Below are 72,089 nucleotides of genomic sequence, written 5' to 3'. Positions count from 1 at the left end.
ATTCTCGGTATCGCCTGCCTAGAGAAGTGGAACCTAGATGGTATTTGGTAACGGGGGCACACTGCCTCAATAAATTGTCTAGTTCCCTGTGAACTAACGGCGGATACCGGACGCACGTCTAACACCAACATAGTTGTCAAGGCCTCAGTTATCCGCTTTGCAGCAGGATGACTGCTGTGATATTTCATCTTCCTCGCAAAGGACTGTTGGACAGTCAATTGCTTACTGGAAGTAGTACAAGTGGGCTTACGACTTCCCCTCTGGGATGACCATCGACTCCCAGCAGCAACAACAGCAGCGCCAGCAGCAGTAGGCGTTACACGCAAGGATGCATCGGAGGAATCCCAGGCAGGAGAGGACTCGTCAGAATTGCCAGTGACATGGCCTGCAGGACTATTGGCATTCCTGGGGAAGGAGGAAATTGACACTGAGGGAGTTGGTGGGGTGGTTTGCGTGAGCTTGGTTACAAGAGGAAGGGATTTACTGGTCAGTGGACTGCTTCCGCTGTCGCCCAAAGTTTTTGAACTTGTCACTGACTTATTATGAATGCGCTGCAGGTGACGTATAAGGGAGGATGTTCCGAGGTGGTTAACGTCCTTACCCCTACTTATTACAGCTTGACAAAGGCAACACACGGCTTGACACCTGTTGTCCGCTTTTCTGTTTAAATACCTCCACACTGAAGAGCTGATTTTTTTGGTATTTTCACCAGGCATGTCAACGGCCATATTCCTCCCACGGACAACAGGTGTCTCCCCGGGTGCCTGACTTAAACAAACCACCTCACCATCAGAATCCTCCTGGTCAATTTCCTCCCCAGCGCCAGCAACACCCATATCCTCCTCATCCTGGTGTACTTCAACATCTTCATCTTCAATCTGACTATCAGGAACTGGACTGCGGGTGCTCCTTCCAGCACTTGCAGGGGGCGTGCAAATGGTGGAAGGCGCATGCTCTTCACGTCCAGTGTTGGGAAGGTCAGGCATCGCAACCGACACAATTGGACTCTCCTTGTGGATTTGGGATTTCGAAGAACGCACAGTTCTTTGCGGTGCTTTTGCCAGCTTGAGTCTTTTCAGTTTTCTAGCGAGAGGCTGAGTGCTTCCATCCTCATGTGAAGCTGAACCACTAGCCATGAACATAGGCCAGGGCCTCAGCCGTTCCTTGCCACTCCGTGTGGTAAATGGCATATTGGCAAGTTTACGCTTCTCCTCCGACAATTTTATTTTAGGTTTTGGAGTCCTTTTTTTACTGATATTTGGTGTTTTGGATTTGACATGCTCTGTACTATGACATTGGGCATCGGCCTTGGCAGACGACGTTGCTGGCATTTCATCGTCTCGGCCATGACTAGTGGCAGCAGCTTCAGCACGAGGTGGAAGTGGATCTTGATCTTTCCCTAATTTTGGAACCTCAACATTTTTGTTCTCCATATTTTAATAGGCACAACTAAAAGGCACCTCAGGTAAACAATGGAGATGGATACTAGTATACAATTATGGACTGCCTGCCGAGTGCAGACACAGAGGTAGCCACAGCCGTGAACTACCGTACTGTACTGTGTCTGCTGCTAATATAGACTGGTTGATAAAGAGATGTCTATGTAACTATGTATGTATAAAGAAGAAAGAAAAAAAAACCACGGTTAGGTGGTATACAATTATGGACGGACTGCCTGCCGAGTGCAGACACAGAGGTAGCCACAGCCGTGAACTACCGTACTGTACTGTGTCTGCTGCTAATATAGACTGGTTGATAAAGAGATGTCTATGTAACTATGTATGTATAAAGAAGAAAGAAAAAAAAACCACGGTTAGGTGGTATACAATTATGGACGGACTGCCTGCCGAGTGCAGACACAGAGGTAGCCACAGCCGTGAACTACCGTACTGTACTGTGTCTGCTGCTAATATAGACTGGTTGATAAAGAGATGTCTATGTAACTATGTATGTATAAAGAAGAAAGAAAAAAAAACCACGGTTAGGTGGTATACAATTATGGACGGACTGCCTGCCGAGTGCAGACACAGAGGTAGCCACAGCCGTGAACTACCGTACTGTACTGTGTCTGCTGCTAATATAGACTGGTTGATAAAGAGATGTCTATGTAACTATGTATGTATAAAGAAGAAAGAAAAAAAAACCACGGTTAGGTGGTATACAATTATGGACGGACTGCCTGCCGAGTGCAGACACAGAGGTAGCCACAGCCGTGAACTACCGTACTGTACTGTGTCTGCTGCTAATATAGACTGGTTGATAAAGAGATGTCTATGTAACTATGTATGTATAAAGAAGAAAGAAAAAAAAACCACGGTTAGGTGGTATACAATTATGGACGGACTGCCTGCCGAGTGCAGACACAGAGGTAGCCACAGCCGTGAACTACCGTACTGTACTGTGTCTGCAGCTAATATAGACTGGTTGATAAAGAGATGTCTATGTAACTATGTATGTATAAAGAAGAAAGAAAAAAAAACCACGGTTAGGTGGTATACAATTATGGACGGACTGCCTGCCGAGTGCAGACACAGAGGTAGCCACAGCCGTGAACTACCGTACTGTACTGTGTCTGCTGCTAATATAGACTGGTTGATAAAGAGATGTCGTAGTAGTATGTATGTATAAAGAAGAAAAAAAAACCACGGTTAGGTGGTATACAATTATGGACGGACTGCCTGCCGAGTGCAGACACAGAGGTAGCCACAGCCGTGAACTACCGTACTGTGTCTGCTGCGACTGGATGATAAATGATCTAAAAAATATATATATATCACTACTGCAGCCGGACAGGTATATATTATATATTATATAATGACGGACCTGCTGGACACTGTCTGTCAGCAGAATGAGTTTTATTTTTATAGAATAAAAAAAACAACAACACACAAGTGAAGTCACACGACGAGTGTTTAACTTTTTCAGGCAATCACAATATAAGTATACTACTAACTATACTGGTGGTCAGTGTGGTCAGGTCACTGGTCAGTCACACTGGCAGTGGCACTCCTGCAGCAAAAGTGTGCACTGTTTAATTTTAATATAATATTATGTACTCCTGGCTCCTGCTATAACCTATAACTGGCACTGCAGTGCTCCCCAGTCTCCCCCACAATTATAAGCTGTGTGAGCTGAGCAGTCAGACAGATATATAATATATATAGATGATGCAGCACACTGGGCTGAGCCTGAGCAGTGCACACAGATATGGTATGTGACTGAGTCACTGTGTGTATCGCTTTTTTCAGGCAGAGAACGGATATATTAAATAAACTGCACTGTCTGGTGGTCACTCACTATATAATATTATGTACTCCTGGCTCCTGCTATAACCTATAACTGGCACTGCAGTGCTCCCCAGTCTCCCCCACAATTATAAGCTGTGTGAGCTGAGCAGTCAGACAGATATATAATATATATAGATGATGCAGCACACTGGGCTGAGCCTGAGCAGTGCACACAGATATGGTATGTGACTGAGTCACTGTGTGTATCGCTTTTTTCAGGCAGAGAACGGATATATTAAATAAACTGCACTGTCTGGTGGTCACTCACTAGTAAACTCTCTGCACTCTCTACACTTCTACAGTACTCCTCCTAGTCCTAAGCTCCAGTAAATCTCTCTCTCTTATAATCTAAATGGAGAGGACGCCAGCCACGTCCTCTCCCTATCAATCTCAATGCACGTGTGAAAATGGCGGCGACGCGCGGCTCCTTATATAGAATCCGAGTCTCGCGAGAATCCGACAGCGTCATGATGACGTTCGGGCGCGCTCGGGTTAACCGAGCAAGGCGGGAGGATCCGAGTCTGCTCGGACCCGTGAAAAAAACCATGAAGTTCGGGCGGGTTCGGATTCAGAGAAACCGAACCCGCTCATCTCTAGTGTAGAAGCCTCTTCTTCTTGTAATCCATTTGTAATCCAGGTACTTGTCAAAATAAAAAAACGGACACCCGACCTCGCACTGAAAGGGGCCCCATGTTTTCACATGGGACCCCTTTCCCCGAATGCCAGAAACCCCCTCTGACTTATGTCTAAGAGGGTTTCTTCAGCCAATCAGGGAGCGCCACATTGTGGCACCCTCCTGATCGGCTGTGTGCTCCTATACTGTATGACAGGCGGCACACGGCAGTGTTACAATGTAGCGCCTATGCGCTCCATTGTAACCAATGGTGGGAACTGTGTGGTCAGCGGTGAGGTTACTTTCGGTCACCCGCTGACCACAAAGTTCCCACCATTGGTTATAATGGAGCGCATAGGCGCTACATTGTAACACTGCCGTGTGCCGCCTGTCATACAGTACAGGAGCACACAGCCGATCAGGAGGGTGCCACAACGTGGCGCTCCCTGATTGGCTGAAGAAACCCTCTTAGACATAAGTCAGAGGGGGTTTCTGGCATTCGGGGAAAGGGGTCCCATGTGAAAACATGGGGCCCCTTTCAGTGCGAGGTCGGGTGTCCGTTTTTTTATTTTGACAAGTACCTGGATTACAAATGGATTACAAGAAGAAGAGGCTTCTACACTGGAGTATGTGAGTATAATTTTTTCCACAAGTACACCATGGATTCTACATGGAGAAGAGGACCGACCCTCGTGTGAACATAAGGTAAGTATGTGTATATGGAGGTGTGTATGTATGCATTAAAGTTATACTTTCAAGGTGTGTGTCTTATGTTTTTATTGGGGTATTTTTTTAGTAGTAGTACTACAGGTACCAGCGGGCCCGGTTTTCCTCCGCATGCTGGTACTTGTGGTTCTCCAAGTACCAGCTTGCGGGGGAGGCTTGCTGGGACTTGTAGTACTGCTACTAAAAACAATATTAATTTTTTTACACAATGGCTATCAGCCTCCCATCCGCAGCCCTTGGATGGGGGGGACAGCCTCGGGCCTCACCCCTTGTCCTTGGGTGGCTGGAGGGGGGGGACCCCTTGATTGAAGGGGTCCCCACTCCTCCAGGGTACCCCGGCCAGGGGTGACTAGTTGGTTATGTAATGCCAGGGCCGCCGGGAGCTATATAAAAGTGTCCCCCGGCTGTGGCATTATGTATCTGGCTAGTGGAGCCCGGTGCTGGTTTCAGAAATACGGGGGACCCCTACGCTTTTTGTCCCCCGTATTTTTGGAACCAGGACCAGGCGCAGAGCCCGGTGCTGGTTGTTTAAATATGGGGGAGCCCGAGGCTGGTTTTGCTTAGGAGGGGGGACCCCACGCAATTTTTTTTTTTTAATTTAACACTGATTTTTTATTTAAAAAAAAGTGCACAATGAAGCCCAGCACGGATCTCTCAGATCCGGCCGAGATTCATTGTATTAAAGTCGGCAGTGTTTTACAAGTCACTCACGTAAAACACTGCCTAAAAAAACGAATGACATCGACATCGGTAAAACCGAAAATGCAGAATACGGCAGCTTAGTAAATTAGTCGTACTAAATTCAAAAAGTTGCATATTTACACTTTCGATGTCATTCGTGATTGAACTTTGACCTCAAACGGAAAATTACGAATCTTAGTAAATTTACCCCATTGTATCACTACGCTGTCCCAGCGGGAGGTGAAAAAGCATTTATCAACTGTATGCATTTCCTCTAGATATGTTTGGGCTGTGAAAATAAGTGTTCCATATAAGTGTACTTAAGTATTTAGGAGGCTGAATAATATAATTTGCTACTAAGAATTTTTCACTGTGGAGCTAATTAGAGCACCTATTGCATGCTATATTGTTCTAATCAGCAATCTAGTATTCATTAGAGATGAGCGCCTGAAATTTTTCGGGTTTTGTGTTTTGGTTTTGGGTTCGGTTCCGCGGCCGTGTTTTGGGTTCGAACGCGTTTTGGCAAAACCTCACCGAATTTTTTTTGTCGGATTCGGGTGTGTTTTGGATTCGGGTGTTTTTTTCCAAAAACACTAAAAAACAGCTTAAATCATAGAATTTGGGGGTCATTTTGATCCCAAAGTATTATTAACCTCAAAAACCATAATTTACACTCATTTTCAGTCTATTCTGAATACCTCACACCTCACAATATTACTTTTAGTCCTAAAATTTGCACCGAGGTCGCTGTGTGAGTAAGATAAGCGACCCTAGTGGCCGACACAAACACCGGGCCCATCTAGGAGTGGCACTGCAGTGTCACGCAGGATGTCCCTTCCAAAAAACCCTCCCCAAACAGCACATGACGCAAAGAAAAAAAGAGGCGCAATGAGGTTGCTGTGTGAGTAAGATTAGCGACCCTAGTGGCCGACACAAACACCGGGCCCATCTAGGAGTGGCACTGCAGTGTCACGCAGGATGTCCCTTCCAAAAAACCCTCCCCAAACAGCACATGACGCAAAGAAAAAAAGAGGCGCAATGAGGTAGCTGACTGTGTGAGTAAGATTAGCGACCCTAGTGGCCGACACAAACACCGGGCCCATCTAGGAGTGGCACTGCAGTGTCACGCAGGATGTCCCTTCCAAAAAACCCTCCCCAATCAGCACATGATGCAAAGAAAAAGAAAAGAAAAAAGAGGTGCAAGATGGAATTGTCCTTGGGCCCTCCCACCCACCCTTATGTTGTATAAACAAAACAGGACATGCACACTTTAACCAACCCATCATTTCAGTGACAGGGTCTGCCACACGACTGTGACTGATATGACGGGTTGGTTTGGACCCCCCCCCAAAAAAGAAGCAATTAATCTCTCCTTGCACAAACTGGCTCTACAGAGGCAAGATGTCCACCTCATCTTCACCCTCCGATATATCACCGTGTACATCCCCCTCCTCACAGATTATCAATTCGTCCCCACTGGAATCCACCATCTCAGCTCCCTGTGTACTTTGTGGAGGCAATTGCTGCTGGTCAATGTCTCCGCGGAGGAATTGATTATAATTCATTTTAATGAACATCATCTTCTCCACATTTTCTGGATGTAACCTCGTACGCCGATTGCTGACAAGGTGAGCGGCGGCACTAAACACTCTTTCGGAGTACACACTTGTGGGAGGGCAACTTAGGTAGAATAAAGCCAGTTTGTGCAAGGGCCTCCAAATTGCCTCTTTTTCCTGCCAGTATAAGTACGGACTGTGTGACGTGCCTACTTGGATGCGGTCACTCATATAATCCTCCACCATTCTATCAATGTTGAGAGAATCATATGCAGTGACAGTAGACGACATGTCCGTAATCGTTGTCAGGTCCTTCAGTCCGGACCAGATGTCAGCATCAGCAGTCGCTCCAGACTGCCCTGCATCACCGCCAGCGGGTGGGCTCGGAATTCTGAGCCTTTTCCTCGCACCCCCAGTTGCGGGAGAATGTGAAGGAGGAGATGTTGACAGGTCGCGTTCCGCTTGACTTGACAATTTTGTCACCAGCAGGTCTTTCAACCCCAGCAGACCTGTGTCTGCCGGAAAGAGAGATCCAAGGTAGGCTTTAAATCTAGGATCGAGCACGGTGGCCAAAATGTAGTGCTCTGATTTCAACAGATTGACCACCCGTGAATCCTTGTTAAGCGAATTAAGGGCTGCATCCTCAAGTCCCACATGCCTAGCGGAATCGCTCCGTGTTAGCTCCTCCTTCAATGCCTCCAGCTTCTTCTGCAAAAGCCTGATGAGGGGAATGACCTGACTCAGGCTGGCAGTGTCTGAACTGACTTCACGTGTGGCAAGTTCAAAGGGCATCAGAACCTTGCACAACGTTGAAATCATTCTCCACTGCACTTGAGACAGGTGCATTCCACCTACTATATCGTGCTCAATTGTATAGGCTTGAATGGCCTTTTGCTGCTCCTCCAACCTCTGAAGCATATAGAGGGTTGAATTCCACCTCGTTACCACTTCTTGCTTCAGATGATGGCAGGGCAGGTTCAGTAGTTTTTGGTGGTGCTCCAGTTTTCTGTACGTGGTGCCTGTACGCCGAAAGTGTCCCGCAATTCTTCTGGCCACCGACAGCATCTCTTGCACGCCCCTGTCGTTTTTTAAAAAATTCTGCACCACCAAATTCAAGGTATGTGCAAAACATGGGACGTGCTGGAATTGGCCCAGATTTAATGCACACACAATATTGCTGGCGTTGTCCGATGCCACAAATCCACAGGAGAGTCCAATTGGGGTAAGCCATTCCGCGATGATCTTCCTCAGTTGCCGTAAGAGGTTTTCAGCTGTGTGCGTATTCTGGAAAGCGGTGATACAAAGCGTAGCCTGCCTAGGAAAGAGTTGGCGTTTGCGAGATGCTGCTACTGGTGCCGCCGCTGCTGTTCTTGCGGCGGGAGTCCATACATCTACCCAGTGGGCTGTCACAGTCATATAGTCCTGACCCTGCCCTGCTCCACTTGTCCACATGTCCGTGGTTAAGTGGACATTGGGTACAGCTGCATTTTTTAAGACACTGGTGACTCTTTTTCTGAGGTCTGTGTACATTTTCGGTATCGCCTGCCTAGAGAAATGGAACCTAGATGGTATTTGGTACCGGGGACACAGTACCTCCAACAAGTCTCTAGTTGGCTCTGCAGTAATGATGGATACCGGAACCACGTTTCTCACCACCCAGGATGCCAAGGCCTCAGTTATCCGCTTTGCAGTAGGATGACTGCTGTGATATTTCATCTTCCTCGCAAAGGACTGTTGAACAGTCAATTGCTTACTGGAAGTAGTACAAGTGGGCTTACGACTTCCCCTCTGGGATGACCATCGACTCCCAGCGGCAACAACAGCAGCGCCAGCAGCAGTAGGCGTTACACGCAAGGATGCATCGGAGGAATCCCAGGCAGGAGAGGACTCGTCAGAATTGCCAGTGACATGGCCTGCAGGACTATTGGCATTCCTGGGGAAGGAGGAAATTGACACTGAGGGAGTTGGTGGGGTGGTTTGCGTGAGCTTGGTTACAAGAGGAAGGGATTTACTGGTCAGTGGACTGCTTCCGCTGTCACCCAAAGTTTTTGAACTTGTCACTGACTTATTATGAATGCGCTGCAGGTGACGTATAAGGGAGGATGTTCCGAGGTGGTTAACGTCCTTACCCCTACTTATTACAGCTTGACAAAGGGAACACACGGCTTGACACCTGTTGTCCGCATTTCTGGTGAAATACCTCCACACCGAAGAGCTGATTTTTTTGGTATTTTCACCTGGCATGTCAACGGCCATATTCCTCCCACGGACAACAGGTGTCTCCCCGGGTGCCTGACTTAAACAAACCACCTCACCATCAGAATCCTCCTGGTCAATTTCCTCCCCAGCGCCAGCAACACCCATATCCTCCTCATCCTGGTGTACTTCAACACTGACATCTTCAATCTGACTATCAGGAACTGGACTGCGGGTGCTCCTTCCAGCACTTGCAGGGGGCGTGCAAATGGTGGAAGGCGCATGCTCTTCACGTCCAGTGTTGGGAAGGTCAGGCATCGCAACCGACACAATTGGACTCTCCTTGTGGATTTGGGATTTCAAAGAACGCACAGTTCTTTGCGGTGCTTTTGCCAGCTTGAGTCTTTTCAGTTTTCTAGCGAGAGGCTGAGTGCTTCCATCCTCATGTGAAGCTGAACCACTAGCCATGAACATAGGCCAGGGCCTCAGCCGTTCCTTGCCACTCCGTGTGGTAAATGGCATATTGGCAAGTTTACGCTTCTCCTCCGACAATTTTATTTTAGGTTTTGGAGTCCTTTTTTTACTGATATTTGGTGTTTTGGTTTTGACATGCTCTGTACTATGCCATTGGGCATCGGCCTTGGCAGACGACGTTGCTGGCATTTCATCGTCTCGGCCATGACTAGTGGCAGCAGCTTCAGCACGAGGTGAAAGTGGATCTTGATCTTTCCCTAATTTTGGAACCTCAACATTTTTGTTCTCCATATTTTAATAGGCACAACTAAAAGGCACCTCAGGTAAACAATGGAGATGGATGGATTGGATACTAGTATACAATTATGGACGGGCTGCCGAGTGCTGACACAGAGGTAGCCACAGCCGTGAACTACCGCACTGTACTGTGTCTGCTGCTAATATATAGACTGGTTGATAAAGAGATAGTATACTCGTAACTAGTATGTATGTATAAAGAAAGAAAAAAAAACCACGGTTAGGTGGTATATACAATTATGGACGGGCTGCCGAGTGCCGACACAGAGGTAGCCACAGCCGTGAACTACCGCACTGTACTGTGTCTGCTGCTAATATATAGACTGGTTGATAAAGAGATAGTATACTCGTAACTAGTATGTATGTATAAAGAAAGAAAAAAAAAACACGGTTAGGTGGTATATACAATTATGGACGGGCTGCCGAGTGCCGACACAGAGGTAGCCACAGCCGTGAACTACCGCACTGTACTGTGTCTGCTGCTAATATATAGACTGGTTGATAAAGAGATAGTATACTCGTAACTAGTATGTATGTATAAAGAAAGAAAAAAAAACCACGGTTAGGTGGTATATACAATTATGGACGGGCTGCCGAGTGCCGACACAGAGGTAGCCACAGCCGTGAACTACCGCACTGTACTGTGTCTGCTGCTAATATATAGACTGGTTGATAAAGAGATAGTATACTCGTAACTAGTATGTATGTATAAAGAAAGAAAAAAAAACCACGGTTAGGTCACTGGTATATACAATTATGGACGGGCTGCCGAGTGCCGACACAGAGGTAGCCACAGCCATGAACTACCGCACTGTACTGTGTCTGCTGCTAATATATAGACTGGTTGATAAAGAGATAGTATACTCGTAACTAGTATGTATGTATAAAGAAAGAAAAAAAAACCACGGTTAGGTGGTATATACAATTATGGACGGGCTGCCGAGTGCCGACACAGAGGTAGCCACAGCCGTGAACTACCGCACTGTACTGTGTCTGCTGCTAATATATAGACTGGTTGATAAAGAGATAGTATACTCGTAACTAGTATGTATGTATAAAGAAAGAAAAAAAAACCACGGTTAGGTCACTGGTATATACAATTATGGACGGGCTGCCGAGTGCCGACACAGAGGTAGCCACAGCCGTGAACTACCGCACTGTACTGTGTCTGCTGCTAATATAGACTGGTTGATAAAGAGATAGTATACTACTAATATTATATACTGGTGGTCAGGTCACTGGTCACTAGTCACACTGGCAGTGGCACTCCTGCAGCAAAAGTGTGCACTGTTTAATTTTAATATAATATTATGTACTCCTGGCTCCTGCTATAACCTATAACTGGCACTGCAGTAGTGCTCCCCAGTCTCCCCCACAATTATAAGCTGTGTGAGCTGAGCAGTCAGACAGATATATAATATATATAGATGATGCAGCACACTGGCCTGAGCCTGAGCAGTGCACACAGATATGGTATGTGACTGAGTCACTGTGTGCTGTGTATCGCTTTTTTCAGGCAGAGAACGGATTATAAATAAAAGTGGTGGTCACTGGTCACTATCAGCAAAACTCTGCACTGTACACTACTGAGTACTCCTAATGCTCCCCAAAATTAGTAAATCAAGTGTCTCTCTAATCTATTCTAATTCTAAACGGAGAGGACGCCAGCCACGTCCTCTCCCTATCAATCTCAATGCACGTGTGAAAATGGCGGCGACGCGCGGCTCCTTATATAGAATCCGAGTCTCGCGATAGAATCCGAGCCTCGCGAGAATCCGACAGCGTCATGATGACGTTCGGGCGCGCTCGGGTTAACCGAGCAAGGCGGGAAGATCCGAGTCGCTCGGACCCGTGAAAAAAAACATGAAGTTCTGGCGGGTTCGGATTCAGAGAAACCGAACCCGCTCATCTCTAGTATTCATTACCAGTGCAATCACAAGGTACCTGTGATAAGGATCACTGAAGAAATGGGCTTTGTAGATATACATATTATGTTTTAGCTTTTTAAGTGTTTATATTGACAGTTATCAATACAAAATAAATACAATTTTATCTATCCTTTATTGTGGACAGCGCTTTCAATTTAGTTCTTTCTTATCACAATAAATATATTGGGAACCAACAACCCAATAACTTGAGAGTGGCAGTCCTTATAGGCCCTACACACTGGCCGATTTTTTGAAAGATATGAACGATCTCGTTCATAAATGAACGAGAACTCGTTCATATCTTTCAGTGTGGAGACTCCTGCGATGAACGATGCGTGTCCCCGCGCTCGTTCATCGCTGGTCTCCCGTCGGCTGTGCATGCAGGCCAATATGGACGATCTCGTCCATATTTGCCTGCACTTCAATGCAGCCGCGTGACGGGGGGAGTGAAGAAACTTCACTCCCCCCGTCACTGCCCCCCCCCCGCCGCCGGGTCGCTCGTCGGCCGTATCCGCCGTCGGGCAGCTCGGCGGCGGGTCGGCCAGTGAGTAGGGCCCCTTAATAAGGAGAGGAGTATTAATGAACTGATAAAGCATTTTAGCAATTTGAGTTGGGACAGCTGACACACATTGAAGCTTAGCGCTTTTTTTGCTTGGAGTGTGGGATGAGATGGCTAGGTTACGGGGGAGAGGTTAGGGTTATACACCAGAGGAAGAGTTAGGGCCAGGGATTAAGGTTAGGCAGGGGCGTAGCCAGAACTTTGAAGGGGCCCCTGTCCCAATGTTTCTAGAAAGACACCTTTCTGCAGCAGTTGTTACTGTTATGCCTCATAACAGTGCCCTAGTTCATATTATGTCAAATTGCATATATAAACTGCCAGTATAAACTATGGAACACAGCTTTCCCAACTCACATTATGGCAGATAGTGTACCCATTTCATACTGTATTATGCCACATTACAGTGTCCCTAGTCTATATTATGTAACATTATAATGCCCTCCAGTTCATTTTATACCACATTACAATGAGTAGGCCCAGGAGCATATTGTACCTATAAATATTGCAGGCACCATAGCAAAAGGTTGTAAGGGCCATTATGTACTCCCAATAGTGAAAAATATATATAACACATGTCATTTGACAGGGAAGGTGGGCCCCACTACAGCTCTGGGCCCCATAGCAGCTGCACTCCCTGCACCTATGGTAGCTACGCGCTTGGGGTTAGGGGATTGTACTTTCAGGAATGCTGGCACATCAGATCACTCCCTCGGAGATCGAGTCAGTATCGGCGGCATTTGAAAGGTGGGGTTGGCTGTGACCCATAACGAAGCTCGTGGTCGACAGCCAATAAGGAGCCACTACTGTACCCACGCCTGATAGCCTGCCGGTTCATGAGCTCTGATTGGCTCATGGCCAGCCCCACCTTTTAAATGCCGCCGGCGCTGACTCCATCTCTGTGGCTGCCCGCCGGTTAAGTGCAAGTGCATACAACTGCCACCCGGAGCCCCTGAAGTCCGGACCCGGGACAATAGATCTGAGAGTCCGTCCGTCCGTCCCCCCTCCCCCTGATAGAGGCTCTGCTCCTGGCCATGCTGCTGACTGAAGACTTACAAGTTACAACCATGGCAGAAGAGATACGAGTAATGTGTGTGACATTTACTGATATAATTATCTCAGGACCTCATTCAGTAGTGATCGCAAAAGCGATCACCTGCACAGTTTTCCGATTACACATGTGCAGAGCAGTTCCTTCGTGATCGCAGACAGCCCTCCATAAGCCTCTGCCTGATTGACAGGCAGAGGCGTTCGGGCGCTGGGCTTGCAAATGCAGCAAGCAGGCGTTTAACACATCCTACTGCATTTGCATTTTTAGTGTTCGCATTTGCAAAGCTGCCTGCATGCAGTGCACACAATACACAGTACTGGGTGCTGCCAATTTGACCCTTCTACTGACAATGGCCCTCATTCTGAGTTGTTCGCTCGCTAGCTGCTTTTAGCAGCATTGCACACACTAAGCCGCCGCCCTCTGGGAGTGTATCTTAGCTTAGCAGAATTGCGAACGAAAGATTCGCAAAATTGCGAATAGAAATTTCTTAGCAGTTTCTGAGTAGCTCGACACTTACTCTGCCATTGCGATCAGTTCAGTCAGTTTCGTTCCTGGTTTGACGTCACAAACACACCCAGCGTTCGCCCAGGCACTCCCCCGTTTCTCCAGCCACTCCCGCGTTTTTCCCAGAAACGGCAGCGTTTTTTCACACACACCCAAAAAACAGCCAGTTTCCGCCCAGAAACACCCACTTCCTGTCAATCACACTTCGATCACCAGAACGAAGAAAAATCCTTGTAATGCCGTGAGTAAAGTACCTAACTTTTGAGTAAAATAACTAAGCGCATGCGCTCTGCGAACATTGCGCATGCACAGTAAGCGACTTATCGCAATATAGCGAAATTCGGCAACGAGCGAACAACTCGGAATGAGAGCCAATGTGGCCTCAAATATAAGGTCTCTTTCAATATATACTTCAAGGCCATTATATGTTATAACTCTGTCCCTGTTTACAAGGCTCCGGCCTAAATCAGTCTGTCTATCTGTCTGTCTGTCTATCTATCTATCTATCTATCTATCTATCTATCTATCTATCTATCTATCTATCTATCTATCTATCTATCTATCTATAATAGTCCTTGGTAAAAGGAAAATATCTCCATAAGTGAATTGAATCTAAGCCTATTGCTCCATCTAGTGGTTGTAGGTAATCTCACAGTTACTTGCAGTTTATGGTCATATTGAAACCTGTATTCATTTGGATTTTTCAAGCCATTGGTGTTTCTATAATGGGTGCAATGTGTGGAGTGCAGGAGGGTCCCACACTGCACCCATATTTAATATTTACCTTTCTGGAGTCCAGCGCCGGCACTGCAGTCGCAATGAAAATCATCGCCAAAATGGCTGCCACGCATGCGTAGTAGCCAAATTAGTCTCCGCAACATGGAGGGTGCCATGTTTCCGGAGATCTGCGCATGTGCAATAGACTCTGACACACTGCTGGAGGCTACTGTGACATACAGAGAAGGGGGCACACCTGGAGGTAGACACGGGCCCCCTCCTCTGTTAAAACGCCCCTGGTTCAAGCCATGGAATCTGTGAATAGTTATAGAAAATCCCATATTGTCACTGGCATCATATATAATTACATTATTTAATAGCATAATAAAAAAAACTATAACATTAAGGTAAACCGAGTATTCTAGGCAAATATATTTGTATAGTATATAGAAAAACAGGATGAGCAAAGTCAGGGGAACTAATGATACAGTAACTATGATGTGTTCCATATATAAAGATATTGATTTAAAGAAATCAAATCATATTAATAATAATAATAAAATTACAATTATTACTCTTATTATTATAACCACAAATGCCAGGGTAGACTTTGCTGGGGAGGAATCCTACAGATCACTGTCCTGGTAAATGCTGCGGCCTGTAGCCCATAGCTACCTGGGCCAAGCTTTAGAATGATATTTTCAAGGGGGTTACTTTTGCGTTGGAAATAGGAGTACTGTACCCTGTACATACAGTACATTCGTGCTGTAGCACATCGGGTAGGGAGAGGGAAGAGACCTGCTGCTTCTCAGTGGCAGCAGTCTTTCTCCCCAGCCCGGTTGTTGTGTGATGGGCTATGGAGGGACCAGGGAGGCTTATGCCACTGAGCAGCAGCAGTCTTCTCCAGGGTCAGATTTAGGGATGAGGGCACCCATAGGCACAACAGTAATGGCCGCAAACCCCCTCCCCTACACACACACACCAATCTTTTTTTCATTTTCATTGATCGGTTTTAAGCTCTCATTTGATGATAGCTAATTTAATAGAATAATAAAAAAGAACCTCACACAGCTTATAGGATTAGTATGTGCATGTCCTTCCCATTTACACTCCATTCAAGATGGCATATTGTACAGTACAGTGAAAATATTTTGCAGTTATTGACACATTTTGGGCTGACAGAACCAACACAAGTATCCAAATGCAGCCCCCCTCCCCAACACATGCCTAATGGGAAATATTCCACTGGTCTCCACTCTCTCTCCCAAAATGATACCAGGGGGAAGGGGGTGAGGAGGGAATTGCACTGATTGCTCCCCCTACTACCACCACCACCCTGGACCTGCCCCCTGGCCGAGAGGGACACATCAGCTTCCTTCTCAGGGGTATATTTACTAATGTGTGAGATTTTTAGAAGTGGAGATGTTGCCCACAGCAACAAGTCAGATTCTACTTATCATTTATCTAACTGCTTCTAGAAGATAATAAATAGAATCTGATTGGTTTCTATGGGCAACATCCCCACTTCTAAAAAACGCATGCCTTATTAAATATACCCCTCAGTGTGTGTATTGGGGTGTGGCATGAAGACGCCTCCACTATTTGTAACCAGTAAGCAGGCCCTTTGCTGCTCTCCACGGCCCTATATTTACAATGTAATCTTTCACAAGCAGAGCCCTCTTCACTCATGTGCTTTTACGTCTCTTGCTTAAGTGGAGTAAGTGGCATTTATGTGACAGACTGCCAGGTATCAGACTTGCCTACCCTCCCGCATTCAGCGGGAGGCTCCCGGTTTTTAAAAGAGCCTCCCGCTGCCCCGCAAACCTTGTTAGCCCTCCCGGATATAAAGCCATCCGTGACATGCTATACTGCGCATGCGCAAATCCGGAGAGGCCGGGGGGCGGGTCCTTCACGGGAGACTTCAGGGCAGCCTCCGGAGCATTGTGTGCAGCAGCAGCAGCTGTCTTGCTGTGCACACTGAGAAGCCGTCTGAAGCAGGGCTTTGCTTCCCTGTGGCTGGCCCCTCCCACCACACTCAGCAGTGTATCATCAGCAGAGCAGCAGCAGCTCCTCGGCTCGCTCTGGGTGTTCATGTCCCCTCCCACACTGTCCTCAGGTCAGCTTTATAGCAGGTCAGTACGGATGTAATGGTGGGGGATGTACTGTGGTACTGGATGTAATATAGGAGGGGGGGGCTGTGTATAATAATATGTAAGCTGGTACAGAGTTTAATATAGGGGAGGGGGGTGAGTCATACTTACCGACATTCTGGCTGCTCTCTGTGGGAGAGAGCAGCCAGGTCGGCTCAACAGGCGGGCCAGGAGCACTCTGACGAATGGAGGGGCTGGGCCGGAGGCAGACCGGGGGCGGAGCAAGGGCAGGACGGCGATCACCGGCATTACAATGCAGGGGGCGTGGCTATGATGACGCGATTCAGCAAGAATCGCGTCATCGTCTGCCCGAACCGCCCACTTTACACACAAAGTGGGCGGACGGGCAGGTGGGACCCCGTCAAATCAGGAGACTTGCCTGCTCTTCCGGGGGGCCGGGAGCGTCACCCGATTTTCGGGAGCATCCCGGCCAATCCGGGAGAGTAGGCAAGTATGGGGTGAGTGTGCTGTGTATAGTGTCATGTGTAGGGTGTAATATGGGGGAAGGGCTGTGTATAGTGTCATGTGTAGGGTGTAATATGGGGGGAGCTGTGTATAATGTCATGTGTAGGGTGTAATATGGTGGGGGCTGTGTATAATGTCATGTGCTGGGTGTAATGTCGTGTGCTGGGTGAAATATGTGGGGCGCTGTGTATAATGTCGTGCTGGATGTAATATGGGGGCGCTGTGTATAATGTCATGTGCTGGGTGAAATATGGGGGGTGCTATGTATAATGTCGTGTGCTGGGTGTAATATGGGGGGGTTGGGATCGGATGACCGGCGGTCGGGATCCCATTGGTCAGCATAATGACGCTGGGATCCCAGACACCAGATTGCCGGCGGCGGGGACGAGTGCAACAAAACCCCTTGCGGGCTCGCTGAACTCGCCATGCTGCAGGCTCGCTGTGCTCACCACAGGTTCTATTCCCACTTTATGGGTGTCATGGACACCCACGAGTGGGAATAGTCCCTGTTAGTCGGAATGCCGACTGTTGGGATTTCTAGCGGTCGTGATCCTGACCGCCGGGAACATGATTACATCCCATATGGAGGGGCTGTGTATGCTGTGTGTAACCTGGTACTGGGTGTAATATGGGGGGCTGTGTATGCTGTGTGTAATGTGCTGGGTGTAATATGGGGGGCTGTGTATACTGTGTGTAATCTGGTACTGGGTGTAAAATGGGCGAGGGGAGCTGTATATGTTATTTATGTCATACCTCCCAGCTGTCCAAATTTTCTCAGGACAGTCCCATTTTTTCAATGACTGTACCATTGTCCCACCCGCGGGCATCAGTGTCCCGCAGTTGGGGGGGGGGGGGGGCAGTTGGCAGACGTTAGCAGAGCAGCAGTGAATATGCACTGAGCACATGCGCACATGCTCTATTCACCGGAAGAGAGGACACTGGCCATGCCCACAGAGCGCTGTTTATGCCCCCATAGTGACAAAAACAGGCATGGCTCGTAATCGCGGCACTTCTTGTGAGGCCACACCCTTATCAACGAGGCCATGTACCTAATTCCGGCCGCACGCACAGATGTCCCTCCTGCAGGATTCAACAAGTTTGGTGGAATGTTATAATATAAAGTGCTGGGTGTAATGCTGCCTTTTGCTGCTTTTAGTACTATAGTTTTTACCTGCAATCACAGGACACACCCCTGATTGCAATAAATACGCCCATGGGTGGAGCTAGACACACACCCTGGGCGGAGCTAGAGATGCCCCTCAACGGCACATTCCACTGCCGCCTGGAATCTCCCTGAAACTAGTTTTCAAAAGTAGGCAAGTATACAGGTGAATTGAAAGATACAGGAGTATGCTGATTTGCCAATGTCATTTTGTAAGTAATGCAACACTAGATGGCGATATAGTCTTTTTTGTTTATGTTTTTAACCTTAGCACACATTATTATCTAATCTTGAATGTTTTTCTCATTCTTTTTCTAAGAATTTTAAAAGCATTTTTAGCATAGTTTTACTAGTAAACTTTACAGTGAATTACACTTATACTCAAAGTCAAGGATTATGATTAGATTCCATTTAACCACTTGCTAGGGGAGAGGAGGCTTGTTATGATAGGCACTGAATGCAGTCCCCATATACCCCTCTCTCCCAATATGTGCTTTCATTAATGTAGCTACAAAATGTCTTTCTGTTTGTAGCATAGATGAATGTGATGTTACTGTAGTGTTACAAGTATCTAATACTGTAGTTCTACATAGAGACTAATGGAGAGGGTATGCTGGCAGGGATTATAATGTGCGAGATGTCTACCGAAGGTTTGCATCTATGTGGGAGCTGCAAAAGTTGGTAGCAAAAAAAGCAGATTGCATTATAAAAAGTATAGCATTAGCAATGTGCCTCCTCATTTTCTGTCTTAGCAAATGAGTATTTTAAATAAAAAACACACATAGGGGGAAATGTATCAAGCCTTGGAGACAGACAAAATGGACTAGCTGCCCAAAGTTACAAATCACCTAGCAGTGGCAAACGCAGGATTTTCATGGGGGTGTTTCTGTACATGTATGTATGTATGTATGTATGTATGTATAGATATGTATATACATACATATAGTCATTTTGTTCTTGAGCAGCTTGCACACTGTACGTGCAGTGTATGTATGTATACAGAATGTGACGGCAGATAAGAACCACTTTGCCCATCTAGTCTGCCTATGTAGTAGCACACACTTGCAAACTAGTGTTCATTTTTGTCGTGCTAATTAACCTGTCAGGATATTTTTTAATTGTGGGAGGAAACCTTGAGTACCTGGAGGAAACCCACGCAAGTACGGGGAGAATATACAAACTCCACACAGTTCCATGATGGGAATCAAATCCATGACCTCAGTGCTGTGAGGCAGTAATGCTAACCATTACACCATCTGTACTGTCCATTTCCCACCTTGGCTCCTTACACAACACTTACTCTACCCATACCCATTTAATTATCAACCAGTTGTCTGTATTAACATCTTTAATACAAATTCTCCCAAACCTACACATTGGTGTCTTATTTGTCATCCAACACAATACACTCACATATATAGAACAGTACACAAATGTATTGATTCAGAAAAAAATTAAACAGTACAAACCCTCTTTAAACTATTATACAGAGCGGTACTTCTCTCCTCCTACACTAATCTTATGTAAACATTCAGAGCCAGTGTAGTGAATGGGGAAATGTCTCCCACTCTGTAAAGGGGAGGGTTGGAGAAAGTGAGGGAATGAGAGAGGGGAGAGAGTAAGAGAGTGTCATGGATAGAGAGAGAGGAGGGTGAGAGATAGAAGGTGTCAGGGACAAAGAGAGAGAGACGGGGGGAAGAGCAAGAATGTGTCAGGGATAGGAGAGGCATGAGAGAGAGAGAGGGTGTCAGGGATGGAGAGAGAACGGTGAGAGAGGGTGTCAGGAAAAGAGAGGCAGAGAGAGGAGAGAGTGTCTGAGAATGAGAAAAAGAGGAGAGACAGTGAGAGAGTGTCAGGTATAGTGAGATGGGGTCAGGGACACAGAGTCGCAAGAGAGAGAGAGAGAGAGAAAGGGAGAAAGAGAGGGATCCGGAGGCAGATCTTCCCAACCCCAACAGGAGCCAGGTCCTGCAGCATAAAGCACAAATCACAGCAGTGTACCCTAGCTGTACGGAGGTGACTGTGGGGAATTTCTGGTGACAGACTTCAGCAACTAAGTTACAGCCATGCTGGATGCTACTCCTAGGAAACATAGCCCACCACCAACCCCTCCTCAGGCTATCCTGTCTCCTCTACGTGTAGCTGCCAGCATAGGCATAGCCTCCTCCTCACTGTACTCTTGTCCCTCTCCCCCAAATGCAGGCTATCCTGGTGACCTGGTCTGCTCTACCTGTGGCTGCCAGCTAAGCCCTCTCCTCACTGTACTCCTGATGCCTCTGATACCATGCTCTGCACCCTGTCCCTGCTGTGTTTCCTGAGTGTGCCAGGCTGCAGGTCACCTGTATATCGCTATACTATTATTGTATGTCATCTTACCATTTTCTTCATATACACTCCCGTCCCAGTAGCAGTACCGATGTGTGTAGCGGTACCTCCCTCCTTCCGCCCGCTGTTGCCAGTCCCAACTCTGAGTCTCCCGCCACTATTCACCTCCTCCGCTCCCGCCTCTCCCTGGTCTCTCCGTATAAAAAAAGCCACTCGTAGTAACTGCCTGAGAGGAGCTGCGTGCTGCCAGCGCAGCTCCCCTACAGGCAACCAGCAGCTTTCTCACTGTTAGTGCAAGGAGGAGTGAGCTTCTGCACCACGTTACAGGTGCCTGAGCCCCAACTTACTGTATAGACGGAAAAAAGAAAATCGGTGAGTAGCACCGATGGATCGGCAGCCAGGGGGGGTTTGTAGGTACTCGGAAACCCCCCCTGCGTGCGCGCATGTCTAGCTATAATTTTAATGGCCGTGCTAGGTAAAGTACAGGTTGTTTGCTTTTGGCAGCTTCTACACTTTATCTCTCTCCAATGATTGATTCACCTGCCCCATAAAAAGAGCACTTGTATGACCACACAATGGATTTAATGCCATAAGAGCTAGGACTGCAGAAAGTAATCTTGGATCCTTGTGATGCTATTCCTTCTTCTCGTCCCCGGTCACAGGCTTGGGTTGTGTGGCTGCATGAATCAATAGGAAGCTATTCATCCATGTAGTAATTGTGGGCCTGATTCAGAGCTGTACAATAATGCCTTCACAGCTGCACATGTGTATGAAATGACCTTATGCAATTATGCAAATGCCACAGCCACCTGTATTTGCAGTGAGATGACCCACCAGTAGTTTTTTTGAGTCCGAGCGGCTGCACACAAAGATACAATGTTGCTCGCAGAGCAGTCGATTACTAAACTTTTGAGTAGCCCTGAGGTTGCACAGCATGGCCACAGGAAATGGGACACCGATCGCAGTCGATGGGCTCAGACACGCCCCCATATTGTTCCAGACATGACTGCTCTTTTGCGGTTAGTCCTTTTTACCTCCCCTAAATACTCTCTGACTATTTATCACTTTGCATATAAATCCACTCTGTGACCAAGAGACATCACAGCACATGCAGACGCTTGCACAATAAGATGAGAATTTGTCAACTGTGAAAAAACTCTGAATCAGCCCCTTTGCAAATACTTTAATGTGACTCAGAATGAGTTGCATATACATACATAAATTACTTTATGTTATCCCCACCATCCTTTTTTCATTATTTATGTCTTAGATGCAGTTATTCCTTACATATGGAACCATCATAATACAACCTACTGTGACACCCGGTAAGATAAGTATCACAAAAACCTATGAGACACAGGGGCAGATGTATTAAGCCTGGAGAAGTGATAAAGTGGAAGGTGATATCGCACAAGTCAATCAGCTCCTAACTGTTAAGTTACAGGGTGGGTCTGAAAAAATTAGTTTTATGGTACGAACTTACCTTTGTTAAAACTCTTTCTGCGAGGTACACTGGGCTCCACAAGGATAGACAAAGGGGTGTAGAGTAGGATCTTGATCCGAGGCACCAACAGGCTGAAAAGCTTTGACTGTTCCCAGAATGCATAGTACCGCCTCCTCTATAACTCCGCCTCCCTGCACAGGAGCTCAGTTTTTAGTTAACCAGCCCAATGCAGTAGCAGGAAAAGAGACGACAACAGTTAGTAGCCACATACACCACACTCTCACGACAGGAGAAGTGTCAGTGGCTAATGCCATACCAACTCAAAGAAGCTAAATGCGTCAGGGTGGGCGCCTTGTGGAGCCCAGTGTACCTCGCAGAAAGAGTTTTAACAAAGGTAAGTTCTTACCATAAAACTCGTTTTCTGCTGCGGGGTACACTGGGCTACACAAGGATAGACATAGGGGATGTCCTAAAGCAATTCCTCATGGGAGGGGACGCACTGTAGAGGGCACAAGAACCCTGCATCCAAAGGAAACATCCTTGGAAGCGGCAGTATCGAAAGCATAGAACCCTATGAACGTGTTCACAGAGGACCACGTAGCCGCCTTGCACAATTGATCAAGGGTCGCACCACGGCGGGCCGCCCAAGAAGGTCCCACAGACCGAGTAGAATGGGCCGTAATGTGAGCAGGAGCCGAGAGGCCAGCCCTCACATAAGCATGTGCAATCACCATTCTAATCCATCTGGCCAAAGTTTGCTTATGAGCAGGCCAGCCCCGTTTGTGAAATCCAAACAGCACAAAGAGAGAATCAGATTTCCTAATAGAAGCAGTTCTCTTCACATAGATACGGAGAGCCTGTACCACATCCAAAGACCGCTCTTTGGAAGACAGATCAGGAGAAACAAGTACCATAACCACAATCTCCTGGTTAAGGTGGAACGAAGAAACCACCTTAAGTTAATATCCGGGACTAGTCCTAAGAACCGCCCGGTCACGGTGAAATATCAGATATGGGGAACTACAGGACAAGGCACCCAAATCCGACACTCTTCTAGCTGAGGCAATAGCCAGCAGAAAAACCACCTTAAGGGAAAGCCACTTAAGATCAGCTGAACCAAGAGGTTCAAACGGAGACTCTTGTAACGCCTCCAAAACCACGACAAGTCCCAAGGAGCCACAGGCGGGACATAGGGAGGTTGGATACGCAACACACCCTGAGTAAAGGTATGCACATCAGGTAAGGTCGCAATTTTTCTCTGAAACCACACCGACAAGGCAGATATTTGAACCTTGAGGGAGGCCAGATGCAGGCCTAAGTCCAGGCCCTGCTGAAGAAAAGCCAACAACTTGGCTATACTAAACTTGGAAGCATCATAATCGTGAGATGCACACCAAACAAAGTAAGAATGCCAGACCCTATAGTAAATCCGAGCCGAAGCCGGTTTCCGGGCCCGCAACATAATTTGAATGACCGCCTCAGAAAACCCTTTAGCCCTTAAGACAGAATCTTCAAGAGCCACGCCGTCAAAGACAGCCGGGCTAGGTCCTGGTAGACACAGGGGCCCTGAACAAGGAGGTCTGGGTGTTGTGGAAGTAGAATTGGACGCTCTGACGATAGCCCTTGCAGGTCTGGGCCACGCTGGAGCTATGAGAAGCAGAATTCCTTTTTCTTGCTTGAACTTCCGAATTACCCTGGGCAGGAGTGACACCGGAGGGAACACGTACGGCAGCCGAAACCTCCACGGCACCGCCAGCGCATCCACGAATGCTGCTTGAGGATCCCTTGTCCTTGCTCCGGAGACAGAAACCTTGTGATTGTGTCGAGACGCCATCAGATCTACGTCTGGAAGACCCCACTTTTCCACTAGGAGTTGAAACACTTCTGGATGGAGGCCCCACTCGCCGGCATGTACGTCCTGACGACTGAAAAAGTCCGCTTCCCAATTCAGGACTCCCGGAATGAATATTGCCGATATGGCCGGCAGATGGCGTTCCGCCCAATGTAGAATCCGTGAGACTTCCTTCATTGCCAAACGGCTTTGAGTGCCGCCTTGATGATTTATGTAAGCCACTGTGGTGGTGTTGTCCGACTGTACTTGAACAGGACGGTTCTGAATTAAATGCTGGGCTAGGTTCAATGCATTGAAGACCGCCCGCAATTCCAGAATGTTGATCGAGAGGAGGTACTCCTCCTTGGTCCACCGACCCTGAAGGGAGTGTTGCTCCAGCACCGCACCCCAACCTCTTAGACTGGCATCTGTCGTCAACAGGACCAAGTTGGATATCCAGAAGGGACGGCCCCTGCACAATTGTTGGTCCTGGAACCACCAGAGCAGCGACAGACGGACCTCCGGAGTCAATGAGATCATGTGAGACCTGATCCGGTGAGGCAGGCCGTCCCACTTGGCTAGAATTAGCTTCTGGAGGGGGCGAAAATGGAATTGAGCATACTCTACCATGTCGAATGCTGAGACCATGAGGCCCAGCACCTGCATCGCCGAATGTATCGACACTTGCGGACGAGAAATTAAGCAACAAATCCTGTCCTGAAGCTTCAGGACTTTCTCCAGAGACAAGAACAACCTCTGGTTGTGAGTGTCCAATAGCGCTCCCAGGTGCACCATGCTCTGAGCAGGGACCAGGGAGGATTTCTTCCAGTTGATGAGCCACCCGTGAGCTTGTAGAAACCGGACCGTCATATACAGATGACGTAGGAGAAGTTCTGGGGAATTTGCCAGGATTAACAAGTCATCCAGATACGGCAGTATCCTGACCCCTTGACGGCGGAGTACCACCGTCATCACCGCCATGACTTTGGTGAACACTCGCAGAGCCGTTGTTAAACCAAAAGGTAACGCCTGAAACTGGTAATGGAGGTTGCCAACCGCAAACCTCAGGTATTGCTGATGTGACGCTGCTATAGGAATATGCAGGTAAGCATCCTGTATGTCCAGGGAGACCATGTAGTCCCCAGGTTCCAAGGCCAGAACTATAGCGCGAAGGGTTTCCATACGGAACTTGTAAACCTTCACAAACCTGTTCAATGCCTTGAGGTTGAGAATGGGCCGGGAGGACCCATTCGGTTTCGGGACTAGAAACAGCGGAGAATAGTACCCCCGGCCCCTCTGCGCAAGAGGCACCTGTACTACGACTCCTGTATCCTGGAGGGTCTGTACCACCGAATGTAGAGTATTTGCCTTTGTCTGGTCCAACAGGACGTCTGTCCGGCAAAATCGATGAGGGGGTTGGTTTTTGAAGGCTATGGCGTAACCTCGAGTGACGACTTCCCGTACCCAGGCATCTGAAGTGGTCTTCAACCATTCCTGGGTATACCCTAGAAGCCGGCCCCCCAGGGGGAGGCTCGCCCCGTCATGCGGCAGGCTTATCGGTCTTGGAAGCTGGCTGACGTGCCGCCCAGGCTCTTTTGGGCTTTGGCTTACCAGGTTTGGAAGTGCGGGCCTACTTGTTGTACGCCTGACCTTTTGCTTTACCTGAAGGACGAAAGGGGCGAAAGGTAGTACCTTTAGCCTTCGACACAGAAGGAGCGGTACTTGGCAGACAGTCAGTTTTGGCAGTAGCCAAGTCAGCCACTATCTTATTTAAGTCCTCCCCAAACAGAATATCTCCCTTGAAAGGGAGTACCTCCAGGGTTTTTCTAGAGTCCAGATCCACAGACCAGGATCTCAGCCACAAAATCCGGCAAAGCAGGACTGATGTAGTAGAGGCCTTGGCTGCTAGGATACCGGCATCAGAAGCCGCTTCTTTAATATAGTGAGAAGCTGTGACAATATATGACAAGCATTGTCTAGCATGGTCAGAAGAGATTTCAGCTTCTAACTCCAAGGCCCATGCTTCAATAGCCTCTGCAGCCCATGTTGCTGCAATAGTGGGCCTTTGTGCAGCACCCATGAGGGTGTAAATCGCTTTCAGACAACCCTCCACACGTTTATCCGTAGGCTCTTTTAGAGACGTGACGGTAGTGACAGGTAGAGCTGAGGAAACCATCATCCTAGCCACATGTGAGTCTACTGGAGGAGGCGTTTCCCAATTTTTAGACAGCTCTGGTGCGAGGGGATAGCGAGCCAGCATCTTCTTTTGAGGCACAAACTTCTTACCCAGGTTTTCCCAGGGTTCCTGATGTATATCCACTAGGTGGTCAGAGTGAGGTAAAACTTGTTTAACCACCTTCTGACGCTTGAACCTATTTGGTTTCTTAGGAGGGACGGATGGCTCGGGATCAACCGTAATCTGTAAAATTAATTTAATAGCCTCCAAAAGATCAGGAACATCCACATGTGAACTACCCTCCCCATCAGCAGTTTCTGTGTCAGAATCTGTGGGGTCAGTGTAAGTGCCGTCTTCATCAGACGAGGTGTCAGTGACAGCAGTGGATTGTGAGGAGACTTTTTAGTAGTCAGGGACTGGTTCAACTTCTTCAATTGAGCAGATAAATTGTCCGCCCACGGCGGGTTCGCTGCAGGGACCACATACGGTTGCACCGGCATAGGGGGTCCCATAGGGTGTTAGTTTATTAACTAGCATATGTAGAAGCGTGGAAAAAGCCGCCCACGGTGGGTCATTATGTACCTCCGTTGCCACAGTCCCACTGGGGGGCAAGGAGCCCCCAGAATCAGAGCCCATAGCTGCTATATTCTCCTCATAGGGATCTGTGGCTTCAGCAACACCGGCAGTGTGTTCAGCCCCAGAACCGTTACCCTCAGAAGCAGACATGATATAACTTGCAGTATCAGGTAACACAGTGCAATTGGCAGCAGCACAATACCTCTAACCCAAACCCCTGCGCAGTGTAGTCTGCACAAGCAGAGATAAAGGAGAGATATGGTGACTAAAATCACAGAGAAAAATACGTATTAAAGTAAATCTTTGTGAAGATCCTATATAAGTATAAAACCTGATGCACCAAGCCCCCTCAGGTTATAGAATATGGGGATAGCAAGTTGAGTGAGAGACACGAAATGGACACTACTCAGCAAGCTAATGCACACACAGATAGTCACAATTGTACAATGCAGAGGTTATTACTAACAATAATACTGCACTGGACTAGCTTATATAGCTATGTAGTCAATAGATATAACACTGCACAGTAAGAACTGGATGTATATCACAGGGTAATTGTACTAGAAAACCCTGACTAAATGCACTCTTTCTTAACTAACACTATCTAAAAGGCAGGTAGAATACTTAAGTGTCATGTAAAGTCACAGCGCTGACAACCAGGCGGCTTTACACAGGAGGATTTGCCCAAGCAGTCCCAGGAACAGTGTAGCTGAGAGAAATGGTGCCCAGACACTGACAGGGAGTGAGGGAGAGACAGATATGCAGCTCCAGGGCGGGAACATTTGCGGGAAATGGCGCCCTGGGGCTGGGGGAGGGGCTCCAGGTCTAAGCCTTATCCCCCTGCTGGCAAAACCACGGGTACTGTGGGCTACAATTAAAATGGTTTTAAGGGAAAATCTGACCTGCACCCATGCCCTGGTGATCTAGTGGGATCGCCTGTACTGCCACAGTGTCCACCACCAGCGCGCGTGACCCGCCTCCCACTGACCGTGCCGGATCGCGATAAAGTACGGGTCACGCAAGCGGGACCCACTCACCACCTTCCGAAGCGCGGCCACGCGATCCCGGAGAGCCCCCGTCGTGTGTGCCTGACCATGAAGAAAACCGGAGCCTCCAGCTGTAGTTACCCGGCAACCAGTGCTCGGGAGCTGCAGCAGTGAATGCCTCCTGACATTTACACACCGCTGCTGCCCTTGTAGTCTTCACTTTTTCTTCAAAAAAGCTCTTCTGTTATGTGCCTGCTTCCTGCAGCACCAACTACAAAACTGAGCTCCTGTGCAGGGAGGCGGGGTTATAGAGGAGGCAGCGCTGTGCATTCTGGGAACAGTCAAAGCTTTTCAGCCTGTTGGTGCCTCGGATCAAGATCCTACTCTACACCCCTATGTCTATCCTTGTGGAGCCCAGTGTACCCCACAGCAGAAATTACAGTAAGGAGCTGACTAGCTGGCGTATTATCACCTTCCACTTTATCACTTCTCCAGGCTTAATACATCTGCCCCGTAAGTCTCAACGGGATGTAGTTAATAGTTATGTCACCGGCGGTCAGGAAACAACCGCCCATATTACCTCCCCCTACATCCCGCCCCTTCACAATGCCTACCAACAGGGACTTTTCCCACTCGTGCGTGTCCACGACACTCATAGAGTGGGAATAGAACCTGCAGCGACATACGCTTCTTGTACTCGCTCCCCCCATGCCGGAATTCTGCGGCCAGGATCCCGGCATCGGGATGCTGAACGCCGGGATCCCGACTGCCGGTAAAGCGATATACACCCAGTTTGAACAGCAAGTCACAATAGGTTAAACGCACTGCAATTTAGGTTAGGTTACACACAGACAATAATTGTAAAAATTTTTTGCAGGAATTTATTTAACCGGTACTTTGATAAAGCTCTCTCTTCTGTGAACTTGAGAAAATGATCACAATCAATAGTAACTGAGACTACTGCATGCATAGCTACATAGCATAGTAATCAGTTACAACATTTGACAACTTAACACACTACAGTATATTGCAATTCCAGAAATAATTACGGTTAAAACAATTCTGCAATTGGGGCCCCAATAAACCTGTATTCTTTATAGTGCACTTCTTCTTAAAGTTTCTCTCCCAAAACAGTCGTTCTGTCTAACGAGAACTTAACCGTTGGGGGACTACAAACTAAGGGGGTCATTCAGACCCAAACGCAGCTGCGCGTCTGTACGCAGCGGCTGCATTCGAGTGGTCTGCGCCTGCGCACCTGCTGCAGTGCACATGTGCAACTCTACATCTTGATGTCACACGCAGCCGCTCTGATTTAAAAAATGGTGGCGGACCACCCGATTGCACGGCCGGACTGCGCTGCCAGGGGTCAACCTTAATTCAATGTGTCTGCAATGTAATTGCGGACACATCGGGAGGTGGCACCCAGTGGCGGATTTAGCGGGGGGCGATCAGGGCGAACGCCCCCCCTACATATACCGGCAGCGGGATGGAGGCCGCGTCCCGCTGCGGTATTGGGAACGGGTTGGAGAGCTCTGCAGCGCGGCGGGGGACGAGGAGAGAGAGGAGCGTCCTGACGCGCGTACAGTGACCTCTGATCTGAGCACACCCCCTCCTTCCTGTACGCGCGTCAGGAGGACGCTCTCTCTCTGTCTTCGTCCTCCGCCTCGCTGCACCGCTCGGCACCCGTTCCCAATATCGCGGCGGGACCCGGCCTCCATCAATGATTAGGTGTGTGTGTGTGTCCCATTTCTCCCCCCTCCTCTCTTCTCCCGGCATTATGTCCCTGCATTCTGTTGCCTCATTCAGCGTGCTATAATGTGCACTTCGGCTCATACAGTGTGCTATAACGTGAATTTTGGCTCATACAGTGTGCTATAACGTGAATTTTGGCTCATACAGTGTGCTATAACATTGGCTCATACAGTGTGCTATAACGTGAATTTTGGCTCATACAGTGTGCTATAACATTGGCTCATACAGTGTGCTATAAAGTGAATTTTGGCTCATACAGTGTGCTATAAAGTGAATTTTGGCTCATACAGTGTGCTATAATGTGCACTTCGGCTCATACAGTGTGCTATAACATTGGCTCATACAGTGTGCTATAACGTTGGCTCATACAGTGTGCTATAACATTGGCTCATACAGTGTGCTATAACGTTGGCTCATACAGTGTGCTATAACATTGGCTCATACAGTGTGCTATAATGTGCACTTCGGCTCATACAGTGTGCTATAACATTGGCTCATACAGTGTGCTATAACACTGGCTCATACAGTGTGCTATAACGTTGGCTCATACAGTGTGCTATAAAGTGAATTTTGGCTCATACAGTGTGCTATAAAGTGAATTTTGGCTCATACAGTGTGCTATAAAGTGAATTTTGGCTCATACAGTGTGCTATAATGTGCACTTCGGCTCATACAGTGTGCTATAACATTGGCTCATACAGTGTGCTATAACATTGGCTCATACAGTGTGCTATAACGTTGGCTCATACAGTGTGCTATAACGTTGGCTCATACAGTGTGCTATAAAGTGAATTTTGGCTCATACAGTGTGCTATAACGTTGGCTCATACAGTGTGCTATAACGTTGGCTCATACAGTGTGCTATTAAGTGAATTTTGGCTCATACAGTGTGCTATAACGTTGGCTCATACAGTGTGCTATAACGTTGGCTCATACAGTGTGCTATAAAGTGAATTTTGGCTCATACAGTGTGCTATAACGTTGGCTCATACAGTGTGCTATAACGTTGGCTCATACAGTGTGCTATAAAGTGAATTTTGGCTCATACAGTGTGCTATAAAGTGAATTTTGGCTCATACAGTGTGCTATAAAGTGAATTTTGGCTCATACAGTGTGCTATAAAGTGAATTTTGGCTCATACAGTGTGCTATAAAGTGAATTTTGGCTCATACAGTGTGCTATAAAGTGAATTTTGGCTCATATAGTGTTGTATAAAGTGAATTTTGGCTCATACAGTGTTGTATAAAGTGAATTTTGGCTCATACAGTGTGCTATAACGTTGGCTCATACAGTGTGCTATAAAGTGAATTTTGGCTCATACAGTGTGCTATAACGTTGGCTCATACAGTGTGCTATAATGTGAATTTCAGCTCATACAGTGTGCTTCAATGTTGAATTTCTTTGTAAGAATATCCTTATGTCTATCCCATGCATGTTTAAATTGCCCTACTGTCTTATCCTCTACCACCCCTGATGGAAGGAATGGCGATTCGCCAGTCTGTATCACCAGTGCGCAGGGTTCTCTCCACTAACTGGCAACATTTTATTAGTAATGGCAACAATAGGAAATTTTAGAAGCGAACGGGAAGGGCATTACTAAGTGGGAGGGGCTATGATTAGGGGGAGGAGTCATAATTCTTAAACCGCCCCCCCTAAAAGTTAAGTCTAGATCCGCCACTGGTGGCACCACACATGCCCTGTGCTGGGCGGCCCCTTACATGTGAGGAGATGGATGCAGATCTTGCTGCATATGCAGCAATCTGTGTCCATCTCTGAATCATGTCCTGATACTGTAACTGGACTGTAGGTTTTGTAATTATTTCAGTAACTTTGCAATGTATAAATTTTTCCTTGGCTGTGTATGATCAATAACCTTTAGTAACTTGTATCTTTTCTGTTTAATCTCAGAATAATGTTACAGTTCAGTGGGATGTCTAACACTAGCTAGCTAAAAGTGATCCCATTGGATGTAAGCTCTGCCCCCTTCATTTAGAAGCTGTATGCCCTTGGATGAGTTGTCGATTTGGAGAAAGAGGCTGCTCATTTAAACTACTGTTATATAGGGGTAAATGTATGAAGCAGTGATAAGAGGGGAGAAGTGAGCCAGTGGAGAAGTTGCCCATGGCAACCAATCAGCATTGAAGTAACATTTATAATTTACATACTATAAAATTATACAGAGCAGCTGATTGGTTGTCATGGTAGCTTCTCCACTGGCTCACTTCTCTCTTATCACTGCTTCATACATTTACCCCATAGTACTTAGGGGTCTATTCATGAAGCTTTGAAAAGAGTGGAGAAGTGAGCCAGTGGAGAAGTTACCCATGGCAACCAATCAGCTGCTCCGTACAATTGTATAGTGTGCAAATTATAAATGTTACTTCAATGCTGATTGGTTGCCATGGGCAACTTCTCCACTGGCTCACTTCTCCACACTTTTTACTGCTTCATGAATAGACCCCTTAAGCAGCTCAAAATGTGTACGCTGCTCCTGGCTGCAGCATCTAATCTGCTAGGCAATGTGGAAGTCTCTCACCCTATGTGCATGGGTCAGCCAACATATCTCTACCTATTAATTAAAGATCTCACTGTCCTCTAAGGCTGACGGGTTAATTGTTGTTGCAGATGTAATTAGTGACTGTGATGTAGGGGTGTGCTTGTTGATTTTCTACAGACCTTTTCCCATACACTGCTCACCTGTCCTGTGGAAATTGCTGCTCTAAAGGGTACCTCTGTTTTATTGTCCCCTGTGGAAGCTGCTGGATACCTGCTCACTGTGGAGGGGAGAGCCTGCTTCTCCATGGGCTGCTCACTGCTCGACTTTAAGGGAGGAGCTGCGTCCCCACTCCCCTGTCCATCCACTCACCTAAGATGGCCACTCTCCCCTAACAGCTCCCTCAGCCAGCTGTAGCTGGTCCAGCAGCTTCTAAGTCATGTGACCTGTTGCTGGCTCACTGCAGTCTATATCAGCTGTATATATTAAATTGAATAAATGTCTTTTAAACTCTGATGGGGTGCCACATAACCTTTAAACTAAAGATGAAAGCACAATTTAGTGTAAACTGAGTGTTTTGAATAGTGCCAAGTCCAGCCAATACAATCACGCCACTTTTTTTGTTGGGTATTTTTTTAGTAGTAGTACTACAGGTACCAGTGGGCCCGGTTTTCCACCGCATGCTGGTACTTGTGGTTCTCCAAGTACCAGCTTGCGGGGGAGGCTTGCTGGGACTTGTAGTACTGCTACTAAAAACAATATTCTGATTTTTTACACTTGGCTATCAGCCCCCCATCCGCCGCCCTTGGATGGGGGGGGACAGCCTCGGGCTTCACCTCTGGCCCTTGGGTGGCTGGACGGGGGGGACCCCTTGATTTAAGGGGTTCCCACTCCTCCAGGGTACCCCAGCCAGGGGTGACTAGTTGGGGATGTAATGCCAGGGCCGCCAGGACCACAATAAAAGTGTCCCCCGGCTCTGGCATTATGTACCTGGCTAGTGGAGCCCGGTGCTGGTTCAAAAAATACGGGGGACCCCTACGCTTTTTGTCCTCCATATTTTTTGGACCATGCGCAGAGCCCGGTGCTGGTTGATGAAATATGGGGGAACCCCTGTCATTTTTTTTCCCCATATTTTGACATCCAGGACCGGCTCAAAGAGCCCGAGGCTGGTTTTGCTTAGGAGGGGGGACCCCACGCATTTTTTTCCTTACATTTAACACTTTCCCACCCCTTCCCACTGATAAACATGCACGGATCTCACGGATCCGTGCATGCCTATCAGAACACGGTAAAAAAAAGCAGGTCTATTTGAAAACTGCTTTTTCTTATGATTTGTATTTATTCACGGCAGTGTTTGGCTATTGCCGGCAGTGTTTGTGAAATACAAATTTTAGTAAATTACCGAGTTCTACCAAATAACAGGTGTATTTGACCAATGGTGTATTCATTCGTAATTTTTTTCTTTGACTTCAACAAAAATACGAATGCCCTCATCACTGCCGTGATTTGAGTTTAGTAAATTCCCGAGATGACACTTTGAAGAAAAAACACCATCTCGGTCAAAATCGGGAGCTTAGTAAATATACCCCATTATGTTTGTTCTAAGGGAAGACAAACTTAGCCACAGTGTGGGGGAAGGAAGGATTACATGTCCAGCAACTGTTACCATTCAGCCAATTTATTTGAAATGCCCAATTGACACAAAGGTTATTCACTCCCTACTATAGCTGTGTAGGGTCTGGGAAGGAAGAAAAAGGCGGGAATGAGCGACTGAGAGTTATTGGAGTTATTCTGACAGGACTGGTGTTGAAGTTGCAGCTTCTGCCAGGTTTATCAAAAATACCCAGAACATAAGCATCACTGTGGACACAGTACCAGGTACAGAAATATGCAGCTACTTTTCGATGGCAGCAAAGAATCAGACAATCTCTGCAAACAGCTTGCTCCATCAGGGGTCACCCATGGTACTCACTGAGTAGTCTGACTACAAATCATGTCCTACCACACTGGTAGATGTAATGCAGGTAAAACAGCCAGGAACATCAAGTTTTTTTTGTGGTGGAGTCATCATACCCAGCACAAGATCCATCCAACTCAGAATTGCCTGGAGATGAAAAAATGCAAATTCACTTGTGTGCATGAGCTGTATGCTAGCACTCGCTATTTGTGTCCGTGAAAAGAGATGTGCCTGCCTCAGAATCATAGTAAGACACAGCCCTAAAATATTCAGCACAGGGCTAAATTTTCTTTGGGAATACGACTCCAGTCATAGAAAAAACAGCCCGATGCTAAAAGTATTTTGGCACCACCCAACACTTGTGTGAAGTGTGTGATGGGTTAATAAGTTGTTAAATTGCAATAAAAAACATTCTAATAGGGCACTGTAGCAAGCCCTGACAGCCATACAGTGCTTAGGTATGCTGGCACATGTAGAACTAGGAGGACTGTTATTAACTGACCAATACAGAGCAGCTTTACTACCACGGAGCATGAGAAAGGTACTCTGATTTGCCTTGTAATATAGATATTGATGGAAACAGTGGCGGGACTTGTGAGTGGTATGCTCAGGTACAAAAACATGCTTTTCACCTTCCAATGCTCCACCCCAAGTTCATAATATGCTACATTGCAGATGGTAACAGGGAGAGGTAGTGTGTGATGCAGTGTGGAACAGGAAAAGGCAGTGGGTGACATGGATAGGTAGTGGATGATGGGAAGAGGCAGGGGGTGACGGGAAGAGGCAGAGGGTGACGGGAAGAGGCAGAGGGTTATGGGTAAAGGATGACAGGAAGAGGCAGTGGGTGCCAGGGAGAGAGTGATGGAAAGAGGCAAAGGATAAAAGGGCAGTGGGTGACAGTGAGAGGGTGATGGAGAGAGGCAATGGGTCACAGGGAGAGGCAGTGAATGGTGCCAAGGAGAAGCAGTGGATGGCAGGGAGCAGATGACAGCAGTGGGTGACAGCAATGGATGACAGGGATAGGGTGATGCCCGAGAGAGGGTGACAGCAGTGGGTGACAGGGAGAGGGTGATATGCAGTGGATTACAAGTATACAGTATTACGTTTTTCTTAGCCAGAACTGCAGCGTATGGATGGCAGCTCCTCCTTAGGTTTAACTGCAGGTATGGTCACGAGATCATAATGTCAGATCCCAGGCTCTGGCACCAAGGACAGCTTCAGTAAGGAAGCTGGGGTCAGAGCATTTGGGGGAGGAGAGGGGAGTGTGCCCTATCATCCCCCTGTAGCCAGACCGTACTCCGACAACAGCAGCTGCCAGCTCATCCTCAGTCAGTTGCTCTGTTACTGGGGGACAGGAGGGCAGCATACAGTATAATGAGTCAGTCTGTATCATTGTAATGCAGTGGGCCCCCTCACTGAGGTGGGCCACGGTGCAATGCACTGCTGCACAGCCACTAGCTTCACCTCTGATTGGCAATATGGTTTACAGATACATTTTATCAATGAACATCATTGGAACAGTTCCAGTATAGTTTATTACAGCCACATCCCACATGATAGGAGCTGAATTTTAAAAACTGCTCAGTGAAATATTTGGTTCTGTCTCTAAATTCGATCTATACAAAAAATGAATCATAATTTCACTCCTTTTCTATGTATTTTTTTTATCTACAGTATATGACAAGCTTATCCAGCAAAGGTGCAGGACAATTTAGTTTTGCAGAGAAGTCAAGACACATATACATCTATAATATGCTCTACAGCATTTTAAGTGTTTAAAAGTATATCATTTGGGTGTAACTATAGCCCAGCAGAAAGCATTTACACCTGTTACATACCAACACCAGTAAATGATTTACCAGTTTAGAGGACGAGGACCAAAGGGTACATATATAATGATATTGTAGGGCCGCACTTATCAGTCTAAAGAAAATTATCAAAGCATTTGACTCATTATCAGAAGCATTGAACAAAGCCTCCATTTACCAATCTATCAGAGAAGCAAAAATGTAGAAATTTATCAGACAAGCATAAATGCTCTTTGTGCTCACTTTTACATAGTGCAAAACTTGCATTGTTCTTAAACACCAAAAGAGTTTTGTCTTGCATCAAAATGAACCATGTAATAAAAAAACAAATGAGCTAATACTAACCATCATGAAAAATGAATGTCAAATATAAATGAAGGGCTCCAAATATATGGGGGTATCTACTGTAAAACACAGAATGAGTCTTACAGTGCAAGTGTTGCTGCTATTCCAAGTAACTGTTACACTGGGAGCCACAGCCAAGCATCTCGCTACCAGTTTGAGGGGTAAAGGATATTGGCCCTCATTCCGAGTTGTTCGCTCGCAAGCTGCTTTTAGCAGCATTGCACACGCTAAGCCGCCGCCTACTGGGAGTGAATCTTAGCTTAGCAAAATTGCGAACGAAAGATTCTCTAAATTGCGAATAGAAATTTCTTTGCAGTTTCTGAGTAGCTCGATACTTACTCTGCCACTACGATCAGTTCAGTCAGTTTCGTTCCTGGTTTGACATCACAAACACACCCAGCGTTCGCCCAGACACTCCCCCGTTTCTCCAGCCACTCCCGCGTTTTTTCACACACACCCATAAAACGGCCAGTTTCTGCCCAGAAACACCCACTTCCTGTCAATCGCACTCCGATCACCAGAACGAAGAAAAAACCTCGTAATGCCGTGAGTAAAATACCAAACTTCTTAGCAACTTTACTTGGCGCAGTCGCAGTGCGAACATTGCGCATGCGCAATTAGCGGAAAATTGCTGCGATGCGAAGAAAATTACCGAGCGAACAACTCGGAATGAGGGCCATTATCTCCAAACAGGGCACTTAGGGCGCAAGGACAAATGGGTAGCACAGTCACTACCCCAATATTATCCATTCCAGCCTGCTCCCTTCGTAGAAAAGCTCAAGACATGATTATAGGATGTGCCTAATACCCATTGTCTTGTTTTTTTTTTTTTTTTTTTTGCTCCCTGCTATGCCATTGCCTCCACCTCTAGCTAAGATAAGAATCTGTGGGGTGAGCCGAGAAAGAGGTTTGGCTCTTGTGTGATGGTGCCCCTAGGACTTAAGCCAGCCCTGTATCTCACCACCCTGTTACATTTTGTCATAAAAGTGCGATTCATTGCTTGTTAAATAAAAAAAAATAAAAAAATGAAACTATTCCTTAGTCCTACTTTTGTGTTCACAGCTGCAGGTGAGGTGTTAGCATAAGTTAAATCACTAGTACGGCCATGATGGACAATGAAAGTAAATTGTCAGATAAACCCTAACCCACTATTAGATACTTGTATTACATTACTGCAAGTTATTGATATGTGTTACTCATGGAGAGTCATGGATGTCAAGGCAAGTAAGTTGCAGATAAAGCAGAACAGGGATCAAAGTGTAAGATTGAGGATATGACTGTATGTAACACAGCTATGTGCTTGAAAGTGCCTGGATACTACTGGTTTCATTTCTTGTTGAGTTCTTGTACATTTTTTGTTTATTGGTAGGTACTGAGGAATGTGTATGTACATTCTAGGAACCATTGATGAAAGATTGTGTAACTGTTCAACCTAGTCCTGAGGCCGCTCCTCCATCCCCCTGCCTCATGCCTTGAACATCTCAGCTTTGCTTGCATACTGCCATCAGGCTACATCCCGCTTGCTTGCACCTCATGTCATCTGTCTGTCGACCCTTCCCACTAGATTGTTAGCTCTTCAGGTGCAGGGCCCTTTTTCCTCTTGTTATCTAAGCCCTCTTCTCAACACATTTCACTCGCAGCTCTCCCCTACTCAGCGACCATCTTCACCCGCTTTTTCTCCTGCTTGTAAAGGCTCATCTCTATCTATGGTCGCCAGCTCCTAGTAGTACGATGATCCCTAACTCGCTGCTTACATTTTAGCTGTATTATGGCCCTCATTCCGAGTTGTTCGCTCGTTCTTTTTCATCGCATCGCAGTGAAAATCCGCTTAGTACGCATGCGCAAAGTTCGCACTGCGACTGCGCCAAGTAACTTTACTATGAAGAAAGTATTTTTACTCACGGCTTTTTCTTCGCTCCGGCGATCGTAATGTGATTGACAGGAAATGGGTGTTACTGGGCGGAAACACGGCGTTTCAGGGGCGTGTGGCTGAAAACGCTACCGTTTCCGGAAAAAACGCAGGAGTGGCCGGGGAAACGGTGGGAGTGCCTGGGCGAACGCTGGGTGTGTTTGTGACGTCAACCAGGAACGACAAGCACTGAACTGATCGCACAGGCAGAGTAAGTCTGAAGCTACTCTGAAACTGCTAAGTAGTTAGTAATCGCAATATTGCGAATACATCGGTCGCAATTTTAAGAAGCTAAGATTCACTCCCAGTAGGCGGCGGCTTAGCGTGTGTAACTCTGCTAAATTCGCCTTGCGACCGACCAACTCGGAATGAGGGCCCATGTTTTGATAATTGTGGTGCTCCTTGTTACCTGTACTCTATTTTTGTTATTTATTTACTGTAATGCTAAGTTTTGTCTCCCTGTACTGTCCTTTGTACGGCGCTGCAAAACACGTGTGGTGCCTTATAAATAAAATTTTATAATAATAATAATAATAATTATATAGGCAAACAGGCCTTTGTTAGTCTTTCTTTGCACACTTATCCCTACAAAAATAGTCCACAAACCTGGACTTATTCTTCAAAGCTACAATATTTATGGGTATATGATTTAAGTTCTTGTTCCAAGGGCGGAACAGGAGGAAGAAAATGTCACATGATGTTTGCTAAATATAGTGGAAACAAATGAAACAGGGGGGGCAGTGGTGCAAGTAGAAAAAATGTGTTATGGGCGCCAAAAAATGGGTCATGACCAATGAAAATGGGGGCGTGATACACATATGGGGGGAGGGGCAGATACACATATGACCCCAATAGTGCCAGATACACATTCTCCACAGTGCCAGATATATATTGCCCCACAGTGCCAGCTATACATTGCCCCACAGTGCCAGATACACATTGCCTCACTGTGCCAGATACACAAATGCCCCCAGAGTGCCAGATATACATTGCCTCACAGTGCCAGATACACATTGCCCCAGAGTGCCAGATACACAAATGCCCCCAGAGTGCCAGATACACATTGCCTCACTGTGCCAGATACACAAATGCCCCCAGAGTGCCAGATATACATTGCCTCACAGCGCCAGATACACATTGCCCCACAGTGCCAGATACACAAATGCCCCCACTGTGTCAGATATACATTGCCCCCCAGTGCCAGATACAGAAATGCCCCCACAGTGCCAGATATGCCCCCAATGCCAGATACAGAAATGCCCCCAGTGCCAAATACACATGTCTCCCCAGTGCCAGATATGCCCTCAGTGTCAGATATGTCCCCAGTGCCAGATACACATGTCCCCGCAGTGCCTGATATGACCACAGTGCCAGATACACAAGTCCCCCCAGTGCCAGATACACATGTCCCCGCAGTGCCAGATATGCCCCCAGTGCCAGATATCCCCCAGTGCCAGATACACATGTCCCCCCAGTGCCAGATACACATGTCCCCGCGGTGCCAGATACACATGTCCCCCCAGTGCCAGATACACATGCCCCCGCAGTGCCAGATATGCCTCCAGTGCCAGATATCCCCCAGTGCCAGTTACACATGTCCCCCTAGTGCCAGATATGTCCCCCAGTGCCAGATATGCCCCCATTGCCATGTATACATGCACCCCCCCAGTGCCAGATATGCCCCCAGTGCCAGGTATACATGAAGCACACACACACCCCGCCCCCCCCCAACCCTCCTGCTCACCGATGCTGCTGCTGCTCTCCTCTGTGCGTCTGTGTGAGGGGAGGAAAGCACAGCCTGCGCCTCTCCTTCCCCTCAGTCTCCGGCGGATGCGGGTGGCTCAGTTCAATTCAGCGCCGATCCGTGAGCCAATCAAAGCTCGCAGTCCTGCAGCCTTGGCTGCCGGTCCGCAAGCTCTGATTGGCTCACGGGCGGTGCTGATTTGAACAAAGACATTGAGGGGCAGGAGAGGCACAGGCTGCGCTCTCCTCCCCTCACATCAGCGGCGGTGCGGCGGTGAGCAGCAGAGGGAGGGAGGGAGGGATGAGGAGCGGCGGCCCGTCGGTGTGGGTACGGCGTACCCACGGCTACATTCTTATGGGTACGCCGTACCCACCCGTACCCGCCCACTTGCACCGCTGAGGAGGGGGTTGCTGAGGCCAGGATCCCCATCTTCTGATAGCGATTTCATGGCCTCTTTGTAGGAGCTATGGCAGCCGGCTTTTATGAACGTGTTGGTCACTCAGCTAGCCGATTGTGTTGCAAGTGATTCAATGCTGTTTCATAGGACTTAGCACTTGATCACAAATGCATGCAGGAAGCATCTGTTTATACCATACGCCTCCTGCTGCATTACCATATTAGTGCGTTGCCACTGCTTCCAAGGAAGCAGCAGTAATGCACCCTCAAACCATATTCCAAATAAGGCCCACTGTGTCTTGACCTCATAAAGTTATAATCAGTTTGAAAATTATTGACATGGACACTTCTCTTTCTATTTAAAAATATATATATTATCGAAAGATTAAAGTTGATAATGGAATTGTACATATTCTAAATATGGTCATGGTAGCATGACATGTGCGATAGAAACAAGCCACATGTTGCTTTACAGAGTTGCAGAAATGGTCGCTAGTGCAGGAAATCCGCCGCACTGTTAATGATTAGGTATAGTAGACTTTGAACTATGACAAATACTCTGGACAAAATTGGAATCTGTCTATGGCCACAGATAAGAAAACTGACCACAGATAAGTAAACTACTGGCTATTTCACAATACTAGACCAATATTATTATTTTCATAAAACCTTTTAATTTTATAAAGGCATGTATATCGCAAATGTGTTTTTTTTGCTTCTACTATTTGTATAATTCAATAACAGCCATTTAAATAATATGGAAACAATCCCATTTGATCACAATAGACCTAATATGTCTGGAAAGACTAGATTATACTTAAAATGTAGTTTTAAGTGGTTGTCAATAAATTACGATGGAATATGTACTAACCAGTGTGATGGAACAATGGCCCTCATTCCGAGTTGTTCGCTCGCTAGCTGCTTTTAGCAGCATTGCAAACGCTAGGCCGCTGCCCTCTGGGAGTGTATCTTAGCTTAGCAGAATAGCGAACGAAAGATTAGCAGAACTGCTACTAAATAATTCCTTGCAGTTTCTGAGAAGCTCCAGACCTACTCCCAGATTGCGATCACCTCAGTCCGTTTAGTTCCTGGTTTTACGTCAAAAACACGCCCTGCATTCGGCCAGCCACTCCCCGTTTCTCCAGCCACTCCTGCGTTTTTACCTTGCATGCCTGCGTTTTTTTAGCACACTCCCTGAAAACGGCCAGTTTCCGCCCAGAAACACCCACTTCCTGTCAATCACACTACGATCACCCGAGCAATGAAAAAACGTAGCTCGAGCTTGTGTAAATCTACAAAGTTTTGTGTGAAAGTACTTAGCGCATGCGTACCATGCGCATTTTTGACATTTTTTCACTTGATCGCTGCACTGCGAAAATCGGCAGCGAGCGAACAACTCAGAATGACTACCAATGGCTCTTACAACAGCCCTTATGTGCAAAACGTAAAGGTATCGGTAATGCAATAATTTGACTTCCTAAACAGTAACAATGCACATGTGCAAGCAGACATTACCAGTGAAGGATCCTATGCATCAATGGATAACACTATCTATGTGAAGATAATGGGCTAAATCCGAGGTGCACGCTATTGCAGCAGTGACTGCATCTTTTGCCGATGCATGACTGCTAATGCTGCTGCCAATGGTTTTTGTACAGAGATGTCCACTAGCTGCGGTACTAATCCACAATTGTGCATATTAAGATGCACCATCGGATGCACAGGTCGCAACATGGTCGCACCATCAGACATTGGGCCTGATTCATCGATTCACCGAATGTTGATTGCAAATGCAGCAGAGCAATATTTTGCTACTGCACATGTCCAAGCCATACTGTGCACACACAGCGATGGATTAGCAACAGCACAGGCAGAAATAATTTATTGGCAAAGTGAGTGACAGATAATCAGCATTTGGGGGATGTAATATTAATATAATTATTATTATCATCGTCCTTTATTTATATGGCACCACAAGGGATCCACAGTGCCCATTACACAGTACAAAATCAAATGAGCGGCACTTACAGTTCAAGACAATATAGGACGGGTATGGAAAACCCGGGGTTAGGTGCCATCAAAGGGAGTATGGAGTATAAGATAGTGTAAGTTAGACAAAAAAAGGCACATGAGGGAAGAAGTCCCTGCTCTTGCGAGCTTGGGGGGTGAGAAAGTCGCAAATGTGTCGGGACCATTTTCCTGGGCGTGTCCTAATGTACCGTACCAATGTGAATCAATTTCCAGTTGGAGCAGCCTTGGTTTCTCAGCTGAGACACACATTCTGAGACAGCATAGGGTTGGTCAGATGATTGATGGTGCGAACGATGGGATCAGTGGTGTAACTACAGCCCCTGCAGCCACTGCAGAGGCTTGGAGGCGCAAGGCTGGGAGGCGCTGCCGCTGTTTAAGCAGCAGATTCCCATGTGGATTATGCATCCACATGTCAATCTGATAAAAGTTCCTCTTAAAATGTCTGCCGACTTGACCTCTAGCATCTGTCTGACATGGAGCTGGAAGCGCATACAGCTGGCGGCAGCATAACCCCCATAGCATGAAACCCCTGGTAATGAGCATTACACACCCCTGGCAATGAGCATGACTCACATAGCATGAAAATCCCTGGCAATGAGCATTATACACTCCTGGCAATGATCATGACACCCAGAGCATGAAAACCCCTGTCAATGAGTATTAGACACCCCTGCAATGAGCATGACACCTAGAGCAATGAGAATTACATCCCTGGCAACAAACATGGAACCCAGAGCATAAAACCCCTGGTAATGAGCATGGAACCCAGAGCATCAAAACCCTGGCGACAAGCAAGTAATTTAAAAGCAATTAGCAACCTTACTTTGGGGCATAATGTGTAATGGGCATTGTGGTGTGTGGCATTACGTATCATGGGCATTGCATTTTGTAGCATAATGTATAACAGGCATTCCGGTGTGTGGCACATTGTGTTACGTGTATCGTGTCGTATAGTGTGTCAGGAACATTGTAGTGTGTGGCATATTGTGGATATTGTGTAATGGTTTATGGTGTGCAGCATAATGTGTAAGGGGCATTACGGTGTGTGGTATAATGTGTCACAGGCATTACAGTGTGTGGCATAATGCGTAAGGGGCATTACTATATATAGGACAAATGACAAATAATGTAAGGGGCATGAGTCAGGATTTTTTTTCCCTGTGGTGGCCAATGTCTGGGCATGCAGGTGGCAAAACTGGGGTATAAAGTAGTCTATTCCTGCAATGCTATGCCCCTTGCTGTGAGACCACACCCCTTGCAGTGAGGCCATGCCTCCTTCTGCAAATTCTTTACTTTTACAATTGCAATGGAGGGAGGAGGGGGAGGGGGGTGCGCCAGTAACTTTTTTGGCTTGTGGGAGCAAAATTTCTAGATACACCACTGGATGGGATGACCTGGCTTTTGTATGTGAGGTGGGTGTATCTGTACAAAAGATGGTATCTGAGTCATTAGCATGTTTTTACAAGTCTGCGGCAAACAAAATAATAGCTATGAACAGCATTGCTACTGTGAAAGCATGCACCGATGAATCATGCCTATTACATCAGCCCTACGGAGGCGTTGAATGTCGGTCTGAACACGGCCGCTGGTGTTAGTGCAGTTGTGGCCAAAGACGCAGTCGTTGACTGTGACATGCCTGCACCTGACTAGCCTCCCCCTGTTAACATCCACTGAAATTGACTCTCTCTCTCTGTCAAAATTCATTCTGCAGCTTTCACAGTGTCGGACTGGGGCATTAAGGCCCACCGGGGAAATGCAGTTTTAGGGGCCCATTCTTATGGGTGTGGCCAGTCCCCACAGAGGCTTGGCTAAGATCTTGGCCCCGTAAAATACTGATTGTCTATGCTATGCATGATAATGTACCAGATTAATTACAAAAATGCAGTGTTAAAAATACACTAGTCCTTTGCAATATAAGGTAAAATATGTCTAATGTTATTAATGTATATTTCAAGTGTCTGGATCCTGGGGGGGAAGGGGGGGCAGAGGGGCCAACAGGGGGTTCTAACGATGTCGACATGACCCCTCCCACCCCGCGACCGCCTCTGCCAGTCAAGCAGGCAGAGGCGATCGCAGCCTAAGATGATTTTAGCTCCCGGGTAGGCATGCGCAGTGTGGCCACTGCGCATGCACACAGCACACTCCACAAAAGGAATCAGACTACGATCGCTGCCACTGCAGTGATGGTGATCCAGTCTGAATTAGCCCCAATGTCAGCTGTCAGGACTAAGTTCCAGACAGCTCCCACAGAAACCTATTATGGCTGCTTTTTTAATGAAACGGGGAAGACCACAGAAGATGTCAGAGAGTAGAGACGGGGTCTGCAGCACCCCTTACTACCTTTAGGGAAAACGGTTAGAACTATTATAACCAGGTTAAAGCATAGGTGGGAATTTCTTACCTTGTAATTTTAGGGGTTAACATCAAAGTAATTTACAGATCGCTCTATTGTATAGTCTTGACATATCAAGTGTTGAATCATTGAATGCCTTTCATTATATTCCACACCCCTACACTAATGGTTATGATGAATCAAATGTTGCATATAATAACAAATAATGAGAAAAGTCTCATTTGGACTTGCAGGCTGTGTAGATGAGAAATAGCACATTATGATGCCGAGTGTTTCTGGTTCTGTTTAATAACAAGCTAATACTCCACACACACGGGGCGACTTGTCTAAGCGATCTAGGTTAGCACAGATCGCTCAGCACACAGCGCTATAAACACAGCAATGTGCACTAAGCGATCTGTGCTAACCAGTGTTCTTTATGCACATGCTAGATGATCTAAATAGAACTTGTCTGCATGCTTGAATGATCTGAGCCAGTGATAGCGACGTTGTGGGGCATACACACGGAGCGATTTGTGCTTTATTTCTAAGCGATCTAGTCAGATGATGATCGCTTAGAAAATAGGCAAAAATCGTTCCGTGTGTATGCCCCATTAGTTTTGGGGGCACACCCAGATAAGGAGCAAACACAGGCATAATGCAGACGCCCAATTTACTTGAAACTAGTCACATCACAGAATAATATGTAATAGGACAATACAATAAGAGCCACCACCTACATTTACTACAAGGCCTGTTTTAAAGCAATGATTTTCAAGTTTAAAAGAAGAAAAAAATGGTTTAACCTAGGATGCTCTAAAGTAGAGATGTGCGGCGGAAGCTCGGACTGGCACACAGGGGTACAGGGAAAACCACCGGTGGGTCCTACTGCCTGGTGGCCCACCTCCTGCACTAAGGATCAGGTTCCAGACTGTGCACTTGAATTATACATTATACATATGTTACCTTATACAGGACTATGGTGTATTTTCTACAGTGCATTGCTGTTATTAATCTGGTACATTATCATGCATGCAGCAGCTGAATTTACTGTATATTTTTATGAAGGGGCCCAAAAATTGCAATCTCTAATGGTTAGTCAAACCAATGAGGTGGCAGGCCACACCCCCTCTGCAGACTGGCCACACCCCTAACATGGGCCCCTACCACTGCATTTCCCCGGTGGGCCCTACATGCTTGTGCGGCGGGCACTTTTCGTATTTTGTGTTTTGGTTTTGGTTCTAATTCCCCGCTTGTGTTTTGGTTTTGGGTTGGTTTTGCCAAAACCACCCTTTCGTGTTTTGGTTTTGGTTTGGATCTGGATGATTTTTGAAAAAAACATAAAAACAGCTAAAATCACAGAATTTGGGGCTAATTTTGATCCTACGGTATTATTAACCTCAATAACATTCATTTCCACTCATTTCCAGTCTATTCTAAACACCTCACACCTCACAATATTGTTTTTAGGCCTTAAAGTTGCACCAAGGTGGCTGTATTACCAAGCTAAGCGACACAAGTGTGCGGCACAAACACCTGGCCCATCTAGGAGTGGCACTGCAGTGTGGCCCGCAATTTTTCAATCCACTGACACCATCTCCTGCACGCCCCTGTCATTTAAAAAAAAATCTGCAATTGGGGGACTTATACGGCAGTACCCCTGGACTAATACAGCAGTACCCTTGGACTTATATGGCAGTGTCAGACAGGATGGCACTTTAAAAAACCATGCCCCAAACAGCACATGATGCAAAGATGAAAAAGAGGTGCACCAACTAACTAAGCTAAGCGACACAAGTGTGCAACACAAACACCTGGCTCATCTAGGAGTGGCACTGCAGTGTCAGAAAGGATGGCAGATATAAAAAAAGGACCCAAACAGCACATCATGCAAAGATGTAAAAGAGGTGCAATGAGGTAGCTGTATGACTAAGCTAAGCAACACAAAAAATTGTCCCATCTAGGCGTGGCATTGCAGTGTCAGACAGGGTGGCACGTAAAAAAAAAAATTCCCAAACAGCACATCATGCCAAGAAGTAAAAAAGAGCAATGAGGTAGCTGTATGACTAAGCTAAGCGACACAAGTGTGCGGCACAAACACCTGGCCCATCTGGGGTTGGCACTGCAGTCCCACTGCACCAATGGCGGATACCGGATGCATGTCTAACACCAGCATACCTGTTATGGCCTCAGTAATCCGCTTTGCAACAGGGTAAATATATATATATATATATATATATATATACACGGTAGTATCACTGGACTGGACTTATACACCAGTACCACTGTAATTATACAGCAGGATCACTGGACTTATACGGCAGAATCACTGGACTTATACAGCGGGATCACTGGATTTATACGGCAGGATCACTGGAATTATACAGCAGGATCACTAAAATTATACGGCAGGATCACTGGATTTATATGGCAGGATCACAGTAATTATACGGCAGGATCACTGGACTTATATAGCAGTACAGCTGGACATATACGGCAGTATCAATGGACATATACGGCTGTATCACTGGACATATACGGCAGTACCACTGGACATATACGGCAGTATCCATGGACATATACGACAGTATCACCGGACATATACGGCAGTACCGCTGGACATATACGGCAGTATCAATGGACATATACGGCAGTATCACTGGACATATACGGCAGTATCAATGGACATATACGGCAGTATCACTGGAAATATATACGGCAGTATCACTGGACTGGACTTATACGACAGTACCACTGTAATTATATGGCAGGATCACTGGATTTATATGGCAGGATCGCTTTAATTATGCGGCAGGATCACTGGGTTTATATGGCAGTACCGCTGGATATATACGGCAGTATCAATGGACATATACGGCAGGATCACTGCACTTATACGGCAGGATCACTGGAATAATATGGCAGGATCACTGGAATTATATGGCAGGATCACTGGAATTATATGGCAGGATCACTGGACTTATACGGTAGTACCGCTGGGCATATGCGAAAGTACCGCTGGACATATATGACAGTATCAATGGCACAAGACACGGACACTGAGAACACTGAGGGTGGAGACACATCCTCTCTCTACACTCTCCAATGCCGGATTGAAAATGGCGGGGACACGCGGCTCCTTATATGGAATCCAAAACCCCTCGAGAATCCGACAGCGGGATGATGACATTTTGCCTCGTTCTTGTTTCCGAGTCAGACGGGAAAACCCAAGCCTGACTCGGATCCGGGCTCGGGTGGTGAAGTCCGGTAGGGTTTGGTTCTCTGAGATCCGAACCCGCTCATCTCTACTCTAAAGGGCAAGTCCACATTTTGTTGGAATTACTGAACAGTGATGAATAATGCAGTTATGCTTAGTCTACCAAGAAGAATTCTTCATACTGAATGTGTTGGAGGAAGAATGCTGGTGACACAGGTGTGTAGAAGTCACAGGAATGCAGACAGGCAACTAACGCTAATGATTTAACAAAGACATCTGCTTTGTCCCATCCAACAGTTAACCATTACATTTACTACTAAATCCACAAGTTAAATTAGGTGTACATAAGCCCTCTGACACAGTTCCTGTTCAGGTGCACGCACACATACAGTACCTGTACCAGGGGAAGGATCCAGTTATCAATAAAACACTATCTCCGCTCCCACTGAAGTATGTCACGCTGAGACTTTGGACTTCACACCGATAAAATGCATGACATATTATTTCCTTCTCTGTAAACATATACATAAAAGATACCATGATCATGTTTCTGATATAAACTGGTTGCAGATAAGACAAAGCAGCTATGAAGTGGTTGTTGCGCACCTAGAACACCTGAAGAATGTGTATGCTAGCTGCACTTCTGCAGGTGATGCACATGAGCCATAATTGCTACTGCATTAAGGCCCCCATACACCAGCAATCACAAAAAAAACAATTTGCAGATTCTGAGATTTTTTTCCCAGATTTAAAGTTTCTCAAATCCACCAATCTGTAACCATACATTACAGATATTGTTCAGTGATTTGTAGATCATTTTCAGCAAATACTGATCTGCCAATGCTGAAATACATATCAGTTCAGTAGAAATGATCTGCAAATCAGCTGATTGTTACCATACACTACAGTTCCATACCTCCCAACATGACCCTCTCCAGGAGGGACAGAATGCTCTGCTTCTGGACTTCCCTCTTAATTTATGATTGCCATCACCTGTGCTGAAACACCTTTCTTAGCCTTAACCTGATCAAAACAGTTGCCGGCAATCAAAAATTAAGGAAAAGTCCAGAAGCAGAGCATTGTGTCCCTCCTGGAGAGGGTCATGTTGGGAGGTATGCTGTCCCAACTGATCTGTGAAATGCAACATGTTGGACAACCTGAATTAACAATCTCAATCGATTTTTTTTTATCTGAATCCGTGATCTGTCAACTCCATATACTGTATTGCAGATTTATTTGCACAATCGTCTGCAAATTGCCCCAATCGATTGGTGATGTATTAGGGCTTTTTCATGAGGATGTTTGACCAACCCTTATCCATACAATTTGTTACATAGCTGCCATCACTGCTCTACTCTGTCTTTGCTGCAAGATATTCATCAGGGAACATGCGTATCTTCGTGTAAGCTCAACTATGATTAGCCTGCAATTCCTCCTGCACGCCTTAACTAAACTTAAACAAAACATGAACACAAGGCCGGATTAAGGGTTGTTAGGGCCCCCACCCAAAAAATTTACAAAATACATACAGACAGACACACACACACACACACACACACACACACACACACACACTTAACCAGGGTCTTACCCACAGCAGTGTCACCTGAAGCAAAAGCAGCACTTGGCGGACCAACGATGTGTGGGGGCTCTATTACGACTGCCTCTATTACCCCTGCCTTAATCTGGCCATGCATGGACACCCCTTTACTACCCAGTGTTGCCCTTTAGCCAGTGCCGTAACTAGGTGTAGGAGAGCAGTGCTGCCACACAGAGCACATGGCTCTCTCGCCAGCACTGTCACTTCCCCACAGAATCTGCATCCTGCAGTAATGGGCAGTCAGGGGAGGCAGAGTCTCATTTGTCATACTGCAATAAAAAAAGCAGATTTTTCAACTGATCTGTGTAACTGTGTGGAAAAAAAATCTGCTGTTTTCATTGGAGTATGACAGATGCCAAATTTGCAGTGCTTCACTGCAAATAATACAGGAGGGAGCCAGCAAGGAGCTCTGTCTCCCCTCTGATCATCAGAACCTGTCTGTAGTGTGGGGCAGGGCCCCACAACAAGCAATAACGGTGTTTTGAAATAGGCACCAAGAGAGCTGGCTATAACTTCTACTTCACTGAGGGGGTTGTGCCTTGAGCTTTCATCAAGGCATGCCCCTCTCAGTAAGGTAAATGTGATAGCAGGTTCCAGAGGAGGTCAAGGACATGGCGGCAGGTATGGTCCTGTAGAAATCCTGGCACTGTCTGCTGATGCAGCGGGACCCAGCGGAAGCTATAGGCATCATTTAGCATTCAGTCCCCATCAGCCATTACTGCAGAGTATGGCAGCGGCCACAGGATCAGCGGAGGTGGGTTTCTACCATTGCCATGCAAGCACAATGGCGCCATTCCCATTACATTAAATAATACAGTGATGACGTAGTGAGATATGATTGGTACGCTCACCATTTTTTAAATTAAAGTTGGCTACGGAGAGCCAAATGTGGCTCACTTTGTCCTCTCCCTGCCCTCTCAGCTGGCATATATTAGCCAGTGTGAGTCAGAAGCAGGGAGTCCATCGGCAGCAAAGGAGGAGGCTAAAGCTTCTGAAGAAAGAAGACACCAGAAGTACTAGATGGGTGGCGGACATGCAAAAGAGCTTACAAAGGCTGTTGCCCACCAGGTGAACATGCAAAAGTCTTTAGGGTGGGGCTGCCATGCAAAAGAGCTTACACAAGCCGCCATCCTCCAGGTGAAGTTATGGAAAGTAGATGCAGGAAGTCCTGGGGCCAATTGTCTCCATTAACCCTTCACCCACCACTACCACCACCAGGGGTGCATTGAATAGCCCTGAACATATTTGTAGATCGGGAGGGGAGAACTGATTTTATTTTTTGGGGTCCCCACTTTCTAAGGAATTCCAGCACTAGGTTGACCAGTTTGGGGATGGTTAATTTGTTGGAAGGGAGAACCCATGCAAGGTGTCCTCAATGGCATGTTTTCCCTAAATGTAGTAATGAGTGACTGGGGCCACCACAGGGTGCAGTGCCATCTTGTAACGTGGCCTAACAGTCACTTTTACATCCACTGTGCACCTATTGTGACCACCATCCCAATAGGCTATATATCGGGTGGGACTGGCACAGTGGGGGCTACAGTGATCCCCAGTGGGCCCCACTGACACAAAGCCTAACCCTTTTTGGTGGATGGACAGTGCCCAATGTATGTGCAATGTATGGATTACATAGTTTAATGGGCAGAGGTGTGTGTGATGTCTCAGAACTAGGTGGGTTGGAAGAGGCCGGACCGCTGAGATAGGAGGAAGTACAGTGGGACATTGCCAATCTTGGTATATTTTGCAATACTATAAATGTGAGGGATGGCTCCGCCTCCTTCACTGAATCACTTAGCCTCCTTGACAAGAGAATTGCTACTTGTGTATGTGAACCTGATGTGTTGATACAGGATATTAACCAAAAGGGTGAAAAACAAAATCATGTCAAAAAGTAAAGTAAATTGTGAATCTACTCAAGGTTGCACTGACATCGCTGCCTGAGCAGTTATGTACAGTCTATAGATAATACAGTGACTCATTTACCATTAGGTATCAATAGTGAATCATTCCACTCCACACAGCCCATACTTACAGTGGCAAATTCTAAAATGGGTGCAGTGTGTGTGGTGCTCTTGGCCCTTTCACTGAGGGGGTCATTGCCAATCCAGGGAAGGCTGGGCCACAGTTTCTCTTTAAAAAATGCACTGAAATAGTCTTGCGCATTGTACAGAAGAGCATTGGCAGCCACATAGGGGGTGCCAGCGGCTTCACATGGTGACAGCTGCTATACTCACAGGATGGTGAGGAGGATGGGATGTGAGGAGGAAAGGGGCATGTGAGCTCAAGAGGAAGTCTCTCCCCATAGGTACTGGCTGCTGTGGGCATGGCTGTGTGATCTGCAAGAGTGCACATGCCCCCCATACTTCATATCCCTTCCTCAACACCGCTGTACAGGGTGTGCCAGTGGTCATACAAGAGGACAATATTCACTTTAGCAGTTGATACGAGTCCAGGTCAGGCCCCTGCCAGCCCCCTCCAATAAGTCCATTCATGGTAATTAGTACTCACTCCCCTCCCCCTCTCGGCACCACTGTCTGAGACACTGTCACTCAGGAATTCTTTCAGTGAAGAGGCATACAATAAAGGACAATTTATCAAAGGGTGAAAATCTTTATTATCAATTAAATTTGAGAGGGATAGGGGTTCCTAACCAGAATCTTGCCTAGTGCCCCATGAGGTCTTAATTCAGCTCTAATTTGTACTGCTGGTAAAATCTACACATAATAATTTTTAACTACAGTATACAATTTTGACAAATTTTTGGGACATTTATTGGGTTCTTTGAAAAGCAATGACAATAAGCAATGACAAATACGAGGGGGCATTGCTTGTTGTGTGGGTGCACCGGTGGTAGCATACTATTTGATAAGAGTCTGGTACTGTATGTAGTCATGTGCTAGTATACTATAGCATAATTGATGTAAATTGCATGGGGTGATGCATGAATATTGAGGGGCACATTGGTACTGGCCTATCTAACTTACCGTAAGTTACCTTTTTTATGGTGGATTGTGCGCAACATAAATATTACTAACAAATTACTAGCTCCTGACTTTTGGCCACGGTTCCTAGCCATTTGAGAAATGTGTCTAGCCATATATAGTAACCAGTAGCCACTCCCTGTGGACAGTTTTTAGAACTAATTTTTCATGGCATGGGCTGATCTTGCCTCCTCCATAGGATGACCATCTCTCCTTTGACAGTGTGCCGTCGCTTGGCATAACCTATGTTATTTCATGTGCCCCTAGTATTCATTCCCCAGTGGGCCCATCATGCACCATTAAGACACAGCCATACCCCTTCAGCTGCTGATCATACCTATCAAATAGATGATCAGATCTCTTACTTGGCCCTTGCTATTGCTTTCCCCTGGTAGGCACTTCAGGCCCCAGTCCGACACTGGCAATAATAAGAACGATAACATACTGCCTATGTGTGCCTCTCTGGAGGGAAAAATGTAAATGATTTGTTTCTCTGACTGCAGCGCCAGAAGGGATCAGGAAATGCTGTCTGTAGCCGCAGGCTGAGATCACAGTGCTACAAATCATAAGATGACATCCTAACTGCTTTTCTTTTGTAACCTTGACATGCTATGTAGTGTATTTAAAGTGTAAGCAAAGATTAAAATGCTGTCTTGGGCAAACCTATTATATGTGTTAATCCAAGACATAGGGGCCACTTGAAGTTTGCTTTAAACTGTTTAAATGACCAATCCCATGTTTACTCTATATCACGCTACTTGTAGATACAAATGTTTAGTGAAGTCCTGAAAGAAAATAGTTTTTGCTTTGTCCCACGATGTCCCATGTCTCAATCTGCTACTGTTGGGAGGTATGATAAAGAGTTTCAGTTAACAATGGGTGTAAGTAAATAGACCCACTTGTCATATTCCTGGCTGTGTACATTTAATGGGGATGTGATATGCATCTCTAGCAGTTTATGGAGTTATGGTCAGTGCCAGATTATAGGCAGGGACCGGGCAGCAGGGGTGGACATTCCTGGGGCTCCACACTTAGAGTGCCCACACACTGTCCCCAACAATAGCAGATTTACCACAAAGCAATCCAATCTGTCCCTTAGGGCCCGGCGGATCCTAGGGGCCCGCTTACAGGACTATGTAATGGAGGATATATTGACCTGAGTGCTCATCTGGAGCTCTGTGCAAGCCACCCCACTTCTACTGTATCTCCCTCCTCATCTCCCAGGGACAGGGTAGGACAGCTGCTGAATACTGGGTGGAGAGATTGTCAGCCGCTGCTGTACATCTGTGGGGGAAGGTGTATTTTTGCAGGTGGAGAGAGAAGGGGGAGGGCTGGCCACTGCTGTATAGTACGGGTCTGGGACTCCAGGTCGACAACAAAAAGGTCGACACACCTTAGGTCGATGTCAATTGGTCGACACACCTTAGGTCGACATGGACAAAGGGTCGACATGGACAAAAGGTCGACAGGAACAAGGTCGACATGGAAAAGGGTCGACATGAGTTTTTTATGTTTTTTTGGTGTCGTTTTCTTCGTAGAGTGACCGGGAACCCCAATTAGTGCACCGCGTACCCTTGCATGCTCGCTTCGCTCGCCATGCTTCGGGCATGGTGCCTTCACTCCGCTACCGCTTCGCTCGGCACAGATTACCGTTCCAATCGTAGTCCACGTGGATCGTTAAGTATGAAAAGGTTCCAAAAAAGAAAAAAATCGTGAAAAACGAATGTCGACCTTTTTCCATGTCGACCTTGTTCCTGTCGACCTTTTGTCCATGTCGACCTAAGGTGTGTCGACCAATTGACGTCGACCTAAGGTGTGTCGACCTTTTTGTTGTCGACCTGGAGTCCGGATACCGTATAGTACGCAGGGGGGAGGGGAGGTAGCTGCTGGTGTAAAATCAGGGTCAGCTGGCTAATTATGTACGATAAGCTGCCAAAACTGATGTTACTTCCTACGGCTCAGAATTAGAAAGTGCGTAGATCATACTTAACTATTTATGGGACTCTGGATCTAATATGCACTATGGAGGTGCATCTATTGAGCTGCCAGCAGCATACACATCTAAGGAACTGCTGTTATTTATGGGCATAATTCAGACCTAATCGCTGTGCTGCAAATTACACTGTCCTGCGATCAAATAGTCGCCGCCCAGGGGGAGTGAAAATTTGCCCTGTGCAAGTGTGCGAGTGCATGTGTATGCTGTGTGAAAATTCCCCTCAGTCAGCAAAACCGTTCGCATCACACTAACCATCGAATGTATTCCCCATTCTGTGCAGTGTGTGCAGTCTGTGCGTAGCTCAATACTTACTCCTCCAGTGCGAAGAAATCAGGCTGATTGAGTCCGGAGCTGATGTCACACACCTGCCCTGAAAACGCTTTGAAATGCCTGTGTTTTTCCTGACACTCCAAGAAAACGGCCAGTTACCACCCACAATCGTCCTCTTCCTGTCCATCACCTTGCGAGCGGCCGTACAATAAAATTTCTGGCCGAGGGGAGCCTGTTTCAGTCTTAAACCTGTGCCTGCATCATGTGTTTATCCCTGGGGTACTTATCTGCATTGTGCATCTGCTACTGCTATGGGGCCCAGAGCTAAGGGGAGCCCAGTTATATGGTTATATATGGGCCCCCACAAGTTTGTTGCACAGGGGCCCCAAGAAATTTGTTGCCCAGACCTTAATCTGGCCCTGGTTACGGTGGAGATATTGATTGTCCCTGAGACTATAAGGAAAGTGGTGGTGGTGGTGGTGGTGGTGGGGGGGGGGGGGGGTGTCTAAGGGCACCAGGACAAATTCTCTGCTACCAAAGAAGAAAGTCTGGTTAGGGCGAGATGAGTAAGAAAGGAATTGCAACAATCAATACATTAGAGGTCTGGGTACAAAATCCAGGCACTCATCCCCACTGTCAGTATGCCAACAGTGGCATCCCAATGGTCAAAATACTGATGGACCACTACTCTTAATCCTAACCCATCCCTCCCACAGCCAAACCCTAACTATCCCCACCCGCAGAATAACCCTAACCGCCCCCTCCCACAGCCTAACCCAAACTGCCCCACCTCACCCACCCCCACTCCTCAGCCTAACGATAACCTCCCCCATCCCCGCAGCCTAACCCTATTCATCCCCCTAGTGCCTAACCCCAGTACTTACCAGTGGGATCTGGTGGGATTTTGACCATTGAGATTCCGCTGATCCTGACCGCATCCCACATGAGATTATAATACTAGTATTGGGATAAAAGTTGCAGACCTGGCTACGGCAAAAGATGCAAAGAAACAGCGCGTAACTCAGCACTTTAGTCTCTGGACTCAGGCGGTTGTTTTAACTCTGCGAGACAAAGCTAAGTAAGCTAAGTGTTACCAACCATTGCTCGGTGAAGCTCTCCTCTCACTAATATGATCTTTTCAGGGTGAGCGGCAGATTTGCCTATGTAGAATTACCCTAAATTCTTGACATTCCATCTCAAAGGCTATAAAGTGTCTCTTCTTGGAATCCACAAGCTTTCCCATAAATAGTATTTTGCTTCCTTTGAACTGACTCTCACACTTTTGATAAAAGTGCACTAACCTTTCTATATAGTGTTGTAAAGTAAGGAAATGGTAGAATAATACTATGAATAATCTCCATTGAGCAATTTGCCTCTATATGTGTTCACTTAGTTTGTTTGATAATCTACCGGCAGGTGATTTCCATAAATATTACATGAATAGATAAAATGTTTTTAATCTTTCTTGGACTATTGACCTGATTGTGCTGTTTGTCAGAGTGAATACTGTGCTTTGCATTTACTCCTACTTGGCAGGTGAAATAACAAGTGCCTTTTGTAAGTCTTACAGTCATTTGGGAGCTTTCCCAGCCATCATTCTACATGTCCATCCTCCAGTTGTATTGTTTATATTACTGCATTATCAGATTTATATTGCAATGTGGGGTTGATTCAAACCACTCTCAACAATGCTGTTTAGTTAGGATTATGTCAAATAATAAGCAAGGTGAAGATCAAATGTTCCTCATGTTTGTATAAGTCAAAAAGATAAAGAATTCTTTATGCTAAACTTTACATGCTTGAAAATTCAAAATGACTGTATTCATGTAGCCATTTTCTATTGTGTTTACAGGACACCTTCAAGGACAGAAGGGGATTGTGGGTTTAAAAGCACACTTGGTAACCAATGTTATGTTTTGTGAGTGGGTGTGCCCAGTGTATTAAACACTCTCATTCATGTCCAAACAGCTCCAGTTCTCTCATTTTCAACGTCATGTACTGTCGAATGCTTCTTCCATTTCTCTCTACTCCTCCCTTGTTATCAGCTATTGAACTACAGTTTTTAACACACTGGTCTCATGGCTTTAAAATTAATAGCGCCTTTCCTCATGATAGTTTCCAAAACAGGACTCATAAATCTCCATATACAGCCCAAATTTTCCAGTGTACAGCCCACATTACAGACCCCCCCCCCCTCCCCCCATATACAACCTCCAGTATAATGACAATGGTACACGGTACCCTATTTTTGAAAGAAAATGTTATCACTATTATCATTTATGATTTAGATGGTGCTACAACATCATAGAGATGAGAGATAGAGCATAATACAAAAACAAAGGAACAACAGGCATAATAAAAAAAACAATGAAAAGGCAAAATTCAGGACAGTAAAGTAGTATAAAAGCAAGAATAACAATAAATAACTAAAATGTGAGGTCTATAACAAACTTGTTTTACAGAATCTACTAGACTTATACTGCAAGTACATATAAGATCACAAGTTAGGAGCAGATATGAATAAAGGAAGAGGTTATACTCTAATGCAGAGGTTCCCAAAGCAGCCTTCAAGGTACCCAAATGGTCCAAGTATATACATGCTTGAAAAACAGATGACTTAATTATTACCTCAGTAAATTTGATTTATCCATCTCCGCTCAGCTATAGATATCCTTAAAAACTATACAGTTGGGGTGCCTTGAGGACTGTGTTTGGGATCCTCTGCTCTAATGGTTTCCAGAGGACAAATCCAGTATGCACTACACATCCTTCCATACACAACTTATCAGTTTCTAAAGCATGCGCAAGCTTTTAGAAAATAAAGAAGGCATGTACAGTATAATATGCTTAGTACTAGAGATGTGCTCAGAGCCTCATGTTTTGGTTTTAAGTTTATCATTGTGTTTTGATTAAAAATCTGAATTCTAGACCATGGGAAGATCCGAATCGAGATTTTGTTTGGATCAGATATCCTCAGGAGATCCGGACCGGGTTTTGGTTCGTATAGCTCCACATATTTTGTGTGGGTTCAGACTTCTAGAGAACTGAAACGCACATCTCTACTAGTATAGTGTTTATTTTACAACTCTTCCATACCCATTCACTCTTCAGATGCTTAAAACTACCACTAGTGGTCTATGGGTGTTGTAGATGTGTTTGTAGAAATACTGGAGACTTCCCAGCATGCACAACCAAATGACCTAACTTCCAGCCTATCCCAGGCTGGTCATAAATTTACAGGTGCCATTAGCAAATGCACTTGGAATTCAAACAGTTACAGTATTTTCCACACCCTTATATCTTATTTATCTTACAATGGTAATGGGAGTAACTAAAGGCAGCACTCTCACACATGCCACCCTACATAATGCAGATTTGGTTGCATCTACACTATGGAAATATAAATTCTAATATTGATACATGTCTAGTCAACTGTGCTAATCAGAAATTCAAACAATACATTAGGTATCATTGGGGGTAGGGGGCTTCATTTGCCTGAAATAAATAATAAAGATAATACACAGTATAGGTATGGTGCTGTACACTATGATAACTTGCAAACAGCTATTTTCTAGTTAAGCTAAATCATGTGTTAAGGCCCATACACACGGGGAGATGTGTGCTGAGCGATCTATCACAGAACGCTCAGCACACATCTCTCCCCCCGCTCAGCACACAGCGCAATGTGTGCTGAGCGAGGGGGACGCTCCCTACACCCAGAAGTGAAGTGAGTGATCTACTAGATTGAGCCTGCATGCCAATCTAGTACTGGTGATAGCGACGCGCGGGGCCGCGCATCCCTATTGCTATGGGGCATACACATGGAGCGATGTGTGCTTAATTTCTAAGCAATCTGGTCAGATTGCTAAGAAATTAAGCACAGATCTCTCCGTGTGTAACCCCCTTTAGAGATTTAATAGTGCTATCAAATTCAGATAATGTAGGTCTGTGTTACCATGGAATTCAAAGAAAAGGCATTGGGGGTCATTCTGAGTTGATCGCTAGCTGAATTGGTTCGCAGCGCAGCTATCAGGCTTAAAATCGGCAGTTCTGCACATGCGTATGCGGCGCAATACACACGCGCGACATACGGCACAACGAACTATGTAGTTTTGCACATGGTCTAGCGATGCATTTCAGTCGCACTGCTTGCCGCAGAGTGATTGACATGAAGTGGGCATTTCTGGGAGGCAACTGACCGTTTTCAGAGAGTGTGCGGAAAAACGCAGGCATGCCAGGAAAAACGCAGGCGTGGCTGGGCGAACGCTGGGCGGGTGTATGACGTCAAATCCGGAACTGAATAGGCTGAAGTGATCGCAAGCACTGAGTAGGTTTTGAGATACTCTGAAACTAAACAAAAAATTTTTGCAGGCGCTCTGCGATACATTCGTTCGCACTTCTTCTAAGCTAAAATACACTCCCAGTGCACGGCGGCATAGCGTTTGCACAGCTGATAAAACTAGTTAGCGAGCGATCAACTCAGAATGACCCCCATTGTACATTATTGTGCTATGGGAACCAGTGTAAAACCTGTTTGTCTGGTTGGGACTTGGTACTATGGGGGTGATGTACTAAGCCTTGGAGATGATAAAGTGGAGCGAGATAAACTACCGTATGAACCAATCAGCTCCTTACTGTCATTTTTCAAACAAAGTCTGCAACATGGCAGCTAGGTGCTAATTGGCTGGTCTACAATTGAAAAGGAGAGAAAAGACAAAAACCCTTGTTTGGGAGCACTCGTTTGTAATGATTGGTATAATGTGAAGTGAAATAAATGATAAAATGAGATAAAACTTAACCTTTAATTGTTTCTTGAATAAAAAGAAATAAATGTGAAATAATTTTGAGACTCGTGTCTGATGTTTAGAATAAGGACCTTGTTTAACCTTTTTAACAAATGAGGTACAAGGTAATGAAGGAAGGTGAAGATATCAGAAAAAATGTGTTTAATGGATACCATAAAATTCTGATGAAATGAGGGTATCCAGAAGAGTCACTGTACATGCCTTGGAATAAAGGTTTTAATAGTGGCGTGATATGGTAGCAAGGTTGGGTTAAGGTAAAGGAAGATGGCAAAAAGAATCTTTTGAGAGAGAAAAGGGGGCCCACTGCACCTGGTATTCTCAGGAGGTTTCCCTTCTTGATACTGACCAGGCCATACCTGCTTAGCTTCCGAGATCGGACAAGATCGGGCGTATTCAGGGTAGTATGGCCGTGGGCCTGTTGTTTGAAATGTAAGAAAAGAAATAAGAGGGGAAATCCACTCCTATTATCTGTACTGTACATAAGTCAAAACCATGAATAGTCCGGGAGGGTTTTTCCAGAAGCAGGAATGTGAGAAGCGTTGGATGAGATTTTTCCTTTTAAAAGGCCCACTGCACCTGGTATTCTCAGGAGGTTCACCTTCCTAGTACTGACCAGGCCATGCCTGCTTAGCTTCCGAGATTGGACAGGATCGGGCGTATACAGGGTAGTATGGCCGTGGGCCAGTATAATGGAAATATGAATGGAATGGGAGAATACACAAACTCTGCTTTCTGTACTTCACACTCAACCAAGGCTATAGATAGTCTCAAAATGGTATTTCCAGACAAGGGTGTGTCAGGATAATTCTGAGTGTCTAGGATTTATTAAGTCACAGGATAAATTTGATAGAGGTGTAGTGTGGTAGGTAGAGTTTTGCAGATAGTGAGCTCTCATGAAAATGCTGAATGAAGATATGTACTGTGTATGTGTGTATCTTAATCCATAGATTAAGAAATAACAATTGATAAATGAGAATCAGAGCTCAGAAACGGCTCATAGATGGTTCAATGACAATAAACGCTATAATTGCTAGTCCCCTAAAGGGAAACCAGATGAGTAATCATATGCTGGCAAAGAGCTCAAGGCTGGCTCACAGATAATACATATAGCCTTATAGTGCGAGTGAAATTGATCAATACCAATTATTAAAGAACAGAGTTCAGAACTGACTCAAAGATGGTTAGATGACAATTAACACTATAATTGCTGGTCCCCTGAAGGGAAGCCAGATGAGTGATCATATGCTGGTAAGGAGCTCAGGGCTGGCTCACAAATAGTACAATTAGCCTTATAATAAGAGTGAGATTGATTGATACTAAATACTCGATGATTAATGCCAATGAATAAAAAATGCTACCATAAATAAACTTATAACAAAATCAAGGTTGAATACCTAAATCTAGTAAATAAACCTTAGAGGCATAGGTGGGAAATAAGTGCAATAGAAATGTTTTGTTGTCCTATTAGGACAATATTGTACAAGTTTTTCTTCTCTGCAAATATGGTGTAATTACTGCAGATAGAACACAGTTCTAAGACAGAGGAGAGTGTAGTGGTATACAGAGGTCTAGTATCTGTTACCACTGTCACTAGGTATGCGGTCAAATCTTTACAAATTGATAGTGAGTATAAACACAAATTAAACCCTGGTGGTCTAGTGAGAATTACCACAGCACTGGTATCAATTACAGCAACAAACGGGTATATAGTCAGTGTTAGGCAGGGGATAAATTCCCATTGTGCCCTAATGATCTAGTGTTGGTTGCCGCAGCACACTTAAAACCCTGGTGGTCTAGTGTCAGTTACCACAGCCGCAAGGTATGCGGCGGATGCTGTCCTGGTCTCCTCTGTCCGAAGTCCCGCTACAGTGATGAGCGCGGCCGCCCGCTTTCGGACTGGGCGTAGCCGCGATGACGTCACTATGGACGTTCTCGACGTACGTTTCACCTGATTTGGCTTGGTCATGAGAGCCTCTCTCTACTGCTCTCCTGTGGCCAGTACTTGAGTATTGAAATGACCAATGAAGTTGTCACTTAGATTTGACAGACTGATAGTTGAATCTATCAGATCTCCGGTGGATTGACCAGTAGAATCCATATTGAAAAAGGGAAAAGGGGAGGGAAAACAGTGATGGATGGAAAGGAATAGAATAGAGAAAAAGATGGTGATGGAAGAATGTGATGATTAGAAATATGGATGAAAGTAAGAGGAAAATAAATAAATAAAAATGGGAATAAAGAAATAGAATAATAATAATAATAATAATAATAATAAAATGAAAATGAATATAGATATGAAAATAAAAATGATAATAATAATAAAATAAGATAAAAATAAAAATAAAAATAATAATAAATATAAATATAAATAATAATAATAAATATAAAATTAGAAATAAATATAAAAATAAATATAAATATAAAAATGAAAATAAATAAATATAAATATAGAGGGAGAAGGGGGATGAGTGAAGGTGTGCAGCAATGAAATATGGAAGAGGATGAGACTGTTATTAGATGGATGGTGAAAAGGGAAAGGGTTGTAGCTTAGGTGTGAGGATTGAAATGTGGAAAAAGTGGGGTGACGTGTAGGAGGAGTGGAGGATAGAAAAAATGATACTATGAATATAGGTGTGTAGATGGGAGAGTGAGTGAGTATTATGTTAAGTGCTGTGTAGAAGAGGTATGTGAAGGGGAAGTGTAAGTAATGATGTGGTAAGATGGAATGGAATGGGGTCTTGGTGGGGCTGGAGAAGCATGGAAGAGATGTGGCAAGTGAAGGGAAAGGGTGGGGTTTAGAAAGGTGAAGTGAAGAAATGGGCTAGAGGGAAAGTGAAAGCGAGGGAATGAGCAAAAATTGATAAACAAAAGTATAAATATATAAATGTTGTGATTGACTGAGGATAGTGATGAAAAGAAGGGGGGGGGTTTGGTGAGGAAAAGAAAGAAAAAAAGGGAGGGGGAGAAAAGAGTGGGTTTGTGGTTTAGAATGTGATGGGGAGTTGTAGAAAAAAGGGAAGAGGGGGGAGGAAAAAGAAGGAATGAGTAGCAGAGAGAAAGAGAGAGAAGGGGAAAAAAAGGGGGGAGAAAAAGAAAATGAAAAAGAAAATAGAAGAAGGTGAGGATAGGGAAAAGGGGAAGGGGGTTGGGGTGGGGGTGTGGAAGAAAAAAAGGGGGGGATGAAATGGAATGATGAGGCGGGAAAGGAGCAGGATCAGTGGATATTGGGATTATGTGGGTAGAAAAATGCTGTAATTGATGTATTCATTTAAACCTTTGGGCATAAGAGTGTCCAGCTTGAAGATCCATTCAGATTCCTTTTTCTGGAGTACCATGCTCTAATCTCCTCCTCTTAATCCCATTTTTACATGTTCCAGACCTGAAAAATGTAAATCTTCTATTCGACTGTCATGAAAGCGTAGAAAATGTCTAGCGACTGTGGTGAGCTTCTTGAACTGGGCTAAGTCTGATTTGGCATTCCTCACTGTGCTGATATGTTCAAGTGCCTGACTTTAAACATACGAGATGTCATGCCCACATACCTTAAATTACAGGTACATGAGATGCAATAGATCACATTCTCTGTCCTACAGTTGAAGAAATCTTGCACTGTGATCTGCTGATTGAATCTGTCCGTGATTGACGTAAGGTTAGTAACGTGTGGGCACAATTTGCATTTACCGCAGGGATAGCTACCTTTGAGAGGTCTTGGATTTGAGGGCTGCGAAAAGTAACTTCTTACCAGTTTATTTTTTAGGTTTGGTGCCCTCCTCCAGCTCATGTTGATGTTCTGGCCAATATGGTCCGAGATGTCCTCGTCCATTTTCAAGATGTGCCAATGGGTTTGCAGGATTTTTCTGGCATCTTTCCAATTCTTACAGAAGTCACCGATAAAACGTAGGGTGTTTTTATCTTCCTTAATTTTTGTAGTAGGGAAGACCAAAGAGTCCCGTTCTACTTTCTGTACTTGAGATTTGGCTCTTTTAATAAGTCTGTTGCTATATCCTCGCTCTTTCAATCTTGCAGCCAAATCATTACTTTTAGTTTGAAAGGTGGAGTCTTCAGTGCAATTCCTTTTAAGCCTAAGGAATTCTCCCTTAGGAATGTTTTTAATGGTTGATGGAAAATGGCTGCTAGTTGAATGAAGTAAGCTGTTGGTTGAAGTCTCTTTCCTGAAGATTTCAGTGGCTATTGTGTTGGTCTCATCTCGATATATCCTGAGATCAAGAAATGGAATGGAGGATTTTTTCATCTTTGATGTCATTTCTATACTTTGTTTAGATTGTAAGACTAGTGCGGTTCCATACTGAATTTATCTTTATACAATTCTTGGTACTGAGGTCTTTTCCTCAGCTCTCGGACCCAGCACAGTCATCCAGGCAGAATTTCAAGCCACAATTAGAACTTTTTGTTCTATTTATGATTTACTTTTGAACCTTTCCCTTTAAGCCCCTGTTTCAAGAATTTCAGACGCCTCTCTCTCAGCTCCAACGACCAGTACGAATATGAGTACTTTCAGTTTAAAAACTGAACTGAAGAACAAAAGATCTATAGAAGACCTAGATACTATCTTTCCTATCAAGATCCCTGATCCCATTACAGAGACCAATTGGGAAGATGACCTCTCTCATTTGAAGAGAACTCTCAAAAGACGCATTAGAGTCGATTGGGATTTAACTAGTTTGGAACACTATTGCAGACAAAAAATATCTCCAAGAGGTCTACGGCCTAAACTTTTTCCTTCATTCGCACTCTCCACAGATAATCTACGTAAAGATTGGGAACACTGTCTCTTAAAATGCTCCCAGGACTTAATGGGTATTCTAATAAAACACAATCACCTAATCATGGAAGAATGTACTAAAGAAATTGATACCTTGGGCCAAAAATTGGAACAATGGGAAGGTAATCCTTCCTTTCAAGATTTCTTCTGCAAAATGAAAAAAGATCTTGAGTCATATGAGGATAACATCATTGAAAGGAAGAAATCCAAGTTCGCAAGGGATAAACGCGACTTTACTTCTGGACACATTTTTAAATGGACCCAACAAACTCGCAGAAGGGAAGCGACCAGACGGGATTATACACCATCATCCTCTGAAGTCGAACCATCAGATACAGAAGATCACCCGGATTCCAACTCAGATTTAAGAGATCCTTTCGATCGCAGGAGGAATTCCAGTCACCACTCTACTTCTACATCTGCCTCTTTTTTAGAGGTAGGCAGGGGCAAGGCCCGTGGATACCCTACAAAACAAAAACCAGGCGGGGGGGGAGGAAGAACATCAAGACAAAGATGGCGGTCACCGCAGCAAAGACGATACCCCTCCAGGAAACAGAAGTAACCAATGAGGGCCTCACCAAACTAAGGATAATCAATCTATCCACACATGTTCTCACGCAAGACCAAACCAGTGTCCTTGAGAAAGGTCTCTCGTTCTCACCGACTAATCATTTCGACCGTTTCAAGTGGGAAATAAATCTCCGACATTTTGGCCGCAAACTTTTACTCAAAAAACATTTTTCCAAAAAAGATAAGGCCATTCTCCTGCCGAACAGTGACTCAGTTGACTGGTCACAGCAGGAACAAGATGCTCTAGCCATTCTAGAGGAACTATCGGACGAACAACCCTCCACTTCCACCCGCCCTATCTGTAAAACAAGTCAACCTTTTATCCTCAGGATAACCAAAGTCCTGAGATAAAGGTGTTTTTGGATCTGGTGTCACGTGACTTTGACATACTTTACCGGCGCCAGAAATCCTTCAAAACAATTGGCAACTTATCCAGACAACAGAAAACAGCCATAAAAGAGATGCAAAAATGGGATGACGTACAGATCAAAATGTCAGACAAAGGAGGAAATATTGTGATATGGCCTACTACACTATACCTCAAAGAGGCCAATAGACAATTAAAAGATACCTCCTGTTACAAGACGACTTTATTTGATCCCACACAGAACTTTTCAAGTCTATATTCTCGGATCATTAACAAATACCTTTAACAAGGTACCATCACAAAAACAGAATGGGACTATTTGAATACCCCGCACCCAAGGACGCCGACACTTTATCTGCTACCAAAAGTCCACAAAAATGTGGACAATCCACCTGGACGACCCATTATATCAGGTAATGGGGGCCTTCTGGAGAAAGCCAGCTGCTTCCTCGATGTCCATTTGCGACAACATGTCCTCACCCTTCCTTCATATGTCAAAGATACGACTGATGTCCTGAAGAAAATCCAAGGTATACGATTGGAAGACTCCCACATAATGGTTGGATTAGACGTTGAATCTCTATATACATCCATCAAACACGATTTGGGCATCAACGCAGTCAAATATTTTCTGTCTATGTGTGACACTGGTGACTTTCAGGATTTCCTTTTGGAACTACTCCATTTTGTGTTGAATCACAACTACTTTCTTTTCAACAATCGTTTCTATATACAGACCAGAGGCACCGCTATGGGGGCGGCATGTGCCCCCACATACGCGAACCTCTTTTTAGGCTGGTGGGAACGGGAAATGGTATTTAATGATGATCAAGAGGAATACACCAACCACATTCTGATTTGGATACGTTACATCGACGACATTTTTATGATCTGGGATGGTACCCAAGACAAATTGGACCAATATATCCTTTCTCTCACTGCCAATCAGATCAATATGAAATTTATATACACCAGCAGCAAATCCTCCATTCCATTTCTTGATCTCAGGATATATCGAGACGAGACCAACACAATAGCCACTGAAATCTTCAGGAAAGAGACTTCAACCAACAGCTTACTTCATTCAACTAGCAGCCATTTTCCATCAACCATTAAAAACATTCCTAAGGGAGAATTCCTTAGGCTTAAAAGGAATTGCACTGAAGACTCCACGTTTCAAACTAAAAGTATTGATTTGGCTGCAAGATTGAAAGAGCGAGGATATAGCAACAGACTTATTAAAAGAGCCAAATCTCAAGTACAGAAAGTAGAACGGGACTCTTTGGTCTTCCCTACTACAAAAAATTAAGGAAGATAAAAACACCCTACGTTTTATCGGTGACTTCTGTAAGAATTGGAAAGATGCCAGAAAAATCCTGCAAACCCATTGGCACATCTTGAAAATGGACGAGGACATCTCGGACCATATTGGCCAGAACATCAACATGAGCTGGAGGAGGGCACCAAACCTAAAAGATAAACTGGTAAGAAGTTACTTTTCGCAGCCCTCAAATCCAAGACCTCTCAAAGGTAGCTATCCCTGCGGTAAATGCAAATTGTGCCCACACGTTACTAACCTTACGTCAATCACGGACAGATTCAATCAGCAGATCACAGTGCAAGATTTCTTCAACTGTAGGACAGAGAATGTGATCTATTGCATCTCATGTACCTGTAATTTAAGGTATGTGGGCATGACATCTCGTATGTTTAAAGTCAGGGCACTTCAACATATCAGCACAGTGAGGAATGCCAAATCAGACTTAGCCCAGTTCAAGAAGCTCACCACAGTCGCTAGACATTTTCTACGTTTTCATGACAGTCGAATAGAAGATTTACATTTTTCAGGTCTGGAACATGTAAAAATGGGATTAAGAGGAGGAGATTACAGCATGGCACTCCAGAAAAAGGAATCTGAATGGATCTTCAAGCTGGACACTCTTATGCCCAAAGGTTTAAATGAATACATCAATTACAGCATTTTTCTGCCCACATAATCCCAATATCCACTGATCCTGCTCCTTTCCCGCCTCATCATTCCATTTCATCCCCCCCTTTTTTTCTTCCACACCCCCACCCCAACCCCCTTCCCCTTTTCCCTATCCTCACCTTCTTCTATTTTCTTTTTCTCCCCCCTTTTTTTCCCCTTCTCTCTCTTTCTCTCTGCTACTCATTCCTTCTTTTTTCTCCTCCCTCTTCCCTTTTTTCTACAACTCCCTATCACATTCTAAACCACAAACCCACTCTTTTCTCCCCCTCCCTTTTTTTCTTTCTTTTCCTCACCAAACCCCCCCCCCTTCTTTTCATCACTATCCTCAGTCAATCACAACATTTATATATTAATACTTTTGTTTATCAATTTTTGCTCATTCCCTCGCTTTCACTTTCCCTCTAGCCCGTTTCTTCACTTCACCTTTCTAAACCCCACCCTTTCCCTTCACTTGCCACATCTCTTCCATGCTTCTCCAGCCCCACCAAGACCCCATTCCATTCCATCTTACCACATCATTACTTACACTTCCCCTTCACATACCTCTTTTACACAGCACTTAATATAATACTCACTCACTCTCCCATCTACACACCTATATTCATAGTATCATTTTTTCTATCCTCCACTCCTCCTACATGTCACCCCCCTTTTTTCCACATTTCAATCCTCACACCTAAGCTACAACCCTTTCCCTTTTCACCATCCGTCTAATAACAGTCTCATCCTCTTCCATATTTCATTGCTGCACACCTTCACTCATCCCCTTCTCCCTCTATATTTATATTTATTTATTTTTATTTTCATATTTATATTTATTTTTATATTTATTTCTAATTTTATATTTATTATTATTATTATTATTATTATTTATATTTATTATTATTATTATTTTTATCTTATTTTATTTTTATTATTATTATCATTTTTATTTTCATATCTATATTCATTTTCATTTTATTATTATTATTATTATTATTATTATTATTATTATTATTATTATTCTATTTCTTTATTCCCATTTTTATTTATTTATTTTCCTCTTACTTTCATCCATATTTCTAATCATCACATTCTTCCATCACCATCTTTTTCTCTATTCTATTCCTTTCCATCCATCCCTGTTTTCCCTCCCCTTTTCCCTTTTTCAATATGGATTCTACTGGTCAATCCACCGGAGATCTGATAGGTTCAACTATCAGTCTGTCAAATCTAAGTGACAACTTCATTGGTCATTTCAATACTCAAGTACTGGCCACAGGAGAGCAGTAGAGAGAGGCTCTCGTGACCAAGCCTAATCAGGTGAAACGTACGTCGAGAACGTCCATAGTGACGTCATCGCGGCTACGCCCAGTCCGGAAGCGGGCGGCCGCGCTCATCACTGTAGCGGGACTTCGGACAGAGGAGACCAGGACAGCATCCGCCGCATACCTTGCGGCCGTGGTAACTGACACTAGACCACCAGGGTTTTAAGTGTGCTGCGGCAACCAACACTAGATCATTAGGGCACAATGGGAATTTATCCCCTGCCTAACACTGACTATATACCCGTTTGTTGCTGTAATTGATACCAGTGCTGTGGTAATTCTCACTAGACCACCAGGGTTTAATTTGTGTTTATACTCACTATCAATTTGTAAAGATTTGACCGCATACCTAGTGACAGTGGTAACAGATACTAGACCTCTGTATACCACTACACTCTTCTCTGTCTTAGAACTGTGTTCTATCTGCAGTAATTACACCATATTTGCAGAGAAGAAAAACTTGTACAATATTGTCCTAATAGGACAACAAAACATTTCTATTGCACTTATTTCCCGCCTATGCCTCTAAAGTTTATTTACTAGCTTTAGGTATTCAACCTTGATTTTGTTATAAGTTTATTTATGGTAGCATTTTTTATTCATTGGCATTAATCATCGAGTATTTAGTATCAATAAATCTCACTCTTATTATAAGGCTAATTGTACTATTTATGAGCCAGCCCTGAGCTCCTTACCAGCATATGATCACTCATCTGGCTTCCCTTCAGGGGACCAGCAATTATAGTATTAATTGTCATCTAACCATCTTTGAGTCAGTTCTGAACTCTGTTCTTTAATATTTGGTATTGATCAATTTCACTCTCACTATAAGGCTATATGTATTATCTGTGAGCCAGCCTTGAGCTCTTTGCCAGCATATGATTACTCATCTGGTTTCCCTTTAGGGGACTAGCAATTATAGCGTTTATTGTCATTGAACCATCTATGAGCCGTTTCTGAGCTCTGATTCTCATTTATCAATTGTTATTTCTTAATCTATGGATTAAGATACACACATACACAGTACATATCTTCATTCAGCATTTTCATGAGAGCTCACTATCTGCAAAACTCTACCTACCACACAACACCTCTATCAAATTTATCCTGTGCCTTAATAAATCCTAGACACTCAGAATTATCCTGACACACCCTTGTCTGGAAATACCATTTTGAGACTATCTATAGCCTTGGTTGAGTGTGAAGTACAGAAAGCAGAGTTTGTGTATTCTCCCATTCCATTCATATTTCCTTTATACTGGCCCACGGCCATACTACCCTGAATACGCCGTTCCTGTCCAATCTCGGAAGCTAAGCAGGCATGGCCTGGTCAGTACTAGGAAGGTGAACCTCCTGAGAATACCAGGTGCAGTGGGCCTTTTAAAAGGAAAAATCTCATCCAACGCTTCTCACATTCCTGCTTCTGGAAAAACCCTCCCGGACTATTCATGGTTTTGACTTATGTACAGTACAGATAATAGGAGTGGATTTCCCCTCTTATTTCTTTTCTTACATTTCAAACAACAGGCCCACGGCCATACTACCCTGAATACGCCCGATCTTGTCCGATCTCGGAAGCTAAGCAGGTATGGCCTGGTCAGTATCAGGAAGGGAAACCTCCTGAGAATACCAGGTGCAGTGGGCCCCCTTTTCTCTCTTAAAAGATTCTTTTTGCCATCTTCCTTTACCTTAACCCAACCTTATCACGCCACTATTAAAACCTTTATTCCAAGGCATGTACAGTGACTCTTCTGGATACCCTCATTTCATCAGAATTTTATGGTATCCATTAAACACATTTTTTCTGATATCTTCACCTTCCTTCATTACCTTGTACCTCATTTGTTAAAAAGGTTAAACAAGGTCCTTATTCTAAACATCAGACACGAGTCTCAAAATAATTTCACATTTATTTCCTTTTATTCAAGAAACAATTAAAGGTTAAGTTTTATCTCATTTTATCATTTATTTCACTTCACATTATACCAATCATTACAAACGAGTGCTCCCAAACAAGGGTTTTTTGTCTTTTCTCTCCTTTTCAATTGTAGTCTAGTCTACAAAATTCCTGGGAGCACCGCCAATCATTAGCAGTTTAAAACTTTTTTGTCAACTGCATATATATTGGTTTTTTCATCTTTGATGTCATTTCTATACTTCGTTTAGATTGTAAGACTAGTGCGGTTCCATACTGAATTTATCGCTAATTGGCTGGTACCTTGGCTTTACTCTTACCTTGTGATATCCTTGAGCTATCCGTCAGGCTATACATATGTGTGTGTGTGTGTGTGTGTGTGTGTGTGGGAGCGAGTAATGAGTGTGGATGAGAGACGCAGGTCTTGTGAAGAGCGAATAGGTCGGGTTGGGAGATATTTTGAGATGTACGTTGGTGTAGTTTGGTTAATGGCCTTGTGTGTGAGTAAAAGTATCTTATATTGAATGTGGTAGAATACAGGTAAACAATGGAGGGACTGACAGAGTGGATCTGCAGACGATGAGCGTCTAGCGAGGAAGATTAGCCTCGCCGCTGCATTCAGAATGGATTGTAGTGGTGAGAAGGCCAGTTAGGAGACTGTTACAATAATCAATGCGGGAGATAATGAGAGCGTGGATTAGAGTTTTAGGAGTGTCTTCTGTAAGGTATGGTCGTATTTTGGATATGTTATGAAAAATACAAAGAATATGTTTGATATATCTTCTTTGCATTATTCTAATAATTTTTATTGCCAAAAAAGTCTGCTTATCTTTTCCACATATCACTAATCAAAACTCACCAAATTTCCAGTAGTTTATATTGCTGCACTTGTGTATAATGCCCAGATGTACGCTTTGGCTCATATATTGCATGTAAATCTGTCTCTGTTGCTAGCCAGTGTCTCCTGAGCTAATTAGCTCACCGCACGTCCCTGCATCATACACCTAACATTTGTGTGCCATATAGAATGATAGCACGGCAGGCTTGTCATGTCTACTATGCTGGGCCTGGATGCATCATGGCTTATTCAGTCAAAGCACAACGTACTGAGACACAGTAGAGTGTAATGGTTCTTTCCATCCACCAGATATGGCTTTTCCTAAACTACATGGCACATGCATCAAATAGCCAATATAGCATGTAATTCAGACCTGATTGCAGCAAAATCTTTCTCTAATGGGCAAAACCATGTGCACTGCAGGTGTGGCAGATGTAACATTTGTAGAGAGAGTTAAAGGCCCTACACACTGGGCGATAATAGTGAAAGATATGAACGATCTCGTTCATTAATGAATGGGATACCGTTCATATCTTTCAGTGTGCTCGTTCATCGCTGGTGCCCCGTCGCTTGTGCATGCAGGCCAATATGGACGAGATCGTCCATATTTGCCAGCACTGCTATGGAGTCAGGTGACGGGGGGAGTGAAGTTTATTCTTCATCACTGCCCCCACCCCCGCCGTCGGGTCACCCGTCGGCCGTTTCCGCCATCGGGCAGCTCGGCGGTAGATCACACAATGTGTAGGGCCCATTACATTTGTGTGGGTTATATTGTTTCTGTGCAGGGTGTCAGGTTCGGTTTTGCTTGTGTCCCCGGAGGGGGCGCTAGTGGGTCAGTGGAGGTAGGATGGAAGAAGTGAGGAGGCTGGATTGGGTTTCTGCGCATCAGCGCAATGGTGTTTTATTAACATAAAAGTTCACACAATAAGGCAGCAGAATAACGTGCAGGAATAAACAATAAAAAGTATGCAATGGAAATGG

At 45.2% G+C, this 72,089-nt stretch overlaps 3 pseudogenes; 1 reads left to right on the top strand and 2 right to left on the bottom strand.

Annotated features, from left to right (window-relative positions):
- Nucleotides 1-59,635: 59,635 nt before the first annotated feature.
- LOC134896707 (5S ribosomal RNA) lies at nt 59,636-59,753 on the bottom strand (annotated as a pseudogene).
- A 149-nt stretch (nt 59,754-59,902) lies between these two features.
- On the bottom strand, nt 59,903-60,020 carry LOC134897036 (5S ribosomal RNA; annotated as a pseudogene).
- A 9,862-nt stretch (nt 60,021-69,882) lies between these two features.
- LOC134896375 (5S ribosomal RNA) lies at nt 69,883-70,000 on the top strand (annotated as a pseudogene).
- The last annotated feature ends 2,089 nt before the right edge of the window (nt 70,001-72,089 follow it).

Source organism: Pseudophryne corroboree, chromosome 3 (genome assembly GCF_028390025.1).
Source record: "Pseudophryne corroboree isolate aPseCor3 chromosome 3, aPseCor3.hap2, whole genome shotgun sequence".
NCBI classification, from domain to species: Eukaryota; Metazoa; Chordata; class Amphibia; order Anura; family Myobatrachidae; genus Pseudophryne; species Pseudophryne corroboree.
This window is presented reverse-complemented; position numbering and strand designations above follow the sequence as displayed.